Source organism: Citrus sinensis, chromosome 4, assembly GCF_022201045.2.
Source record: "Citrus sinensis cultivar Valencia sweet orange chromosome 4, DVS_A1.0, whole genome shotgun sequence".
Lineage (NCBI taxonomy): Eukaryota > Viridiplantae > Streptophyta > Magnoliopsida > Sapindales > Rutaceae > Citrus > Citrus sinensis.
In genome coordinates, this window is record NC_068559.1 from 16,533,080 (window position 1) to 16,605,168 (window position 72,089).

Sequence of the window (72,089 nt, forward strand, 5' to 3'; positions counted from 1 at the left end):
CATTATAGTAATTTGAAGATTGATGCCTGATGAGCTTATTGGATTAGATGGGCTGGACCCAACCATATCCAATTTTGAATTGGTTTAGGTCTTGAGTTAACAACACATTAAAACTACTATGAACCCTACTCTTTTTGTATTTATAGCTCTTTTTTTCACAAAATTACAAAAAGACAAAATTTCATAGTTAAAATTTTACTATCATCTAGAATAAATTAATTAAATTATAAGCATAGTTTTTCATAACAAAATTCTTATTATTAGGTAATTTATTTTTTATTGATTCAAAATTACTTTGATTTTATTAAGAAAATTAATTAAATCACATATTAGGATTTAAATATTGTTAGGTTTCATTATTTTGTGAAGATATAATGGTTTAGTTAAATTCATAATAGTCCTTTTATGTAAATTCCTATGGCAATAGTGTTAGAACAAGAAATTCTTTTGATGAAAATCATCACTTATAATTCAGAAACATTTATGTTGTATTACCATGATTTAATAACAGAATATACGAAAGGATATCTGAATCCATAATGCACAATTGCTCTCCAGACTCGTGTGGTTGGCCTCCTAAATTAATACGTTCTCTTAGAGAATCCTTTAAATTTCTCTGTACTCTCTCTTTGATGATAGGATGTCAGAAAGAATAGAAAAATACATGTGACATGGGGACGATAACCACTTATAAAAATAACTTTTCCTATTGTCTTTAGATATTCCTATTTCAGCCCATCTTTGAAATATAAATTAATTTTTAGTCTCTACACATTAAAAGCCCACACTTAGGGATGGCAATTTCTGGATCCGGGTTCGGCCTTTCCGGATCCAGACACGAATACAAAGTTTTTGTATCGGACCCGAATTTTAACCCGATTTTTTTCAATTTGAGTCTGAGCGGGGGTTCAACCCAAAAAAAGTCGGGTACCTGGATTTCGGGTTTTGAACCTGGATTGCTTAAACTATACAGAATCTGGAAAAAAAATTAACTTGTTTTGGAGAAAACAAATACAAATCACATGACATATCCAGGTTATAAAACAAATAGAATACAAGTATAGAATCTAGAATTCAAAGTTTCAAAACAATAAACATCCACAAATAAGATCCATAACATAAGTCTACAATTCAAAGTTCAAAGTTCAAACTACTAGTTGTTGAGAAAAAAAGTCTTTCTTCAAAAGAGCTTTTCTCTAGAAAAAAGCTCTTAGAATGGGAGTTGGATAAGAGTTGTCATAACTCTAGTTTGTACTCCGTGGTGGAGTGGGATTTGGTATTGAGAGTCTGGGTAGATGAATCTTTAAGAACGAGAGGTAAGAGTCTCGTGAAAAGCATTTAATAGGAGGGGCATTAAAAGCATTATGGAGACAGATGAGCTAATACAAAAGTGCAGAGAGATTACTCTGGAGGATGAAGAGGAGGATAAAGTCTCCTTTGCTGGCAAAATGAAAGCAAAGGGTGCTGAAACTGTAGAGAGATGTTTGTTAGGAAATGTACTAATTACGAGGGTGGTAAACAAGGAAGGTTTGCGGGTGACTATGCAACAAGTATGGAGGATAGTGAGAGAGGTGAAGATTGAGAATCTAGGAGACAACATTTTCATGTTCAAATTTGCTCTTGAAGTAGATAAAAGAAGGGTCCTAGTTGGGGGTCCTTGGCATTTCGATAGAGTGTTATTAGTCCCTATAGAACCAAAGGGTATCGAAAACATCACAACACATGCATTTACTCACACATCATTTTGGGTTCATCTTCGAAATTTTTCGATAATGTGCATGAATGCAGACGCAGTAAATGAGCTCGGAGCTGTCGTTGGGAAAGTTGAAGAAGTAGAATAAGATGACAATGGAGAGTGTATTGGAAAATATGCGAGTGCCAGAATTTTAGTTGATATAACTATTTTAGTTGATATAACTAAACTGTTGAAGAAGATTATATTTCTGGAACAAGATGAGGAGAATAAAATCCCAATTCCAGTATTATATGAAAGGTTATCGGATTTTTGTTACTGCTGTGGCAAGTTAGGACATCAATTATGAGAATGTGTGAAATACAAAGGTCAGCGCAAAGAGGATCTTGCATTTGGCTCTTGGCTGAAAGCGATTATATTGCCCGATCGCTTTAGGCAAAACATGAATCAGGAAAGAGGGAATGAATACAGAGGAAAGAAAGCAGGGGAATCTGTGAGCCAAGAACACCATGAACAACCAAGCAACACACAGGAAGAAATTGAGGCAGAGTTGACCCAAGAGAAAAATGATGGGTCCAATAAGCCAATCGAAATAGGACATGTATTTGAAGAGGGCATTGAACAAGAAAACTGGGTAGAGGGAATACTGAGACAACAACTTGATGGCAGGCGAAGTCAGAAGGTTGCAGTTTGGAGTACAAAGAGGTCAGAATCAAAAAGGAAAAAGGCGGGAGACAAAAAAAGGGAAATAAGGGGGGAAGCCCAAGTTAAAAATGTAGAGATTGTGACTTTGACAAGTGCACAAAAGGAAAATCTCTATAATACCCAAATGATTTCAGATGAGGAAGTGATGGAGGATGGGCCGAAAAAGACTTTGAAAAAGCCCAAGACTAGAAAATGGAAATCTCAAGCTAGGAATTACAGTGGAAAGGCTATGAATAAAGTGGGATCAGTAACTAAGAAAAGGCCAAGGAATGAAGTTGGAATGCCAAGCCCATGTATAAAAAAGCTGAAGACAGGAAGCCCACGGAAGGAAGCTCTTATAGTAAACTATTTTCACTCCCATGTAGCAAAGTTTAAGCTAAGTTTAGAGCCAAAAACTATGGAGGAAATGGAGATTGTTGAGCCAAGCACTAAAGATCTATCGGCGGAGGCTGGGTGCCAGCCCCGCCGATGGCCATGAAAATACTCAGTTGGAACGTTCGGGGTTTGGGGAATCCCTAAACGTTACTCGCTTTAGAAAAAATTCTCCAAGAGCACAGACTACAAATTGTTTTCTTGTGCGAAACAAAGTTGTTGGCTAAGCAAATGAATAAAGTTAGGGCAAAATTGAAGTTTGATTTTTGTTTTTCAGTTAACAAAAATGGATTGGGGGGAGGCTTGGCAATGCTTTGGAATTCAGATGTAGAAGTAAATATTGCTTCATTCAGCCGTCATCACATAGATGCTGAAGTATGCAATGAGAAGAGGAAGAATTGGAGATGCACGAGACTATATGGCAATCCAGAAGCAAGCCAAAAGAGACATATATGGACTTTATTGAGGCATTTAGCAAGTTTATCATCTTCACCTTGGCTTTGTTGTGGTTATTTCAATGAAATCTTGCATATGGAGGAAAAAAAGTGGTAATGACAGATATGTGAGAATGATAAATGATTTCAGGGAAGCTGTGCAAGAGAGTGGCTTAGTGGACATAGGATTTTCAGGGAGACCATATACTTGGTCAAATAAGAGATATGGCTAGCAATTTGTAGAAGAGCGGTTGGACAGATGCTTCTGCTGTACTAACTGGAAAAAACACTTTCATGACTTGCTGGCTGTTCATTTAGAGTCATGGACATTTGACCATAGCCCAATTTTGATGGAGGTTGTTGATAGAGGTAATGAGCTGAGATACACAAGGGGAAGCTTTAAAAGAAGCTATTGTGAAGACTTTTGGAGCCCTAACGAGGCTTGTCAAAAGATTATTGAATAGGAATGGTTGAGAAACGAGGATTGGGCAAATGAGCAACCTACACACTCTTTTCAAAGAGTAGCCAAATCATTTATGCTTCAATTAAAAATGTGGAGCAATGTTGAGTTTGGAGGGAAGAAGAAGAAGCTAAAAAACTTAGTATAAAAGCTTAAAGTGCTGAAACAAAACCCAAACCAGAGGGAGAACGGTATGGAGATAAAGTCAGTGGAAAAGCAAATTGATAACTTGCTGCTTGAGGAAGAAATTTACTGGAAACAGCGCTGACGTGCTGATTGGCTTAAAGAGGGAGATAAGAATACAAAATTCTTTCACTCTAAAGCTTTATCTAGAAAGAGGAAGAACAAAATTTAGGGAATTAATGATGAAAATGGAAAATGGATGGATGACGAAGGGGAGGTGGAGAGGGAGTTCCGTTCTTATTTTGTAAAAATGTTCACCACTACCCAGCCCACCCAAGAACATATGGAAGCTGCTCTTGCTGGAATACATCCTAAGATATCAAATGAGATGAATGAAGACTTGGAGCAACCCTTCACAGAGGAGGAAATTTCCACAACCCTTGCCCAAATGTGCCCTACAAAAGCCCTTAGTCCTGATGGTCTTCCTGCGGTATTTTTTCAAAAACACTGGAAGCTAGTCAACAAAGGTGTAATTTCCATGTGTCTCTATGTGCTTAATGGAAAAGGTACTCTTGCTCCTTTGAATCACACCTACATTACTTTAATTCCTAAAATAGAGAAACCTAAGAAAGTATCAGATTTTAGGCCTATAAGGTTGTGTAATGTTATATATCGAATCATAGCAAAAAATATAGCAAATAGGCTTAAAATCATACTACACCAGATTATATCCCTCACTCAAAGTACATTCATTCCCAATAGGTTGATGACTGACAACATCATCATTGGTTATGAATGTCTTCACAAAATTAGACATAGTAAGAGTAAGAAGCAAGGCTTGGTTGCTCTGAAATTAGATATAAGTAAAGCCTATGATAGGGTGGAGTGGAGTTTTGTTGAAGCATCAATGCTAAAATTAGGCTTTTCTCATAGTTGGGTAGATTTGATAATGAGGTGTATCACGTCAACATCCTTCTCAGTGCTTATTAATGGGGTGTCTAAGGGACTGATTACTCCTCAAAGAGGGCTAAGGCAGGGCTGCCCGCTGTCTCCTTATTTATTTATTATGTGTGCGGAGGTGTTTTCCAGCTTATTGTTACAGGCGGAAAAGCAAAATCTGATTCAGGGTTTAAGATTTGGGAGTTCTACCACTATATCACACTTGTTATTTGCAGATGATAGTTTAATTTTTATGAGGACAGCTGTGGCGGATTGTCAACACCTAAAAACAATTTTTGATTGTTACACTAGAGCATCAGGCCAACTTTTTAACCTAGACAAATCATCGATGTTTTTTAGTGGAAACACTAAAGTTGAAGAGGTGGAAGCAATTAAAGGAATTTTTAACCTCAATGTGGTTTCTAGGCATGAGAGATATTTGAGGTTACCATTTATGGTGGGTAGAAACAAAATGAACTTCTTTAATGATGTAAAGCTAAGGGTTCTCAGCAAAATATCAAATTGGCAGAATAAATTTTTCTCAAGTGGGGGGAAGGAAGTATTGATTAAGGCTGTAGCTCAAGCGGTACCGTGCTATGCTATAAGTGTGGTTAGAATCCCAATTAGCTTGTGTGATTATATAGAAAAGGCTATAGCGAAGTTTTGGTGGGGATTCAAAGATGACAAAAGGTGTATCCATTGGGCTAAATGGGAAAAAATGTGCAAAGCAAAAATAAGAAGAGGGATGGGGTTCCGAGATTTTGTATGTTTTAACCAGGCGCTGCTAGCAAAGCAAGCTTGTAGAATTTTGCAATTTCCCAACTCACTGGTGACCAAAGTTTTGCAGGCAAGATATTTCAAACAAACAAATTTCTTGCATGCAAAATTGGGGTCGAACCCGTCCTATATATGGAGAAGCATTTTATGGGGGAAACAAGTTATTCACAAGGGCTGCAGATGGAGGATTGGTAGGGGTAACAATGTTCAGATTTATAACAGCAACTGGATTCCAAGAGGGGAAACCTTTAGACCTATATCAATTCCATCTTTTCCTACTGACAGCTATGTAAATGAGCTAATTGGGTCTGATAACAAATGAGATGTGACAAAGATTTACCAGAATTTTGTTAAGGATGATGCTGAGTTGAATGTAAGCATTCCTCTTCCAAAAGAACCTGTAGATGATCAACTGTTTTGGCATTATGATAAGCAAGGAAATTATTATGTGAAAAGCGGATTTCAGATAGCCCAAAAAATCAAGTTTCCATCTCCTCCTAGTGGTTCAAAGACTAATTCAGAGATATGGAAAGTTCTATGGAATTTCACCTTACCAGCCAAAGTGAAGAATTTTATGTGGAGGGCCATCAAGAATCTGGTCCCTACATCAGAAAATTTATGGCATAAAAAGATTATTGCTGATCCCATTTGTCAAATGTGCAAAAGACAGGCTAACAGCATCTCTTATGCTCTTTTTACCTGCAAGATGGTAAGGAAAATTTGGAATTTGGTTCCATTTGCAGAAAAAATTCTGGAAGTGATAGAGCAACCAATGAGGTGTGCTTTGTAAGACATGGCAGTAAGTCTAAAAAGAACAGAGATGGAGTTGCTAATTGCAATTTGCTGGGCTGTTTGGCATGCCAGAAACTTATTTATTTTTAAAGGAAAGCAAATGGATCCACTGACTACTTTAGCTAAGGCAGAAGCCATCATAGACTCTTACCGAAGGTTCAATAATCCAAGCCCAAACCATTTAATGATTAGGAAGGAAACAAGTCAACCAATCTGGTGTCCCCTACCAGTGGGTTTGGTGAAGATAAATGTGGATGCAGTAACTAATCTAGAGAAGCAGGCTGCTGGGTTGGGAGTTGTGGTGAGAGATTGTAGATGAAGTTTTGTAGCTGCTGTAGTGAAGAAAGTCAATTTCTTTGAGGATGTACAGCAAGCTGAAGCAGAAGCTATTGATTGGGGATGCCATGTAGCAAAAGAGATTGGGCAATCATTAGTACTCTTAAATACTGATTCTCAAGGGATAGCTGATTTAGTAAACAAGAGGAAGAACAACAAAACTCCTATTTTCTGGATTATATCTGAGATTAAAAAACTTATCTCTGAGTTTAGTGAGTGCAAAGTTCAGTTTACTCCTAGAACTTGTAATGTGCAGGCTCATCAGCTAGCAAAGCTTGCCCTGGGGTATGAAGAAGCTGTAATCTGGGTGGATTCTCCCCCTGAATATGTAAGGAGTTTTCTCCAAGTTTCATTTTAATGAAGGTTATAATTCCATTTAAAAAAAAAAAAAACTACTAGTTGTTGAGTACTAGAAAATGCAAATTTATATTGGGTAAAATTGTCATTTTATACTCCAAGTTTTACTAACATTTCCACTTTCACGTTTTTAAATCTCTAAGCTTTTATTATGTGTGTTTTATTATAATTTAAATATTTTATGTGTTTTAACGATATTTTGGCCATTTCATGACTAACGAGCAGTTGAACAGTGAAACGGATGACATTTTTGAACTCAGAACGGTCGAAAATCTCATGAGGAACATAAAATGGTATTTGGTACTATTCACAACTACAACACTGTTCACATATACCGTATAATGACATGATATTAACCAATGATATGACATTAATTGATGATGTGGCATCATCCTATTGGACTAATCATATGACATTAACTGACTATGTGGCTTGACTAATAATGTGGCATTGATCGATGATGTGGCAGGATGCTATTGGATTAAAATACTGATGTGGCATTGACCGATGATGTGGCAGCATCTTATTGGACCGAAATGTTGATGTGGTGTTGACTGATGATGTATTTCAACCAATCACAGCTTGCCACGTGGCGTAATCCTTAGTATCCGAATTGTTTATATATGATGGCCATGATTTACCCATTGTATATATAAATAAAGGACTCTCTCCTAATTTGACGTCCTGAAATCATGTTTGAGATCCATTTTCTATAATTTTCTCTCCATCTTGTATTTTCTACGTATTTTAATAAAATTATCATTTTACCCTAGTTTAATTATGGGTGACTAGTTTAGTTTCAAGCTTGGGTTGAAAGTGAAGTCTCAACATGATCTATGAGCTTAATTAAGAAAGTTTATTTTCTTTTTCTCTTTGATTTATTTGGTTGTTTTGACTCATTGTTGACAGACAGTGTATCTTGTCTAGAATTTGCACAGTATACAGGCTCTCAAGTGAAAGATCGTTACTGTCTGACATAATGAGCACTTAGCACCATAGTAATTAGAGAGAAAATTCCCCTATAGTATCTTGTGGTTCGTCTTGACTCAATGTTGACAGAGAGTGTATCTAAACTATTTAGTGGATGGTCTTGCCACATTTTCGACAGAAAGATTATTATCATTTGGCACAACGTGTTCTTGACACCATACTTAGTGGAAGATCATTACCTTTAGCACACTGAGTGCTTGATACCTATTTATTAGAGTGAAGATTATGAGGAGTGAAAATACTCTCTCATGAATTAATTAGAACTAAAAAAGAAATATTAAGCCTATGGTGAATGTTGAGTGTGAATCCAGAGACTCAAGCATTTTATTTGCATTGTTTTCATCTTTAATTCATCTTTGAAATCTTCAGATAAAAAAATTCACTTCCAACCAACTCACATATACGCCTAAAAAATTAACCCCACATATAATTAAATCTACCTCCTTGTGGGATCGACACTTGTCACCAAAAAATTTATTCTGCAATAGATTCGTGTGCTTGCGAGTACAATAAAATTTGTACAAGACTAGTTTAAAGACTATACTCTAAATCATCTACTTCATTTGACTGTTGCTCACTCATCAAACTTTCATCAATCAAATGCTCTGCAGAAAGTATTGCTTCCTCTGAAATTCCATCTAAAAGAAATGGATAAATTATAAACATAATTAACAAGACAACTAGTTAGTGATAAATTGATAATAAAAATAATATAAGAAATTCATTTGATTATAAAGAATAAAATTTCCATACCTTTTAGATTTTGTTCAAGTAAAACTAATTTTGAGTGCACACCAACCCCTCCATTGTAGATGGATGAAGTCTACTGTGATGAGGGCTCAAATGTCTACCTCCAGTGATACCAAAGCTAGCTAATATATTTCAAAAAATTAATTCATTCGTCAACCAAAAATTCTTTTGTATATTTGAGGTACAATGTCATTTATAAAATTAATCACCGCATTCATTTATGTTTGTATTTAAGTATAGACTCAGAAGCAACTGTTGATATAGAAATAGGCAAAACGTCTCTTGCAATCTTTGCAAGTATAGGATTTTTGCCTTGATTATTTTTCCAGCATGACAAAATATGAAATTGATTAGTTGAAGGTAAAATACTTTCCCCAGTATAAAGCTCCAATTCTGCTTTGGAATGACTATTCTATGTGTTCTCATTTCTGAATAATGCCCACTCATTAGCCATTTCATCTAAGTCTAAGTCAACATAATAGAATCCCTTGATGTAGTAGCTTAAGAATTGGCAGAACCATTAACCCCCCAAACTTGAATTTGATGAATACTTTACTTTCTACTTGTGCACCAAATCAACAAATAACTTACACACCCTTTCAATTTCAGTTTAAGCTTTTTCCCTATATATTTTAGGAAATAAAAAGTTAATCAATAACATTTTACGTCTAGGTTCTAACATAGTCCCCACTGCAAGAACTCCATGAATAACATCCCAATACTTGGTATACTTTGCAATCATCCTAGTGGCCATATTTTTTTCCCCTCAATTAGTGATTGCAACCATGCATTCATTGACAATCTAATTTCACAAATTTTAGCAAAAAATAAATTAGATGTCGATATCGTGTCCCTAAAAACAGTTTTGTCAACTTATAAAAACTCTTTAGATACTCACATGTAAGCTTCGACAAATTTCACTCTGACTCATTAGGCAAAGATGTATAATTTCTCTCATGTTCCTTCAAACGATCAAATACATCTTTATACAATAACGTAGTACTAAGCATTAAATAAGTGGAGTTCTATCTAGTTTTATAATCAAGTACCAAGTTCTTGGATTCGTTAATACCTAATTATTTTTTTCTGCATTTTCAAAGTTTTCAACTCTAGTAGGTGTTGCTGTTCAGTAATGAACACTATCTTTAATTTTTTCAACTCCCTTTTGTATCACAAATAAATCATTTCTGACTATTAAGTTCAATATATGAGCACAACAACACATACGAAAGAATTAGCCACCCATAATCTTTGAACTAGTAGAAAATTTCTTCAACAACAAGTCAATCATGGAATCATTTACAGTACAATTATCAACAATTATAGTGGATAACTTTTTATCTATATTCCAATCCATCAAACAATCATACAACTCATTGCACATGACCTCACCACTATTTGGAGTTGGTACATATATAAACCTAACAATGTGAAAAAATAATTAAAATATTAAATAGTATATTAATTTATGCTTAAACAAAAAAAAGAAGATTTTCAAGAATATTATCTCATAATACAACTTCGCAACACCTATGAGCTATTAATGTAATGTGCTGTAATAACCATATACCATTTCTTTTGGTACTGGCAGTCCATGTATCCATAGTAGCTGCAATTCTACTCTCACAAGCTTCTAAAATACTCATTGTCTGATTCTTTTCAACATCATAAAGCTTCAAAATTTCAGCTTTGATGGTGTTTCTACTAATAGTCTCAATAGAAGGTTGGAGTATTTTCAACAGGTCATAAAACCCAACATATTCAACAAATACTAAGGGAAGCTCATGTGGTATAATCATTCTAGCCACAAAAAGTTTTATTTTTGTCATATCCCACTTTAATTCAGAACTGTAATTACTAAGTGCAGTGATCCTGTCAACTTTAAAAGAAAAAGATAGGTGCATTTGCTAGACATTCTTGAATGACATTCAAGGATAACGTTTTCCAGATCAAGTGATTAGTACACTTGGAATAATGTTCTTGCATAACCAACCCCCAATAGTTGCAAATTGCCTGAACTTCTTCACCGAACTTTAACTTTTTTTGAAATAATTCCAAGCATCAGAGTCTAATTTGCCACCACCACCTCATTTTTTTTGAAGTGACAGGAGTAGTGTTACCCCTATGGTTATAGCCACGAACTACTACTATTGAACTTGGTTCTAATTCAATAGTTATATCACTATTATTTTCTACTTCCCTCCTGACCCTTACACACACACACACACACACACACTTTCATTACTCTTTTCAGAGATATCCAGATTGATTCTTTGTTCATTTTCCATCATGAATTTGTCACCCTACAAAAATTTTGTCAAGAATAATTATTTTCATAATTAACAACCAATCTAGCAACTTCTTCCAATTTATATGCTATTTTTAACTGTACCATTTTTATTCTATTAACATCAACCATAAAAAATAATTAAAAAATAAATAAACTACAAATACTGAAAAAAGAAACAAAATAGAACATACATACTAAAATCATAGAGAATAAACATTAAAATCACAGTATAGATGTTAAAATTGCAAAGAGAGCATAACAACCAACAACTCATAAATTGTAAAGAGAGTATAAATGATAAAATCAAAGCATAACAGAGCATAAATTGCAAAGAGAAAAGCTGAGGCTCACAAGTATTCACAACAATAGCTTATGAATATAATGATGGACACAGAACATAGTCACGATCGAGGTGACTTTCAACTCATTTTGCTGGTCATGATAGAGAAGGCTGGTGATGCCGACGAGACAAACACAACTACTCTGCAAAGATTGTGGCTACCGAGGTGATGACAATATTGATTAGTGTGAGTTGAAGAAGAGAATTAGAGGAGAATCGAGAAAAGAGAGTGAGAGGTTAAAAGAGGGAATGGCAAATTGCAATTTAGGAAAATGAGTGTTTCACAAGCTAGGGCTTCTTTTTTTAATTTTTCTATTTATATTAAATAATTTCTAAAAACTTAATATTAAAATAAAAAAATTTGTATCAGGTTTCGGATTTGCAGGTTTACCTGAAATTGGATCCAGACCTGGAAGTATGCGGGATCTCAAAATTGCATTTGAATTCTGGATAAAAATTGATCTGGTACGGGTTGAACTTGTAACACCCTAGGCGAATCCCACATTGGCAAAGCACGGGAGAGATGCTGGGTTTATAAGGGGTGATTCACACCTTAATTGGCAAGACGTGTTTTGGGGTGTATGGGCGCCCCAAGAACAAATCCGTGCGGGCCTTGTTAAGGCCCAAAGCGGACAATATCTTGCCAGGTCTGGGTTGGGTCATGACATTATGGTATCAGAGCGGCTCCGCGTGTCCTCTTGAGCGATGGTGGGGCAAACCTCAACGAGGACGCTGAGTCCCCAAGGGGGGGTGTATGTAACACCCTAGGCGAATCCCACATCGGCAAAGCACGGGAGAGATGCTGGGTTTATAAGGGGTGATTCACACCTTAATTGGCAAGACGTGTTTTGGGGTGTATGGGCGCCCCAAGAACAAATCCGTGCGGGCCTTGTTAAGGCCCAAAGCGGACAATATCTTGCTAGGTCTGGGTTGGGTCATGACATTGTGGTATCAGAGCAGCTCCGCGTGTCCTCTTGAGCAATGGTGGGGCAAACCTCAGCGAGGACGCTGAGTCCCCAAGGGGGGGTGTATGTAACACCCTAGGCGAATCCCACATCGGCAAAGCACGGGAGAGATGTTGGGTTTATAAGGGGTGATCCACACCTTAATTGGCAAGACGCGTTTTGGGGTGTATTGGCACCCCAAGAACAAATCTGTGCGGGCCTTGTTAAGGCTCAAAGCGGACAATATCTTGTCAGGTCTGGGTTGGGTCATGACATTGTGTAACACCCTAGGCGAATCCCACATCGGCAAAGCACGGGAGAGATGCTGGGTTTATAAGGGGTGATTCACACCTTAATTGGCAAGACGTGTTTTCGGGTGTATGGGCGCCCCAAGAACAAATCCGTGCGGGCCTTGTTAAGGCCCAAAGCGGACAATATCTTGCCAGGTCTGGGTTGGGTCATGACATTGTGGTATCAGAGCGGCTCCGCGTGTCCTCTTGAGCGGTGGTGGGGCAAACCTCAGCGAGGACGCTGAGTCCCCAAGGGGGGGTGTATGTAACACCCTAGGCGAATCCCACATCGGTAAAGCACGGGAGAGATGTTGGGTTTATAAGGGGTGATCCACACCTTAATTGGCAAGACGCGTTTTGGGGTGTATTGGCGCCCCAAGAACAAATCCGTGCGGGCCTTGTTAAGGCTCAAAGCGGACAATATCTTGTCAGGTCTGGGTTGGGTCATGACATTGTGGTATCAGAGCGGCTCCGCGTGTCCTCTTGAGCGATGGTGGGGCAAACCTCAGCGAGGACGCTGAGTCCCCAAGGGGGGGTGTATGTAACACCCTAGGCGAATCCCACATCGGCAAAGCATGGGAGAGATGTTGGGTTTATAAGGGGTGATCCACACCTTAATTGGCAAGACGTGTTTTGGGGTGTATGGGCGCCCCAAGAACAAATCCGTGCGGGCCTTGTTAAGGCCCAAAGCGGACAATATCTTGCCAGGGTTGGTTGGGTCATGACATTGTGGTATCAGAGCGGCTCCGCGTGTCCTCTTGAGCGATGGTGGGGCAAACCTCAGCGAGGACGCTGAGTCCCCAAGGGGGGGTGTATGTAACACCCTAGGCGAATCCCACATCGGCAAAGCACGGGAGAGATGTTGGGTTTATAAGGGGTGATCCACACCTTAATGGGCAAGACGCGTTTTGGGGTGTATTGGCGCCCCAAGAACAAATCCGTGCGGGCCTTGTTAAGGCTCAAAGCGGACAATATCTTGTCAGGTCTGGGTTGGGTCATGACATTGTGGTATCAGAGAAAACGGACAATATCTTGTCAGGTCTAGGTTGGGTCATGACATTGTGGTATCAGAGCGGCTCCGCGTGTCCTCTTGAGCGATGGTGGGGCAAACCTCAGCGAGGACGCTGAGTCCCCAAGGGGGGGTGTATGTAACACCCTAGGCGAATCCCACATCGGCAAAGCATGGGAGAGATGTTGGGTTTATAAGGGGTGATCCACACTTTAATTGGCAAGACGCGTTTTGGGGTGTATTGGCGCCCCAAGAACAAATCCGTGCGGGCCTTGTTAAGGCCCAAAGCGGACAATAACTTGCCAGGTCTGGGTTGGGTCATGACATTGTGGTATCAGAGCGGCTCCGCGTGTCCTCTTGAGCGATGGTGGGGCAAACCTCAGCGAGGACGCTGAGTCCCCAAGGGGGGGTGTATGTAACACCCTAGGCGAATCCCACATCGGCAAAGCACGGGAGAGATGTTGGGTTTATAAGGGGTGATCCACACCTTAATTGGCAAGACGCGTTTTGGGGTGTATTGGCGCCGGAAGAACAAATCCGTGCGGGCCTTGTTAAGGCTCAAAGCGGACAATATCTTGTCAGGTCTGGGTTGGGTCATGACATTGTAGTATCAGAGCGGCTCTGCGTGTCCTCTTGAGCGATGGTGGGGCAAACCTCAGCGAGGACGCTGAGTCCCCAAGGGGGGGTGTATGTAACACCCTAGGCGAATCCCACATCGGCAAAGCGCGGGAGAGATTTTGGGTTTATAAGGGGTGATCCACACCTTAATTGGCAAGACGCGTTTTGGGGTGTATTGGCGCCCCAAGAACAAATCCGTGTGGGCCTTGTTAAGGCTCAAAGCGGACAATATCTTGCCAGGTCTGGGTTGGGTCATGACATTGTGGTATCAGAGCGGCTCCGCGTGTCCTCTTGAGCGATGGTGGGGCAAACCTCAGCGAGGACGCTGAGTCCCCAAGGGGGGGTGTATGTAACACCCTAGGCGAATCCCACATCGGCAAAGCACGAGAGAGATGTTGGGTTTATAAGGGGTGATCCACACCTTAATTGGCAAGACGCGTTTTGGGGTGTATTGGCGCCCCAAGATAAAATGTCATGACCCAACTCAGACCTGGCAAGATATTGTCCGCTTTGGGCCTTAACAAGGCCCGCACGGATTTGTTCTTGGGGCGCCCATACACCCCAAAACACGTCTTGCCAATTAAGGTGTGAATCACCCCTTATAAACCCAGCATCTCTCCCGTGCTTTGCCGATGTGGGATTCGCCTAGGGTGTTACATACACCCCCCCCCCTTGGGGGCTCAGCGTCCTCGCTGAGGTTTGCCCCACCATCGCTCAAGAGGACACGCGGAGCCTCTCTGATACCATAATGTCATGACCCAACCCAGACCTGGCAAGATATTGTCCGCTTTGGGCCTTAACAAGGCCCGCACGAATTTGTTCTTGGGGCGCCCATACACCCCAAAACATGTCTTGTCAATTAAGGTGTGAATCACCCCTTATAAACCCAGCATCTCTCCCGTGCTTTGCCGATGTGGGATTCGCCTAGGGTGTTACAGAACTGGCCCAGATTTTCCTGGTACAGTCTGGGTCTAGACTAACTCCAAGTTTATTTGCCATCCTTACCCACACCAAATGAGATTCATTGAAACCAATATTACTGAAAACCTTAATAGGTCACTTTTAATTAGCTTAAACTTATCTGATAGTTCGCAATACATAATTATTCACATATGAGCCAATGTTGGATTAAGAATTCAACAATGCTAGATCAAAGATCAAATAGTCTCCCACTTGGGCTATATGTATGACCTTCTAATTATGCTTTGTAAAGAATAACCGTTTGAGCTCAATCTTACTGTCGTTACTAAAATGTATCTATAACCAATCCAGTCTTTCAACCATACCAACATAGGATCAAAGCGGCCTTTGTTACAATTATCGTATCTTGACCCATCGATGGTCACTATGCTAATATAATTGAATGACATGGATCATGATATAGATGTGAAGAACGGAAATTTCATGTTGTGTGATCTTAATTTACGTATTTCTAGCTGGTCCATTTTAAACCTTAATAAGATCAAACCATACTAAAATTAGAGTATGAATAAACCAAAAGTTTATTTCTGCAGAAAATAACCTTAAATATTCATAAACTGAAATAATTGAAAAATGACTATATTATAAGAGAATCTAAAATAACAAACTATTACTAAAAACTGAATTCCCTTTAATGATACGACACCTATATAAGCAGTGTACTTGTGAAATATCTTAGGCGACAATCCCTTAGTAAGTGGATCTGTAATCATGGAGTTTGTGCTGATGTGCTCTATAGACAATTGTCTATTCTGAACTCATTCATTAACAGTTAGGAACTTGATGTCCATATACTTCAACTTCGTTGTTGCTCCTGTTGTTATTGGAATACAATACTTCTGACTTATCATTACAAATAACTTAAGTCGTCTATTATGTAACACCTTAGGCAAATCCCACATTAGCAAAACATGGGAGAGATGTTGGGTTTATAAAGGGTGATCCACACCTTAATTGGCAAGACTCGTTTTGGGGTGTATGGGTGCCCCAGAAACAAACCCGTGCGGGCCTTGTTAAGGCCCAAAGCGGACAATATCTGGTCAAGTCTGAGTTGGGTCATGCTATTATGGTATCAGAGCGACTCTGCGTGTTCTCTTGAGCGATGGTGAGGCAAACCTCAGCGAGGACGCTAAGTCCCCAATAGTGGGATGTATGCCACACCCTAGGCAAATCTCACATCGGCAAAGCATCTCCGCGTGTCCTCTTGAGCGATGGTGGAACAAACCTCAGTAAGGACGCTGAGTCCCTAAGGGTGGGTGTACTCTTGAGCGATGGTGGGGCAAACCTCAACGAGGATGCTGAGTTCCCAAGGGTGGGAGGTATGTAACACCCTAGACAAATCTCACATCGGCAAAGCATCTTTGCCTATCCTCTTGAGCGATGGTGGGGCAAACCTCAGCGAGGACGCTGAGTCCCCAAGGGTGGGAGGTATGTAACACTCTAGGCAAATCCCACATCGGCAAAGCATCTCTGCGTGGCCTCTTGAGCGATGGTGGGGCAAACCTCAGTAAAGACGCTGAGTCTTCAAGGGTGAGTGTATGTAACAACCTAGGCAAATCCCACATCGGTAAAGTACGAGAGAGACCATAATGTCATGACCCAACCCAGGCCTGGCAAGATATTTTCCGCTTTGGGCCTTAACAATGCCCGCATGGGTTTGTTTCTAGGGCGCCCATACACCTCAAAAAGCTTTTTGCCAATTAAGGTGTAGACCACCCCTTATAAACCCAGCATCTCTCATGTGTTTTGCCGATGTGTGATTCGCTTAAGGTATTACATATTAACACCATCTACTATACGCAGCCTTGTGACAAAATTCTTCAGTTATATTTTGTGATTGAATGCCTCATAATATGTTATGAACTCTACTGCCATCATTTAATAGGCTATAAGAAACTGTTGAGCACTCTTCTAGGAGGCAACACCTTATGCTAGTACATAAATATAGCCCGACGTGGACTTCATATTGTCTTAGGATCCAACAAAATTGGAGTCAGTATACTGAATGATCTTAAGCTGATTTGACCTCCGATACGTGGGCATGTAGTTGATGATATGTTTATACTTAAATCATGATTACTTAGAGTAAATAACATGTTTTTATTACATTTAAGTAATGTTTTGCATGAACATCCATTTTAGTTTACTTTTAATAGGTTTTGTTTGATTTAGAATAAATTGAGTGCTTAAATCATATGGATAAATATAGGTGACCGGAAGCTCAAATTTCAAGGAAGGAATGCGGCTACAATAGGCTTGTAAAGATAAAGAAAGAACTTGGTTAGAAAAAAATTGAAACAAGTCTAGAATGGTGCAGATGCTGAAGTTGTTGTTATAGCAATCATAGAGCATTGACAGAGAAAATTTCACATGAAATACTTTGAAGATTGGAAGATGCGCACCCTAGACTTCTGGTTGCACTAATTCTAAACTATAAAATAAACACAAACACAAAGAAAGGGAGGAGGCCATCATTAGAAAAAAAAAGAATAGAGAAACAAAACAAAAGAAAACAAAAATCAAGAGAAAGAATTGAAGACGGTAACAACAAATTCTATAAGAACATTAAGTGGACCTCACTCTTATTTCTTGTTTGATGGCTGAAACTATTTTGCTTCTTGTTTTATCATAAATTATGAACTAAATTTACTTATGGTTGAGTGATAAATAAACTTGATAGTTAATTGACTGATATTTTTGTGTTGCTGCATGTTTGCTATAACATGTTGTTTTGATAATACTTATTTTAATTCACTATTTCGGTTGACCACCTATTTAGTGGTACTAGCTAAGAAAGCTTGTCTTAGTAAAACATATCAAAGCAATACTTGGTTTTAGATAGGGTTTCCTAAGTTGGATTTAACTTGATTAAAAAAGGGCCATAATTAATCTAAAATTAGTGATGAACTAGATATAAGGATTCACCTTGTAGGGTAATTAAAATCTAAAATGTGTAATGCTATATCTTATGGTAGCATAACAATTGGTCACTGTTAAGTTGCATTTAGATATAAAATATCAAACAAGCGGCAACTGAGGATACATAAGGATTTTGCCCAGTGCTGTAGTAGATGCTATAACAACCGATCCTAAAATTAGAGAAATACTCAAAACCATTAAGTAAGTTTAATCACTCAACTACTCCATTTCCCTTGGTTACATCCTTGTATTTGCCATGATATTTTACTTTATTGCATTTTTCTTATTGCATTTTTATTTTAATTAGTTCATTAGTTTAATAATTTATTTTAATTCTAATTTAGAATAAAAATTGCACTAATAAAATTGTTGTAGCAATTCCTATAACAACAATCCATGTAGAGATGATCTTGAATACTTATCATTATATTACTTGTTGTATACACTTGCACATTGATACCAATAGCATTAGAAACTTTTATTCTTTGAGAAGTACCGCAAGACTTATTTTGTTGTTTTCTAATAGTCTACTCCTAGATTACTTAAATACCTGCTTAACATCCTAGTAAGGTATGCAATATTTGATTGTGTATAAATTTAAGCGTACATAAGACTTCTTATTGCTGACGCATAAAGAGTCTTCTCTATTTCCTTTTCCTTAAAATCATTCTTAGGGTATTGATTGTGACTAAACTTGTCTCCCTTACTAATAAGGGTATCACTTGGTTTATAATCTTGCATGTCATATCTCTTGATAACCTTTTTGATATATTCTTTTTTGATAATCTAAGAATACCCCAAGAGCGATATCGGTGTTTCTATATGCTTAATATATAAAAGGTGTCACCATGATTTTACATCTTAAAATTATTATGTAGAAATCTTTTGGTGACGTGCAATAAGCCTATATCATTGCTGGCAAGTAAAATGTCATTGACATATAAAACTAGAAAAATATACTTTCTCCCACAAAACTTATAGTATATGTAATCATCGACCAAATTCATCTCAAAATCGAATAAGATAATAATTTGATGAAACTTAAAATACCATTGTTGAGATGCTTACTTGAGCCCATAGATGATTTTCTTAAATTTGCAAACCATATTCTTTGGGTCTCTTAACACAAATTCTTCTGACTGCATTATATAGATCGTCTCATCAATGTGACCATTGAGAAACACTATCTTCTTATCCATAGGATACAACTCAAAATTGAAATGCACTACCAATGCCATTATGATCCTAAAGATTTTTTTGAAGAAATTGAAGAGAAAGTTTTTTTTATAATCGATGCATTCTTTTTACATAAATCCTTATATCTCTCCACATTACCTTTCGAATCTCTCTTGGTCTTAAATATCTATTTGCAACCAATAGATTTTGCACCGTCTTGTAATGAGATAAGATCTTATACATCATTGTTTTTCATGGACTTCAACTCTTCATTCATCAATTCACTTTTGAGAGTTAGAATTATCCATGGCTTATAACATATATTGATAAGATCATCATCCATCACTCTAATGTCTGCCTTATATTCTTAGAGAAATACAATATAGTCGTTTGGCACTGCACTTCTCTTTTTTTTCTAGTGGATCTCCTTATTGCCATAGGTTCTTGAGGTGGATGGGTTCATTTTGTTGGAACAACCTCTTATATAGGAGTTTTGTCAATATTGTCTTGATCTATTGTGTCTTAAACAAACTTAGGAATGAGACTTTGATCAATACCAATAACATCTATGGCAATATCAACATATTCCTCTTAAAAAACGGAGTCCCTAACTGTATCTCCCCTTACAAACTCAGCGTTCTCAAAGAATCGAGCATTTCCTGACTCGAAAATTAACTTAGCCGTGGGATTATAGAACTTGTACCCTCTGGATTGTTAAGAATATCTAATAAAATAGCAACTCACTATTCTTGATTCTAGTTTCTTCTCATTTGGCCTATAAAACCTTGCCTTAGTTGGACATCTCTAAACATGCAACTATTTTAGATTAAGCTTTTTGCCCGTCCAAAGCTCATAAGTGATTTTGGTAGTCGCTTTAGTTGGAACCCTGTTAAGGATATATGTTGAAATCTTATTTAAGCATTTTTCCTTAGAGTGATTTTAGTAAAGTAGAATGATAGATCATGCTCTTTACCATATTTTTAAGCATCTTTTTTCATCTTTCAGCAAGGCGAACTCGGCATAGTACTTTGGAACGATACCACATTCCTTTAGGAACTTAGCAAATGGTCTTGGATATTGTTCACCTGAACCATTATACCTACTCTAGTATTCACCATCACGGTCAGATTTGACGTGTTTAAGATGTTCACCCTTTCAATGCTTTTAAAATGACATTTTTCATGATCATGATACACATGCACTTTTATCTCTCCCACTTTTCTACTTTTTTTTTATCATCAGGGGTATTCTCATCCATAAGCGGTAGGGGAGGATCAACCCTTGACGCATGGTCGAGATCCATGACTGCGAGAACTATTAAGATGTTCTCTTGCTATAATTTGAAGTTAGAGCCATTTAGTATATGAATAGAATTGATGTTGACAGTAATATTAGCAGTAGATATAATTGAGCAGAGAACAAACAAACAAAAGAAAACAAGCTTATATAAGTCTTAAAACAAGAATAAATTCAAATAAAAGTAAATTAAATCTCAAGATATTGGACACACTATTAATATTTTATCTTTGGACAAAAATATTAATTTGTAAGTGATATCTTGGTATAATTAAACACCAATAATAAAAACATGTCTAATAATAAATCTTCCATTGGGTCGATTTATTATTCACATGCAAAACTGAATAATTATCACCCGTTTATCACCACAGGTGCACATGCAATTTTGTCAAATATGAACCTTCTTTTGGGCCGATCGATATTTATAGAAATTAGATACACATAACCATTTATATTTCAAAATAAATCAATTTTGACAAGAGAAGTCATTTTGGTGACATGTTGCTTCAATTAATTTAACTTAAAATAATAAAATTTAGGGATAAAGTTCAATCAACGGTCAATGGTCAACGGTCAATAGTTGACCAATTAACCATTGAATGGTCCAGCTAGATCCGAGTGGGTAGGATCGCGTAAAACCCACCCAGATCGTAAACTAGCTCATTTCCTCAATCATGTTAAGGTTGGATCGAGTCGTGTCAAACCGACCCGGATCCTCAACCAACCTTAATCCTATTTATTTTATTTTTTTAGCTTTCTTCTTTGTTATGGCCATCGCTTTAACTGAACATGTCGTGACTTAGTGGCCACAACTTCCTGGTTGGGCCATGCCTTGCTCGGCTAAAAGCCGTCCCTTTCTCTCTCTCTCTTTTTTTATTTTGGATATGGCAGCCATGGTTGCCGCTTCACTTGATGATGTTGAGGCTATTATGGTTCTTGAAAGTACGAGAATCGATTTTTTTATTATTATGCTTCAGCCAACTGCGGGCTGCTGGCCTTAACTTATTCCTTAATTTGTTTAATAAAGATAAATTTCCAAAATTAATTTTATTTAATCCTTAATTTGTTCTCAAACTTAATACTTTTAATAATTCCCATATTACTAAATTTGATAACACCAAAGATTTAATCATTAATTGAAAATAAATTTGAGTCTCAATGATTTAACATGAAGAGACTTTAATGCCATTTGTTAGAACAAGAAATTCTTTAGTGAAAACCATTTCTTATAATTCAAGAATATTCATGTTATATCACCAAGAATCAATAACAGTATATGCAAAAGCGTACATGAATTCATAATGCTTATTTGCTCTCTAGAATCTTGTGGTTGACTGTTTAGATCGACACGTTCTTCTAAAAATCCTTTAAGTTTCTCTGTGCTCTCTTTGATGATGGGAAGTAAGAAAATAGAAAGATACATGTGACTTGGAGACTATAACTACTTGTGTAGACAACTCTTTCCGTTGTCTTTGGGTATTCTTATTTCAACCTATCACGGAAATATAAATTACTTTTAAATCTCTACACATTAAAAACCCACACCTAATCAGATAAATTAAAGCCTATATTACCAAAAATCTTAATAGATTACTTTTAATTGGCTTTAATCTTATATGACAATCCGCAACACATAATTATTCACATATAAACCCAACATTGGATTAATGATCCAACAATACTGGATCAAAGATCCAACAAATAGAATTATGGTTAAAAAATAGGGGTTTTATGAGGTTATTAAAGGACTGTGCAAAGTACTACTCTTGGTTTAAATGTTATCCAAACGAATGAAACCCAAACCAAACACTCTTGCTCATTTCGGCTTTGCGATAGGTTATGGGTTGTGAGCTTTTGTTCTCCCCAAAGTATTGTACAACAATGCAAAATTTGTATGTACTTTAAGTCGCTTAAGAAATACTGTAATATATTCTTGTCAATTATCTTTTTCATGTAACAATTATCGATTGACATAATATTGTTATTGATCAAATAATGTCATAATTTGATACTATTTTTTATTATTTTGATTGTAATTAATATTCCTAATGTTTGATACATGAGTGTTTGGGATTTCAAAATTGAAATTGACTGTCAAAAAAATAACTTAATTATCTTTGATTTTAATGGTTAATTTTGATGCTCGGTTAATGTGCAGCGGTCAATAATGATCTCTTTCGCTATTTATAAGTGCATGCAATTAAAACATTCTCACATTTTTTTGTTTTACTTTACCGTCGACTAAGATTGAGTATACAATTATTTTTGGACATGATCAGCCATTAGGGTTCAGCTATATTTACCCATGGGGTAAACATACCCCATTTGTGATTGCATGTATTATAACAATTACACCGTGTCAATTATATACTAGAATTACAATATTATGTAAAATTACAATTGCAATTATAATTATAATGAAAGAGAAAATAAGAGTGTCTTTTCAATATATGCGTTGAAATCTCTAGCTTTGCTTAGAAATCCAAGAGCAACTATTTGCTATTGAGTAGATGAAGGAAGAAAGAGGACTCAGGCCCCTATTTGTGTTAGGCAGCTATAGTTTTTAATTTATAGTAGAAATGTGTTTGATAAATATTCGTTACTGTAATTTGAAAGATAAAATGATTGAACCCACATTTATATAACGAAAAATTTATAATATTTTTATTATTTTTTTCAAAATTATTATTTAAATTTTATATTTACTGTACATAATCAATTTTATTTTATAGTTGTAACTTTTTTTCCCACTGCAACTATAACTTAAAAGTTGCATTACTTTAAAACCGAACAAGCTTAAATGTGATTAAAAGGCAATACAAGAGGAATGAAAAAGAAAAATTCAAACCCGGAGAAGGACCAAAAAAGAGATCGAGGAAGAAGAAAGAGAAAAATAGCTATAAAATTTTTTGAATTTTGATTTTTGAATGATTTTGGTCAAAAGTATGATTCTGGTTCAATTTGCCTTGCAAATAGAAGTTCTAGAATTCAAAAAAAAAGAGAAAAAGTTCTATTGAATTTATAATTCATGAAGCCAATTCCACCCGACACATGCAAAAGAAGTAATTAACAAAAAAAAACCCACTTTCAAATGTTGCATGCTTTCTATACAAAACCTGAATATTTAACAAAAAATAAAAAAAGGAAAAACAAAGGTAAAACCGCACTATTAGGCATTCGTTAGTTAAATCTATGATGAAAAGAAAAGAGTTGCATGCTAGACCCATGCATGCACGCATGAGCGGACTTAATTAAGGTCCAGGAGGGGCTTTTGTCCCCTTGGACCATTAAATTTTCTTTTAAATGTACCCCAAAACCCTTCTGAAAAAATTAGATAAAATAATTTGAACACATTTTTCATATATTTTCATATATTAAAAGACTTGTGGTTCAATGGTAAGAGTGTTATTTAATGATTTTAAAACCTTAGTTCAAATTCCATTAGCCACATTATTTTATTTTTTTTAAATATTTTGTGGAAACTACTTCAAAAAATAATATTTTCACGCATTTAAAAATAATAATTTATTACTATTATTATTTAGAATTTAAAAAAAGTAATAAAATTTGAGTTTATAAGATTTAAAATGTATTCGAGTGAACATTAAAAAAATCTAAGTTAAATAAAAATTTTTGAGCTAAGCCCCCCCTCATTTTAGTTTATGGGTCCGCCACTGCATGCACGTATGACCTATGATATTCATTATGTTTAAATCATGTATTAGCATGTGATGATACTTTTGTTGCGGTCGTTTCAATTAAGCAATGATTAGCAAAAACCATGCACACAAATAAATGCTTTGATGGGGGAGGCTCTCACAATTCTCAATCAAACGTTACATTAAAATGTAAAGAGAAAGAGAAAAAAGCAACATCTTAGCAATGAAGGAAAGTACCAATCTCCAAGTTCAACTTAGGAAATGGCCTGGTTCATTGACTTTTTATGTTCTGTAGGTTTGTGCTTTTTTCGTAAAAGTAAGACTTTATTTATTTTTTCAAGTCCAACCCTTTAAAATCAACTCAACAAAAGCTTTCCCCACAATTATATATATATATACACACACACACACACAAAAAACTTTGCATGCCCTTTAAAACGGCCAAGGCATTTCTATGTCATTTCTTTATAAATCCAAATGTGGCCACCCTGGAAAGTTAACTAAAGGCTCATCCTTTAGCATTAAGGTCTTGTAGTCACTTAAAAAGAAGGCTTAAAGCTAGTGTTACTAAAGATTAAAAGACTATGAGAATAAGAAAGAGAAGAGATACAAGTTAATTTCAAAATTTATTCATAACTAGAACACACTGTTTAGAAACTTAACAACTAAGTCACTTTGAAAATTGTGCAGATGAGCTTACTTCTTTTGGTATTTGTGAATGCATGTACTGACACAAATGCGCAAACCTTTTGGTCTTCACAAAGGGAACAACTTTGAGAGAGGGCCAGTCCCAAAAAAGGAAAAACCTCACATTTATACAGGCTAAGGCCCTCTTTAATATTGAGGTGTTAAATTACAATTTTTTAAAAAAGGAAAAACCTCACATTTATACAGGCTAAGGCCCTCTTTAATATTGAGGTGTTAAATTACAATTTTTTTAAAAAATTGTATTTATATAATGAAAGTTAATATTGTGTAATAAATATAAATTTTAAATTATAATTTTAATAAAAATAACAAAAATATTATAAATTTTTTATCATATAAATATAGAATCAAGTTACCTTTCAAATCATAGTAATTAGTATTTATTTAATACTTTAGTGTTATATTTTTTAAGCTGCAAGTATTTAATCTCAATACCAAATAGATCCTGAGATCTAACAAATTGAAAAAACATTTCGCGTTCCCATCAAATCTTTGATTAAGATATAAGTCGATTTGATTCATTTTAATTTTGTTAAAATTTGTTAGACAACAATGTTCTTTATGGAAGTTGCTATAGGATGCCATCAGCCACTTGTTGTTTTAGTCCATACAGATTACACCCTCCTCAAATACGCACGTACTTCTATATATTTCCTTTTTTTTATTTTGACCATAAGGTATTCTGGGGAGGGCCCCAACTGTGGGAGACACCTATATTTCCTTTTTTTTTTTTTGGCTGTTACACCCGCATTTTTGTTTTGGCGTAGTATTCCAATAGCAACTCCTCAGACATTTTTGTACATAAGTTTGACACTTTTAGCCCTAACGGATTTGAACCGAATTTTATTTCTTTCAAGATTTCAAAATATTTTGGATGTTAGAAGAAATAAAATTCGAGTCGGATCGACTTAGACTCGTTCATAAGGTAAAAAATGTTAAACTATATCGAAAATTTGATAAACATTCATTTTTCACTTGAGAAGTAATATTCAATTATTTTTACGTGGGTTTATATGAACTTATCTATTTTCTCTCTACACTTTTTTTTTTAAATTAAAAATTTTATTATCTAAATAATCTTTGAAAAAATTACTTAGGAAACCCTTTTTTCTCTCTCTTTATCTTACGTGATAGCCTCCAAAAAATAGGGGTGCCCGAATTTTAGGCAAAAGAATGACTGTAAAAATCACCCTATACATGCATTCACGTTTGTTTAATTTCTTAGTGTTTTTGCATTAATTAGGCTGTGCTTAGTTTGTTTTATAGGTTTAAAATTCATTACATCCATCACTAATTAGGTGTAATCTTTTCTATTTTATTCAATAAAACTCTCCCTCGTGCCTTCAAAGTTTACCCAAGAAAAAAAAAATACAAATTCCGCTATACTTTATTGGTCTAGCCAATGTATCGACCACTCTAAAAGTTTGTTTTATTTGTATATCCTAGTCTCCAATATTTTCATCCTGAATTTGGATCTCATACATGTTGAAGAGATAAAATCTTTGGACTTGGTGAAAGAAGTTTGGGTTCAAAACACTCGTATAGATAGGGAGAAAAATAATTAATTTAATTAGTAATCATTTTTGTTTTAACATCTATTTTATAATATAATTGAGGACCATATGTAACCATTGTTCTTTAGTTTCATTTTTTAAGTATTGTGACTAACATTCTTGACAAACAATGATTTTTACTTACAACTAATATTCATCGACTGTTCTCTTGTTTTTGCTTTTTTCTTTTTATTTATTAAAGAAACGAGAGTGAATAAAGGTCAAATTAATTTTTTTATCTCATATCTCCACTAAATCTTAAACTCAAATGGCTAGTCAAATAGACCTATTTGAAAATTACTGGGTCAAACACCGTTGGGGCATTATTGAGTTTTTACCTGATAGCACAATTTCCATCCCCAAACCTATGCGTGCCCTTAACCTCATTGTGTCAAGTGCAGCCATTAACTCTCTTAAACAAAATGATACTGTCTATAATATCCCAACCCCAATGTGTCAACATTACCTTAAAGAACCGTCTCTTTTTTCTTCTTTAATTGATTTGCTTTCTTTATCTCTTTATTTGTACTTCCCATGCACTATAAATACTTAACATTAGTTACTTGTCTCTGCACTATAACTACTTAACATTAGTTTCTTGTCTTAGCAAACACAGAATAATTTTTGAAGAAACATTAGGGTTCAGAATCAGAGCATGGACAACTTCCACTTTGTTAGAGATGGAGTGACCAGATTGCCCCCTGGCTTCAGATTCCAGCCAACAGATGATGAACTTGTCTTCCAGTACCTCAAATGCAAGGTCTTCTCCTCCCCTTTGCCTGCTCCAATCATTCCCCACATTAACATTTACAAATATGATCCATGGGATTTGCCAGGTTAGCTGAAATCCAAAGAATTAATTTCATGTATATAATTATTCCAAATTGTGATCGTAAAGCTTTTAATTGCGTTCATTTGTTATTTATTTTGTTTAATCAGGTAACTATTGTGATTGTAAAACTTTTAATTTCGTTCATTTGTTTTATATTTGTCTTTAATCAGGTAATTTGGAGCAAGAAAGATACTTTTTCAGTAACAATGAAGCAAAGTATCCAAACGGGAACAGAATCAATCGAGCAACAGCTTCAGGATATTGGAAAGCAACCGGCTTAGACAAACAAATTCTCTCTTCAAGCAGGATTAATCAAATGCTAATGGGGATGAAAAAGACTCTCGTCTTTTACAGAGGAAAGGCCCCGCATGAGTCTAGAACTGATTGGATCATGCATGAATATCGCCTTGTTACTGCAGCAACTAACCAGCCCAGTTCACGGGTAATTTATTTAGCAACATATTTCGCACTGGGTTTGACTGATTAGTTTTCAAGCAGCTTTCTTTATCTAGCCCACTGACAAAGAAACTCATATTTTTTATATTTTGATTATTTGCAGAATTATTCAAAAGAAATGGAAAACTGGGTCATCTGTAAAATATTTATGAAGAAAAGAACCAGGAAAGATGATGCAAATGATGGTACTAATGGTGTGGCACTGCCTGATCAGCCTCAGCCTCGGTTTTATGATTTTATGATGAGAGATAGGATTGGTTCATGTGCTGCGACTTCTTCATGTTCATCCACTTCAAGTTACAGAGGTATCAGTGGGATTTCTTCCAATGGATCAGAATATGATGATGATGGAGAAAGCAGCAGCGGCAAAAATATTAACTTTTTGAACTAATAATAGTCATATATATATACACACACACAATCTTTTCTTTATTGATCAAAGGAAACGGATTGGTGACGCTTCAAGAAACTTAAAATGTTAATCTAATTTGATCAATGAGCTTTCGTTTTCTTATAAGAATTTACTGCTTCCAACTTCAAAGAATCTTTATCTTTACGAACGAAAAGGTAATGGAATTTTGAAAGAAGATGCTGAAGTGATGGTATCATATACAGAGAATAAAAGGATCAGCCATGCAAGCATATGTCAAATTTGCAAAAGAAAGCAATTCCTTCATCCCTAATTATACTAGCTGTCCATCAGATCCCATTTATATAATAAGAGAAAGAATATCCCCACATGGGATTCACTTTACTTTGTTTCTGTTTTTATAGTTTCTACCTAAATGAATTGTGAAAAGTAAATTTCATAAACGGGTAGCTTGCATAGAAGAACTTATTTTTATGAATATGTATAGCTTCTTTTAAAATATAGATAATGCCTGAAATAATTAAAACAGTCCTTAGTTATCATTTTTAATATTTCAAGAACTAAAAATTTGCCTAACTTCGATGATGATGAATTCGTGTTAAATTTTGACAAAACCAGTCTAATTAATTTCCTACAAAATAACCATAATAATCTCACTTTCAAAACAAGAAATAATATTAATCAAAATTCGTCGAGGGGTCAGAAACTTCTTATTAACTCCATTATATTCTCTAACTATCTATCACTAATAACAGGAATTAAGCGATGGAAGTTAACTACATCACTTCCTGCAAAATAATTAGGTGGAATGATCCACATTTTATTGAACTCGCATATTTTATGCATTGCTTTATCGAGTTGGAATTTTTTTTTTGTCAAAATCTTTTATCCATTAAGCCTGGCAAAAATTCCTTTTAAGGTATCATTTGAACTAAATTTGACCCATTCGCGCAAGTTCAGGTGGTTGTTACAAGTCAAAAATTTTATTCAATAAGAACATTCTTATTATTTTTGCTATAAATGACCATGAACAACTGTAACATACAGACTGTACACCCATATCCAAATTCATGACATATATACTTCGTTTTGCTATTACTTGGCAAAATAACGTAATTGGCGTCAAGCCTCTCTTTCGAATTCTCCAAATCCCAATATCAACTACTCCTCTTTCACCATCCATTTTGGCATTCTCTTTCTTTGCCCTTCATCTCCTTCTCTCCATCTCTCATTAATTTATTTTCATTATTACCAGTCAAATGGGGTGTGGTCAATCAAAGGGTGACCCTGAAAGAGAGGTTGCGGTGCTGACAACTTCCAAGTTTACCCCACTTCTACGGTGGAGATTTGAGGAGATTAGAGGACGCACTAAAAAGAATATTAATAATGCAGATTCGGATGGTGCCTTATCAAAAAAAGGGTTGCTCAAACACAGCAATAATCATGAAGATGATGCCTCCTTATCTTTATCTAACTCTCAATATGTTGATGAGAATGACAACAAGAGCGATTCTTCTTCGCAAGAAGAAAGTGCAAGGCCGTCGTCAGCTGCAGGCTATAAAGATGAAGATTATATTTCATGGGAACAGAAGAAAGAGAACAAATCAGCAGATAATAATAACTATGGCTTGGAACAAGAAAGATTATTATCAGAGGATAAAGATGCAGAAGAGAATGAAAATGAAGAAGAAACTGAAGCAGAGGGAAGGCTAAGCAATGTTAATTTTAGTCCTTTATTATGTCCTGGCTCGCCAAGCTTTAGGGTTTATTGTGTTAATATACCCGTGGACAATGCCGGTGATGACGCTGACTGTGAGTTCATTTTGTTTTTCAGATTTATTATGTATCTTCTGTCTTAATTTGTTTATAAACATTTATCATTATTTTTAAAATTTTATTGATCAGATAAGGACGACGAATATGATCAAAGGTCTCAGGGTACCGTTGAAAATAGTGAGGCAACCCCATCGGCAAATTCCAATGAGGTAAAATAATATCATTGTGTGTTCAGGATTTATATTTTTTATATGCCCACCAAGTGAATGATTTTAATTTAAATCTGAATTTAATAAAATCCGGACATTTGTACCTGAGCATTGACTATGTGTTCCAAAAATCTGGGAATTAAATTTTAAGTTTATCTCTTAACATTTTTACTTCTTATTTAGTTACCACAGGAATTGATGGCTCCGAGAAAGGTGAAAGCAAAGAAAGGAGGAAGATTTAGGAGAGTAATGATGGGTAAGGGAAGACCGGCAGCTGTTAAGAATCTACTGAACGTTACATCATGCTATCACCCGTCAAGATCAAGCCGTCACAATAACCCCCGGCTTCTTCCTCAACAAGCCGCTTGATTGACTAAGCTTAGGAAAAGAATGAACAGAACCTTTTTCATTTTCATTTTGGTCAATGATCAAGTTATTTTTTTTCTTTTATTTATTTGTTTATTTTTTTTTTTTGGGGACGAAGATAGGAAGAGGCAAATGTGACCAAACAACCTGAGCTGCACTTTCACATTCCATTGAATTGTAATTTCTCACAATGTAAAGGCCAGCAATATAGTTCATTGTATTTGTTTTTTTTTTTTTTTTGAGAAAATTCTTTTAGTTTAATTTTTGCTGAATTTAAATCATTGTGTTGATTCCGCTCACTGGCACTTTGCATTGCAACTCCAAAAGGCAAACTTGACATATAAGAAGACATGCCATATACCCTGGAGAACAAATTGGAACCAGCAGTGAAACAACGTCCAGTCTTACAAATTCAGAAAATAGCACAAACCATATATATTATCTTATGTTGAAAATAAAATCAAACACTCACGAATGTAAACGAAACAAAAAGGAGTGAAATTCTTAGATCAATCCAGAGGGGAAAGCAGCGGACAGGAACTCCTCATCCTCCATGAAAATCTGCATATTCTTGGACTTCATAAGAAACTCAACTGCTTCTTCATTGAATTCCACTAAGAAAGCTAACTGAATCAGCTCAGAGAGTGAATTTATGTAACGCCCAAATTTCCATGATTGTAAATTATGGAAATTTTGTTTTATTAGAATTATAAATGGCATTATTGACTTTATTAATAAGTATTAATAAATCTATAAATAGGATTCATGGGATAATTTTGGAAAATACTTACTTTTTCCAGAGTTAATAGAGTTTCTTAAGATTTTCTATGAATTTATACTTTCCTCTCTTTCCTAACCCTAAATCCTGAGTGTTTTTTTTAATGTTCTCTGCTGCTCATTACTCTTTTACTCATACCCTAGAATTCAAACTTTTGCTTAGCGGAGAGAGGGAGAGTCTTAACAGTTGGCGAACTTTACTCTCTCTATCTCTATTTGATTTCCCTATCGTTGTGCTCTATATAGGGTTTTATTAGCATTGTTTTTAGATTTTTACAAAACATTATGCATGATTTAGGATGTGTTTAGTGCGCTAATTATTGTTGAATCATGTTAGTTTATCCCTGATGCAATAACCACACTGAACAATTCTGAACAACATGAATATCCCGAAATAAAGCATATATTTTATGAATGATTTTTAAGAAAAACCTTATCTTTCTGAAAACTACATAAGCAAGGATTATTGAATATTTTTTTTTTCATAAGATTTGATTTTGTTTTCAATTTTATATGGATTTTCAAAACTGGCACTATTGCACTGGAAAATTGTGATTCCAGCAGAACGACCAGATTCACAAAATTCTTTGTAGTGCCAAATGAACTCAAACAATTCTGAAAATTTAAACAAAGGTTATTATATGTGTCTAGTACTTCCAATTTTAAATTCAGAAATTTTTTTATTAATGTATAATTTTATAAAGATCTCGGAATCCATATTGTCCAGTTAAAGCACTGTGAGGCAATTTTGAATTTATCAAGAAACAAGTAGTTTTGAAAATGTTTTGGCGTTAGATCCTTTTGAAAAATTTATGGGTGATACTGATCATGGATGTCCATAATAGTTCTGCAAAATATTGTGTTATTCTGATTTCTAGATTAAAGAGTTAATTCTAAGAATTAGTTTTGTACGAGTATGAATTAGAAAATTAAGTTCTTAGAATAAATTGTTAATAGTTATATCTTGTATTTGTTCAAGGTGTTTGAGGTGTTCGAAGCTATTAGAGACTTACAGATGCATTTAGATCATTACTTTTACCGAGGTAAGTAACTTCATTCCTAATGTACTAGATATGTATGATTATTTTGATACTATTATAAGTACATGTATTTTTATATTTCTTTGAAAATTAATTGTTTTTCATAGCAAAATTAGTTTACGTAAATGTTATCAAATCTAAAAATTATGTTATTTTTTTATGGTTTTAACAAAATATTATAAATATGTTTAAGTGTATGATTTGTTTTACCAAATGATTATCTTTTATGAAATTATCCATAAAATGTGTGCAAGGCTAAATCATTGTTATGTTTTTTTGTGAATCTGCTATGAATGCTTTGTTCACCTATTTGATTAGGATTATTTATGAAAATTTGTTCGGGGGCAACCTCTTGGACTATATAGGGGTCATGCCATGAAATGCCACAAACAGTACAACCTCTCGAACTATATAGGGGCCATGCCATGAAATGCCACACACAGTACCAAGTGCCAGGTGCAAATTGTTACATATGAAAAATGAATTTAAATATTTTGTCTCATTGTCCGTAATTATTTTAATTCTGATTCTTTTTCTAACCGGGTCACTGGGAGTATAGGTGATACTATGTGACATGAGCTAACATTTTATTTTCTGCATGTATATGCTATTTGTTTCCATTATTAATTATATTTTTGATATTCTGAATTACTGTGAATTTATGTCATACTGTTGTAATATGTCATTTATGAAACTTATGACTTATAATATATGTTTTAATAAAAAGAAGGTTTGCAACATTTTTGGTACTCGATACGCCTATTGTGTTGGGAATGATTTTTACTTACCGAGTTGATGCCTTACCTCTTATCATTACTTTTTGCAGATTAAGTACCTTATTGAGAGGTGTGCTTATCTATGGAGCTAAAGATCTATTTAACTTTGCTAGTTGAAGAAGAGAAGGATAAACTCATGTTTCCTTTATGTTTATTTAATTTATGAACTTGTAATTGGAGAGAGTTGCGACTTTTGTTAGATTTATGCCTTTGGGAGTAAATATTTAGTATTAGCCATATGAATTTGTAGATTTATTTGAATAAAATTTGAGGTATTTTAGTTTGAGATTTTTGTGTAAGAATTTTGATTTGTAAGTAACCCTTCATCACATGCTCTGCTTGTGATAGATTTAGGGTGTTATAATTTATATGATCTTCTCTGTCCCTTAACAGTTAACACTCCCTCAGATATGAGTTATGCGAACTGAGTTGCATATTCAATGAGGTTTTTGTGTCCACTAGACCTATCGACCTTCTACGCAAAAAGCTTTTAGATTCCCCTGATGACAATAATAAATTGTACCTTAAAGTTATTCACTTTGCAGTCTCTAGAATGGTGACATTTAGGAGATACTTGACAGCATCATGCCTCTTTGATGGTTCCATTTGAATTGAAGGATCAACTAAGAACCTTAGAATGAGTTTCACCAGTCCTTTGGCAGTATAGTGGTTCTTATTATTCACCTTTTTATGTCCTATGCCTTCTCCTAAAGACAATTCTTTATTCTGTATAGAATATGAGATTGTGTGAACCCTGTTGTGCAAATTTTAATGTACTCGCAAGCGCACGAATCTATTGTAGTATAGATCTATGGTGACGAGTGTCGATCCCACGAGGAGGTGGATTTTAATTGTGTTTAGAATTAATTTTGTAAATGGGTTGTTGGATTTATGGTGGAAATGATTTGGTATATGCTAAAACTTAAATTAAAATGGCGAGGATAAATTCTGAAATTGGTATTGAAATGGCGAGAATAAATTCTGAAATTGGTATTGAAATGGCGAGAATAAATTGATGAGAATTATATTGAAATGACGTACTTGGGTATCTGGATCCGTATCAACATGCATCATGGGCTAAATAATCCGTATTAATGCCAATTAAATCATGAGGGGGGAATCCACACCTCATGAACCACGCTCTAATCAATATGGTGCTAAGGGCTTATCGTGCCAAATAATAATAACCTTATACTAGAGAGCCGGTGTAACCAAGGCGGTACTAGACAAGATTAGTATTATTTGTCGACGAGAAGTCAAAACATCCACAAAAACTAGAGGGGAAGAGAAAGTAAATTTACCAAATTAAGCCCATGACACATGTTGAGACTTCACCTTCAACCCAAGCTTGAAATAAAATTAGCCACTCATAGTTGAACTAGGGGCAAAATGGAAATTTATTAAAATACGAAGAAAATACAAGATGGAGAGGGAATTACAGAAAATGGATCCCAAAAATGGATTCAGAGATATCAAATTAGGGGGGGATGCCCCCTTTTTATAGATACATGGAGTAAATCATGGCCATCGGATTAAAAACAGTTTGGACGCTCAGGATTGCGCCACGTCATCAGTCAACAGTCCACGGTTTGACCACGCGGATGAACAGTAACACGGTTTGACCCGACTTTGAACAGTAACGCGGTTTGACCCGGATGAACAGTAACGCGGTTTGGTTGAAAATAATCCTGTGTGATGCATGCACCGTACGCGAGATTTTTCGTCCACTGATATGCTGCCACGTCACCATCAACAGTACATAAGAATTTTAGTCCAACAGGATCGTGACACCTCATCAGTCAATGCCACATCATTGGTCAATGCCACGTCATCATCCGTCTATGTGAACAGTGTCGTGAACAGTAACGTATACAGTACCGTACACGTGAATAGTACCGTACATGTGAATAGTGCCATTTTTCCTTTTATGCTCCTCCTAAGGTTTTCGACCGTCCTGAGTTCAAAAGTGATGTCCGTTTTGCTGTCTGATCTCTCCTTTATTGTGAAATGACTATAATGCCCCTAAAATACATAAAATACTTAATTAAAATAAAACACATGTAATTAAATTACAAGAAGGTTAAATATATAAAAGTAAGGGTTGTTAGTAAGACTTAAAATGTAAAATGACGGTTTTCTCCTTTATAAATATGCATTTTCTAACACTCAACACACCCCCCAACCAGCTTATTGCTAGTCCCTAGCAAATAAAGCGAAAATAAAATTCAAATTCAAAATATATATATTTTTTTTAATAGAAACACTCGTATTTATTCCATCAGATTAATGATAGCAATCAAATAAAAGTATAAGCATTATCTCCAGTCTAAAGCAACATCACACCCACATCAACCATCCACATGAATTAGCCCAGTAGACTTTGTTTTAGCTACTCTCAAGAATGACATGTCAAACCCCACAATCTCACTGGAAGTAGTGACACTCTCACAAATAAATTAATCCCAATAAAAATAGTCACTCCAATGAATGGTAATTGAGAGAGAAAATAATAAAGAAGTGATATCACATGCTCTCACCAAGATGAAATAAATATGCCCTCAGCTTAGAAATAATACGATCTCAAGTCAAATAAAATGTTAGTCAACCCACTTTATTTATCTTTTTTTTTTTTAATTATGCATCACTACATCTTTTTAGCCCATATAACTAGCTTCTACTTCGGACTATAGTTCCCTAAAATCAAGAAGGACTTTTATTAGGACGTAACGTAGGCTAGGGACATGGTTAACAAAGAAGGGAAATAAGGAAAACAAAGTGTATGTTTGAGAAAAATGCAGAGAATTTTTTTTTTTTTTTTTGGAAGTTGCAAGGTGGATTTCACCTATTTTTATTCTTTTGAAACAACAACTTTTGTTTTTATTTTTGTTTTTGTTTTTTTTTGTTTTTTTTTTTTGGCATAACTTCACTGAACAACATAATTATTTACATTTTCTCAAACATAAATAGGTGATGGAACTTATAAGACATCGGGTAATACTCCAAATCGGAGTGGGTCAAGATGATAAGTTGACAAAGAAAATGTTTTTTATTTTTTTTAAAGGCTCAAAAGGGTTAACTATGGATATTTAATAAAAGGGATGGCTAGAAAGGCTCAAACGGATCAAAGATGGCCTTTCCATCGTCTTTTAGGGCTCTGAATAACCTTCCATATCTACTAGTTAGATGGGCCTCCAAATGTAGCAACACACTTTTTTTTTTTTTTTTATTAAGGGTTAACTCAAAAGAAATCTAGAGATCGTGTATACAATAATAAACTGTTAAGCTGTATAAAGAATGGGCAAAAGGGTTACTCTCCAAGAAAAATGATAGGCTCAAAAACTCACTTGGTACTTATTATGACATGTTCATTCCTTCAAGCAACTCATATATGTCTCCAACATCAACATGTAGAGTAGCAAACATAATGTAACATCACTTAAGACCAAAGATAATACAAATACTAAAATTTAAATTAATCATGTCACCCAATGTTAAAATAAATCAAAATTTTTTTTATTTTAAAAAAAAAAAAACATTCTACCCCCCAACCTATTCTAAACATAAAAAAAAAAAAAAATATGCATGCAGAAATGTGAAAATGATGTAGAAAAATTAATTTAGAAAAGTTACATTTAAAATGATAGAAAAGAAAATGATTTTTTTATTATTTTTTTTAAAGAAGATGCGTTTCTAGAGGAACTACACTCCATATTCAGCCATCTTCGACTCAAAAGTTGGAAAATGCATTTTTATAGAGGATAAATTAAAAAGAAGAAAAATAAACATAAACACATAATAAAGAAAAAAAAAATGTCTTAATTTTTTTTTTAAGTTTTTTTTTTTTAAACGATGAAGATGCGTTTCTAGAGTCACTACACTCCATATTCAGCCATCTTCAACACAAAAAGTTAGCAACAGTTAGTTTCTACAACAAAAAATTAGTAAAAACTTAACCAAAATTTCATAATTGTCGACTATTCCCTCCCCCCAACCAGAACGAAACATTGTCCTCAATGTTTGAAATGAAAGAAGTAGAGTTTAGAAGACATCACCTGGGTGGTGCAACACAGAAGAAAATATTTACAGGCGGAGAGTTAAATCTAATTTGTACTTCTTACTGCTGCTACTGTTACCATCATTATTTGGACGCTCCAACACAAAGGTCCAGGGGTCTGGCTCCGGTCTATAAGCTTGTAATAGATCCAGTAGCTCATTAGCAGTGTGAGCACAAATAAAGAGTTTTTTCACATTAGCGGGAATGAAATAGTTTTTTATTGCATGGTTAAGAAATGCGATAAAGCCATCATAAAAGTTATTGACATTTAACAAACCGATGGGTTTTTGGTGGATGTGCAGATGGGCCCAAGATGCTAGCGTGATAAGTGCCTCTAGTGTTGCAAGATCTCCTGGAAGGAAAATAAAAGCATCAGCATGATTAAGCATTTCAGTTATTCTTTCTTGCATACCTGAGACGACTAACTCTTCTCCAGTTGATGAGTCAGACGAACTGCCCAATGGTTTTAAGACTCTTGGGATGATGCCTAACACTTGACTTCCTCTGATAAAAGCTGCTTCGGAGACCATTTTTGATAACCCTCGGTTACCTCCTCCATACACCAAATGTAAATTTCTCGCTGCTATGCTTCGACCAAGATCTATGGCTGCCTCAACGAACTCTTTATGTTTGCCATATGTAAATCCAGAAAGCACACAAATGTTCTTGAATTGTCTATTGGGAGTAGCTGACATTGTGATACTTCTCAAAAACAATTTGTGAGTGCTTGACAAAAAAGAAATCACATTTAAGAGTCTTGGTGATAGTGGGTCATGGTTGTGTATGAGGTAATATGTCAGTGTCAAATAACGCGTAAAGCACGTGGCTCGCAAGTCAAAAAGAAAACAGTAAAAAGGAAAAAGCAAACAGTAATAAAATTATTAAAGACAATAATGCAAACAATAAGACAATAGTGAAATAAAATAACAATAAAGTAAAAGGATATTTACAGGTAGTTGCGACTGTGGCTCACATCTTCCTCTGGTTTTACGTCCAGAAACGGCTTGAACGCCCTCTATGGGTCGAGGATAGGCTTCCTATCCAGTTTTCTTATAAACTGGCAAACAGGGTCGTTTATAGTCAGATTCCCGAGACTATATCGTGCATGCTCTTTCTGGAATAATGGCCATAACTGGAGAATCGCTCCTTGCACATATCCACTGGGATGCGTTTCAAGAGACAAAAGGATATCATCCAATGACTCCTTATTCAAGCCATCCCTAATGAATTGAATCTTATCCTCCCTGTTATCAGACACCATTCCTAAAGAACATGGGTTTTTATTACAACTCATTCTGGCACACTTATGACAAGCAACAGAAATTCTTCGAGCTCGTCGTTTTCTTGCATAATTTCCTTTACCACAACCAGGCATGTATGCAATAAATTTTGGAGGTAACTCACCTGCCGATCGTACTTTAGCCTCGATTAACCAACGGATGTCAGCAGGTATGTTATTCCTCATGAGTAATCGCATGCGTTCGGACCGAGCTTTATAGATCGTAAGGAGGGCATTCTGAGGAAGTGAAGGGAATCGCTTGTGAAGCTTCGCTAGAATCTTGTTTCTGTCCATACCTTCGCCTCAGAATATCAGTTATTATGGGAAACTGAAGTAACCGACTTGATTGTCACGGAGTACCGTTATCCGCCACTTCACCGGGGTAACAAACTAAAGCACACAAATAGAAAAACAAATTAAAACACACAAAGAAAATTAAAATCGTCCTCTTATTGAATTTACCTCAAGCTCCAACTGGATGTCGTAAACACTTCTCTCAATGTCTCTGAGTTGGTGTTCTAAACCCTCAACATAGGCTACTAACTCTGGTGGTTGTAGAGCCCAAATGCGATGTGTTTTACAAAATTGAATCTGTCTTTTGAGATGAGTTTTGACACGTTGAAGTGGTTTAAGAATGTTCAGGAGGAACGGTCTAAGTATGAGACTCATGATTAAAAATGATAAGAGAAAACTTAATGGTAAAATAAACACACTTATGCAAAAACAATTTCAATTAGCAAAAGAATAATAATAAAAAGAAAGAAAGAAAAATCAAATCAACGAGAAGAAAAAAAAATCAATTCAAATTTGGTGGGTCACTCAAATTTATTTCGGTGTCTTCTTCATGTGGTTGGTACTCTAGATATGGCTTTAATATTTGACCATTAACTTTAAACGTGACACCATTCTTTGGGTCTTTAATTTCAATTGCCCCATGTGGAAAAACAGTATGAACAATAAATGGGCCAGACCATCGAGAGCGTAACTTACCTGGGAATAGGTGCAAGCGAGAATTGAATAAAAGCACTTTCTGACCTGGGGTGAAAGATTTTCTCATAATTTGCTTGTCATGGAAGACTTTCATTCGTTGCTTGTAAATCTTGGCATTTTCGTATGCATCATTGCGAATTTCTTCAAGTTCTGCCAGTTGTAATCTTCTTTCTGAGTTGGCTTGCTGCATGTCAAAATTGAATTTCTTGATGGCCCAATACGCACGATGCTCGAGTTCCACAGGTAGGTGGCAAGCTTTTCCATACACTAGCCTGTAGGGTGACATCCCAATCGGGGTCTTGAAAGCCGTTCTATATGCCCATAAGGCATCATCAAGTCTTAATGACCAATCTTTTCTGTCCGGCCTCACCGTTTTTTCTAATATGTGCTTTATTTCTCGATTGGAGATCTCAACTTGGCCACTGGTTTGCGGATGATACGGGGTCGCCACTTTGTGTGTGATTGAATACTTTGTCAAAAGAGCTTTGAATGCTTTGTTACAAAAGTGGGCACCACCATCACTGATTATTGCTCGAGGGAATCCAAAGCGCGAGACAATGTTGCTTTTCAAAAATCCTATCACCACCTTGTGATCATTGGTCCTACATGGAATTGCTTCTACCCATTTTGAGACGTAGTCAACACCAACCAATATGTATTGATGGCCAAAAGAAGGGGGAAAGGGTCCCATGAAGTCGATACCCCATACGTCAAAAATCTCAACCACTAAAATTGGATTTAGTGGCATCATGTTCCTTCGTGTAATGCTCCCCATTCGTTGACACCTATCACATGAAGAACAAAAAGTGTAAGCGTCTCGAAATAGTGTTGGCCAATAGAAACCACATTGTAAAACTTTAGTCGCTGTTTTCTTAGCACTGAAATGGCCTCCACAAGCTTGTTCATGGCAGAATGAAAGGATATTCTGAATTTCATTTTCTGGGACACATCGTCTAACAATTTGGTCTGCACAATACTTGAACAAATACGGGTCATCCCAAAAGAAATTCTTTATTTCCGCAAAGAATTTGATCTTGTCTTGCTTGGTCCAATGCTCTGGAAGTTTACCTGTAACAAGATAATTAACTATATCAGCATACCAAGGTAATACTTCCACACTCATTAATTGTTCATCTGGAAATGACTCATTTAATATTAATGGCTCTGTAATTGTGTCAAAGTGAAGACGAGAGAGATGGTCCGCCACAACATTTTCTGACCCTTTCTTATCTTTGAATTCCAAGTCAAATTCCTGTAAAAGTAACACCCAACGAATTAGTCTAGCTTTTGCATCTTTCTTTGTGAGAAGATATTTAAGAGCAGCATGATCTGTGAATATAATTATTTTACAACCAATGAGATATGATCGAAATTTTTCCAATGCAAACACTACTGCTAGCATTTCTTTTTCAGTAGTTGAATAGTTCAACTGTGCATCATTCAATGTCATACTAGCATAATAAATAACATGGGGAATTCGATCAACTCTTTGTCCTAATACTGCTCCTACTGCATAATCAGATGCATCACACATGAGTTCAAATGGTAAGCTCCAGTTCGGGGCCTGAATGATGGGTGATGATGTCAACAACTGTTTTAATTTTTCAAACGCCATGAGACATGAATCATTAAAGATAAAAGGTACATCCTTAGCAAGTAGATTGCATAAGGGTCTAGAAACTTTGCTAAAATCTTTAATGAAACGTCTATAGAAACCAGCATGCCCAAGGAAAGATCTTACTTCTCTGATTGTTTTAGGTGGAGGAAGATTAGAAATGAGATCCACCTTGGCTTTGTCAACCTCAATACCTTTGCTCGAAATGATGTGACCGAGAACAATACCTTGTTTTACCATAAAATGGCATTTCTCCCAATTTAAGATCAAGTTCTTCTCGATACATCTCTGCAGAACTAGTGTTAGATGATGTAAACATTGATCAAACGAGTTGCCAAAGACAGAAAAGTCATCCATAAAGACTTCAAGGAATCGTTCAACCATATCAGAAAAAATGCTCAACATGCATCGTTGAAATGTAGCAGGTGCATTGCATAATCCAAATGGCATTCTCCTATATGCAAATGTGCCAAAAGGGCAAGTGAAAGTAGTTTTCTCTTGATCGTTTGGTGCTATGGGAATCTGATTATATCCTGAGTAGCCATCTAGAAAGCAATAAAATTCATGACCTGCTAATCTATCAAGCATTTGATCAATAAATGGTAAAGGGAAATGGTCTTTACGTGTGACAGAATTCAACTTTCTATAATCAATGCATACACGCCATCCTGTAGTCACTCTAGTGGGTATCAATTCATTATCAGCATTCGTAACTACTGTAACTCCTGACTTTTTGGGGACAACTTGTACAGGACTGACCCATGAACTATCAGAAATTGGGTAAATGATACCTGCGTCTAATAGCTTAAGGACTTCAGTTCTAACAACTTCTTTCATATTAGGATTTAACCGACGTTGCATTTCCCTAGTAGATTTAGCATTTTCATCAAGGTGAATGTAATGCATGCAGTCTACTGGGTTTATACCTTTTATGTCTGCTATGGTCCATCCTAATGCCCCTTTGTGCTCTTTCAAAACATCTAACAACTTACCTTTTTGTTCGTCATTGAGGGATGATGAGATGATTACCGGCAGAGTGCTTTCTTCTCCCAAAAACACATATTCCAAAGTGTTGGGCAATGGTTTGAGCTCGAGTTTCGGTGGTGATTCTGATGATGGAATGAGTTGCTTCTCTGATGGTGCTAGTTGCTCAACTCTTGACTTCCATTTATTAGTGTCCATAGATGGTGCTGAGTCAAGCAGGGCGTTGACCTCATCAACCGATCTGTCAATATCAAAATCCAAACCAAAGTGAGTTAAGCATGTCTGTAAAGGATCATCACTAAGGTTTGAAAGAAAAGTATTATCAACTATTGTTTCTATTAAATCCACATCAACAATTCCATCATCTGCACTGTGAGGTTGTTTGGCAATGTTGAAGATGTTCAGTTCCATAGTCATGTTGCCGAAGGACAACTGCATATTTCCAGTCCTGCATTGAATGTGAGCATCCGTAGTTGCCAAGAAAGGTCGGCCTAGAATAATGGGGATGTGCTTCCTTGAATCCTGTATTGGTTGAGTGTCAATTACAATGAAATCAACAGGAAAATAAAACTTGTCTACCTGGATAAGCACGTCCTCCACAATACCACGAGGTATTTTCGTGGACCGATCTGCAAGCTGTAACACCACTGGAGTTGGGTGTAATTCTCCAAGTCCAAGTTTCACAAACACTGAATAAGGTAACAGATTTACACTAGCTCCTAAATCCAACAAAGCATTCTCAATTGTGTGGTTCCCTATGCTACATGAGATAGTGGGGGAGCCTGGGTCTTTGCATTTTAGAGGAATTTTATGTTGGAGGATAGAACTAACGTTTTCTGTTAAAAATGCTTTCTTTTGAACATGCATGTTTCTCTTTTTAGTACAAAGGTCTTTAAGAAACTTAGCATAAGATGGAACTTGCTTAATAGCATCAAGTAAAGGGATGTTAACACTTACCTGTTTGAAGATTTCAAGAATCTCACCTGTGGATTTTCCCTTTTTTCCTTTAGCTAACCTCTGAGGAAATGGAGCCTTGGGAACATATTCTTGTGGGTTGGTTTCTTCTTTCTCCTCCGGTGATGAGTCATCAACATTCACAGGTACAATTTGATTTTCTTTTGTCACCGGCATCTCCACTTTGTTGTCGACTTCTTTTCCTTTTCGCAAGGTCATGACGGCTTTGACTTCTCCATGTTGCTGTGGTGAACTGGTACTTGCTTCATGCACTCCTTTAGGGTTAGGCACTGGTTGACTTGGAAACTTACCTTTCTCAACGGTCATTGCCAAGGTCTGAACTGAAGAAGCAAGTTGTCCCACCATCTTCTCGAGGCTTGAAACTGATTGGGCTTGTGAGTTGAAGCCCGCTCTCAACTCATTTCGTAGTCCATCAATGGTGCGGTTCTGTTGCTCAATCGTGGAGTGAGTAACATTCCTAAAATTCTGGAATGCATCCTCCCATGGTCTAGGTTGAGAGTGGTTCTGGTTCTGATTGAATGGTCTAAATGGGGGCTGAGAGGCTTGAGGATTTTGAGGAATTTGTTGCATTGGTGGAGCTGGAGCTGCTGGTCCATTCTGTTGGAATCCTTGAGACCATGAAAAATTGGGGTGGTCTCTCCATCCAGGATTATATGTGTTGGAGTATGGGTTGTAATTCGATGGTTTTCTCATTACACCTATGGCATTGGCTTGATCTGAGTATGAGTCATGGTCATGTGGTTCTGTTGATTTAGCAGTCGATAATGATGCTATTTGTCGAGCAAGACCTTCAACCATCTCCTTGACTTCTTTGATTCCCGAAGTTGACTCGCCAATGTGAACCTCATTCACTCCTTTAATCCTTCTAGTATTCCTGAGTGATCGACTCCGTTGTTGGGAATTGTCCGCTTGTCGCTGGAAAAACTCCCAAATTTCTGATGCACTTTTTGACATTAGCTCTCCTCCACTTGTTGCCATTAGCCATTCTTGCACATTCGGCAATAATCCCTCCAAAAAGTATTGACATTGGTGCCATTTTTCGTACCCATGATGTGGACACTTCAAGAGTAGCCCATTGAATCGCTCCCAAGTTTCGAAAAACTGCTCGTCCTCTCTTTGTGTGAACTCTGAAATTTCCCTGCGAATAGCATTGGTTTTATGCACTGGGAAATATTTATTCAAAAATTTAGTTACCATTTGTTCCCATGATGAAATGCTATTAGCAGGTAAAGTATTTAACCATGAACGAGCTCTATCTTTTAAAGAAAATGGGAATAATCTGAGTTTAACATCATCGTCTGAAAAATTCTCATATTTAAATGTTTGACAAATGGCATGAAAATCATTCAGATGATTATATGGGTCCTCATTTTCTAAGCCATAGAATGTGGGGAGACAATTTAGCACACTAGGTTTTAGTTCAAAGCTCCTAGCAGCTACATTTGGGTATCTTATGCATGACGTGCTCAAATTAGCTAAGGGACTAAAATAGTCCTTAAATGGCCTCTCCTGTGGTGCTTGTAAATCCATTTTATTTTTAACGTGTTTGTGTGTGCGAAGTGTTTTTTCTAATTCAAGGTCTATAGGTTCAAGATTAGGTAATAATGACCTACGACCATGCATGCAAATAAATAAAATAAAAATAAAGATGCAAACAAAACAAAAAATAAAGATGGGAACAAAACAAATAAAAATAAAGAAGAGGGAGAAATTACGATACTAACCTTATTGCGCTATTACAACCTTTCTATAAAAATACACAAAAATAAATACGTGAAAGAAATTAACTAAAAATTAAATTAATAAGATAAACAAAAAAAAAAATTACAAAGAAAAATAAATGGAAAATTAAATTACAGAATTTTAAAGAAGAGAAAAAGAAAAGAAATACTAACCTTTAAATGTAGATTCACTTTTTTTTTCTTTTTTTTTAATTTAATAAAAAAAATACAAGAAAACAAATAAAAGAAATTATTCACAAAAATTAATTCTATGAATTAAAATTACTTACCTCCCCGGCAACGGCGCCAAAAACTTGTTGTGCAAATTTTAATGTACTCGCAAGCGCACGAATCTATTGTAGTATAGATCTATGGTGACGAGTGTCGATCCCACGAGGAGGTGGATTTTAATTGTGTTTAGAATTAATTTTGTAAATGGGTTGTTGGATTTATGGTGGAAATGATTTGGTATATGCTAAAACTTAAATTAAAATGGCGAGGATAAATTCTGAAATTGGTATTGAAATGGCGAGAATAAATTCTGAAATTGGTATTGAAATGGCGAGAATAAATTGATGAGAATTATATTGAAATGACGTACTTGGGTATCTGGATCCGTATCAACATGCATCATGGGCTAAATAATCCGTATTAATGCCAATTAAATCATGAGGGGGGAATCCACACCTCATGAACCACGCTCTAATCAATATGGTGCTAAGGGCTTATCGTGCCAAATAATAATAACCTTATACTAGAGAGCCGGTGTAACCAAGGCGGTACTAGACAAGATTAGTATTATTTGTCGACGAGAAGTCAAATCATCCACAAAAACTAGAGGGGAAGAGAAAGTAAATTTACCAAATTAAGCCCATGACACATGTTGAGACTTCACCTTCAACCCAAGCTTGAAATAAAATTAGCCACTCATAGTTGAACTAGGGGCAAAATGGAAATTTATTAAAATACGAAGAAAATACAAGATGGAGAGGGAATTACAGAAAATGGATCCCAAAAATGGATTCAGAGATATCAAATTAGGGGGGGATGCCCCCTTTTTATAGATACATGGAGTAAATCATGGCCATCGGATTAAAAACAGTTTGGACGCTCAGGATTGCGCCACGTCATCAGTCAACAGTCCACGGTTTGACCACGCGGATGAACAGTAACACGGTTTGACCCGACTTTGAACAGTAACGCGGTTTGACCCGGATGAACAGTAACGCGGTTTGGTTGAAAATAATCCTGTGTGATGCATGCACCGTACGCGAGATTTTTCGTCCACTGATATGCTGCCACGTCACCATCAACAGTACATAAGAATTTTAGTCCAACAGGATCGTGACACCTCATCAGTCAATGCCACATCATTGGTCAATGCCACGTCATCATCCGTCTATGTGAACAGTGTCGTGAACAGTAACGTATACAGTACCGTACACGTGAATAGTACCGTACATGTGAATAGTGCCATTTTTCCTTTTATGCTCCTCCTAAGGTTTTCGACCGTCCTGAGTTCAAAAGTGATGTCCGTTTTGCTGTCTGATCTCTCCTTTATTGTGAAATGACTATAATGCCCCTAAAATACATAAAATACTTAATTAAAATAAAACACATGTAATTAAATTACAAGAAGGTTAAATATATAAAAGTAAGGGTTGTTAGTAAGACTTAAAATGTAAAATGACGGTTTTCTCCTTTATAAATATGCATTTTCTAACACTCAACACACCCCCCAACCAGCTTATTGCTAGTCCCTAGCAAATAAAGCGAAAATAAAATTCAAATTCAAAATATATATATTTTTTTTAATAGAAACACTCGTATTTATTCCATCAGATTAATGATAGCAATCAAATAAAAGTATAAGCATTATCTCCAGTCTAAAGCAACATCACACCCACATCAACCATCCACATGAATTAGCCCAGTAGACTTTGTTTTAGCTACTCTCAAGAATGACATGTCAAACCCCACAATCTCACTGGAAGTAGTGACACTCTCACAAATAAATTAATCCCAATAAAAATAGTCACTCCAATGAATGGTAATTGAGAGAGAAAATAATAAAGAAGTGATATCACATGCTCTCACCAAGATGAAATAAATATGCCCTCAGCTTAGAAATAATACGATCTCAAGTCAAATAAAATGTTAGTCAACCCACTTTATTTATCTTTTTTTTTTTTAATTATGCATCACTACATCTTTTTAGCCCATATAACTAGCTTCTACTTCGGACTATAGTTCCCTAAAATCAAGAAGGACTTTTATTAGGACGTAACGTAGGCTAGGGACATGGTTAACAAAGAAGGGAAATAAGGAAAACAAAGTGTATGTTTGAGAAAAATGCAGAGAATTTTTTTTTTTTTTTTTTGGAAGTTGCAAGGTGGATTTCACCTATTTTTATTCTTTTGAAACAACAACTTTTGTTTTTATTTTTGTTTTTGTTTTTTTTTGTTTTTTTTTTTTGGCATAACTTCACTGAACAACATAATTATTTACATTTTCTCAAACATAAATAGGTGATGGAACTTATAAGACATCGGGTAATACTCCAAATCGGAGTGGGTCAAGATGATAAGTTGACAAAGAAAATGTTTTTTATTTTTTTTAAAGGCTCAAAAGGGTTAACTATGGATATTTAATAAAAGGGATGGCTAGAAAGGCTCAAACGGATCAAAGATGGCCTTTCCATCGTCTTTTAGGGCTCTGAATAACCTTCCATATGGATCTACTCTTAACAATAATTTTAACAATAAAAAAAATTAAAGAGATAAGGGAGGAGAGAACAAACACAATACTTTTACGTGGTTCGGCAAACTCTGTCGACGTCTATGCTTCTAAGCACACTAGGCTTAAGGATTCCACTAATTGAGCCCTACACTTTAAAGCTGTACAATTTACTTTCAATATGTCAATCAACCTTTACAACAAAAGGTTATGCCAGATCTGTTAACCCAAGTGTTTCCCATTCTCTCAAACACTTACTATTTAAGAATGAAAATTTCACAAATTTCTTTCACACATTATATGTGTTTACAAATGAGAGCTCAAATTGTGATTTGATGATGAAAAATCAAGTTTTAAGCACAAGAGAGATTTAATACATAATAAAAAGCTCAATGATAATTGTTGAAAATAACTTTAATTTGAATTTGATTAAGTCTTTTATAGTTAGGGAAGAAAACTAGCCGTTCTAGACTTTTTGGGAATAATTAGATCGCTGTTACCTGTTATTGAATCACTGTTTTGACTTTGTACAAGTTATTGTTATGCTGAATTTTGAATAGTCAGTTCGCCGTTTAGAGTTGTCGGTTTGCCGTTAAATTCTAGAGACCTGCAAGATATTTATCGGCTAGCCATTTGTGCTAAACAGTACACTGATTGCAAACTAATTCCTCTATGAAATTTGCCAGTTAACCGTTATCAGTAAAAGGTTTATCGATTCCAAAGAATTTGTTCTTTAGAATTTTTCGGTTAACTGTGTTCCAATAAATGGTTCGCTGTTATATTCCATAGTAAAAAACTATAAAATTTCCTTAAGAAAACGGTTTGCCGACTTAATATTAACGATTATCCATTTTTGTCTAGATTGTTAAACTTGCTTATAAACAACATACGACTTTAAGAACTTGACTAATTTTAGTATCTCCAACATATTTACCTAGTTTGTTATCATCAAAATCAATGTTATGAAAATGTGTATGTTAACATTCTTGCCTTTTTGATGATGACAAACTGTTGTACACTTTCTAATGCTATGGGTGTAAATGTGCAAGTATATACAACAAGTAATATAATGATAAGTATTCAAGATCGTCTCCACGGGGATTGATGTTATCGGATTTGCTACAACAATTCTGACAGTGCAGTTTAGATTAAATTTAAATAAAATAATTAAAGAAACTAATAAACTAACTAAATTAAAAATGCAATAAAGGAAATCCTAAATCAAACACGAAAATGCAATCAATAAGAAATGAGTAGTTCAGTGATTAAACTCACTTAATAGTTTTGACTATTTTTCTAATTAAGAACTTGTTGCTGCAACATTTACTACAGCACTGGGCAGAATCCCTCATGCATCATCAGCTGTCGCCTGTTGGATATCTTATATCTATATGCAACCTAATAGTGATAAGGTGTTATGCTAACATTAGATATAACATTATGCGTTCTACGTTCCAATTACCCTACAAGGTGAATCCTAATGTCTAGTTCTTCACTAATCTTAGATCAAGCATGACCCTTTTTCGAATCAAGTTAAACTTAACTCAGGAAACCCAATCTAAAACTAAATATTGTCTTAATTAGATCCACTAAGTCAGACTTTTTTTATGCTCTTTCTTAGCTAGTATCCCTAAATGAGTGATCAGTCGAAACAGAGAATAAAAATAAATACAATTAAGACAAAATGTTGTAGCAAACACAGAGCAACACACACATGTCAGTTAAACATCCATTAAGATCATTTATCCCTCAACCATCAAATTCAGTTCATGATTTGCAAAAGAAAAATAAAGAAAAGAGTTTTAGCCATCAAACACATCCACATGAATAAATAGAAAACAAGAAAAGAACAAAAAAGACTGATTTTCAATGGATCTCTGCGTTTTCTCCTCTGGTGCAGCCCTCAATCTCTCTCTTGAATTATGTTTTTCTTTTGTTTCTTTACAGTTTTTGCATGTGTGCTTCTTTTATAGCTGAGAATTAGGGTAAAGGGAAGTCTAGGGCGTGTATCTTCCAAATTAGGAAACTTCAGATCACGATCTTCTAAGTATCTCGCGTGAAATCTTCTCTCTCGATGCTCTAGAATTGCTACAACAACGATGCTATAGCAATAGTGCTACAACAATAGCTTTAACACCTGCACTGTTCTAGACTTGTTTCAATTCTTCTATAACCATGCTCTTTCCTTATCTTTGCATGACTATTGCAGTAACATTCCTCCCTTGAAATTTGAGCTTCCGGTCATCTATAATTATTCATACGATCTAAGCACACAAATTATTTTAAAACAACACAATTTATTAAAAATAAACTAAAATAGATATTAATGCAAAATATAATTAAAATGCAATAAAAACATATCATTTACTCTCTAAGTATGGTTAATTCAAGTCTAAAAGTGTCATGATAACTCTCATTTTATAGAGTTATCACAAACCCCACAAGTGTATACAGAAACAATTACAAAATTTGCTCCTTCTACATGTAAGCTCCCCCTATCAAGTTTTGAGATTAAAAATTTCCAAATTAAAAAATACCAATTTTTAACAAACTTAACGTGCTTCTTTTACTAAACCATTTCCCCTTTCGTCATAAAAAAGACAACATAGAAATAAAAAAGGGATAGAGAAACCAAATTCTTACCTTTGTCATCCAAATAGAAATTTCAGCAGAACCTCCCCTTATGAACAAGCATCTCCTCAACAAATGTTAGCGAGGTTTACACCCAAATGAAGCAAATAAAACCACTCAAAGCAATCATGGAAACTAACATGCAAAAACTAAACCAATGTCTAAAATCGCTATAATCATCCATAAAACATCATACAAAAACATAACATAAACTATCATCTAAAATGTAAGCATGTTTGTGCGAAATCGAAATACATAAACTGATAATAAACTACTAGATGAGAGGAGGAAGATGGAGGTGGAATGCCAAGAGCAGTAAAGATACGCTGCTGGCCATCTAAAAGCAATTACTACTGATTAAGAATCTGCTACTGCTGAAGCTAAAACGCAATAAACTAAGTCTTAAGCTACTGCTATTGTTGCTCTGAAAGTGATCGAACCTCACCTGACAACTGTCTCATAAAGCTATTAGGGATTGGAGGCTCGTTAGAAAATATAGGCTCGTTGGTATCCATGTCATGTTCATCATGTTCCTCTAGCTCCAAACCCTGTGCAGCTGCAGTGCGTTGTGGCACTTGAGGTCTAGCCCTTAGTAAAAAATTGAGAAGCTGATCAACATTATAGATATTGTTAACCACACGATCATCCTCTGCAGCCACAAGAGTGTCCTAATTCTTAGATGAAGTCATCTTCACCCGCTTCCCGTTCTTCCCGTTATGGCTTCTCCTGTTGTTTTCTTGGTTTCCTCATAGATCAGATCACTAAAGGGCACTCTAAAATGTTGCAAATTCTTAGTGATGACATCGCTATATGGGAGCAACCAGTTATTAACCTCAAGAGTACTCAATATATGCCTCATAATGACATAGCCTAGGTTAATGGGCCGTCCCTCAAGAATGCAAACTAATAACCCAACATCCAGCCTAATTACTTCATCTGAATGCCCTATCCTCGGAGTGATGACATGCTATAATACGGTGTAGAGGATCCTAATATATAAAGGTAGTAATGGGAACGGAAAATGAGAGAGCAGATATCATCAGAAAAGTCTCTATGTCTACATATGTTTCAATAGCGTGTGAATAAATAAAGTCAGCAAACGAGATAGCCTTCTTAGATGAATAATGTAACACTCCAATTCCACTGACAAGGTACTGTGATGAAATTAAAGTGAAACTGTATTTTATCATTCTCATCTCTAAAACTTTCAAAGTAATAACCAACAATAATGTTCTAAGCCTCCAAAAGCATATAAATAAATTCTAAAATAACATATCCTCTAATAAATATCATCCCAAAGCAAGCTAAATTGTTCTTAAATTATCAACGTAACATTAATCCCCAAAAGAAATAGAGTTCTTATTCTTCTTCTTAAGACCATGAGCTCACATCATCTCTCTGCAAAAATTGTGGTAACGAGGGGTGAGCCGTCAACTCGGTAAGTAAATTCATGCACAATACTAAAAATCATTAAAATATAATTTAATAAAACTTCTTAGATATACATAATAATAAGAGAAATACCTTTATAAATCATCATTTAGCAAAAATAAATCACATCATCATAAAGCCATTTAAATCCTTTTAACAAAACAATAGCATTTGAAACACATAAAACATATTTAGCTCATGCCACATAGTATCACCTATAGACCCGATGATCCAACCATATAACATCATTCAGGGTACTGTTTTTTGCAGGAATCATTAACATTAACATCATATGTACAAAAAATCCGGCTAGCCTTCCATAATATAACATAAAATAATATCACTACGGATAATGAGCCAAAACATATAAAATCATCCTTGAACTTTTAATCATTTGTAAACTTTCATGAATTACATTTAAATAATTCATTATTATTTCAAAGTATTTGACTTAAAACCATTTAATAAAATTTTAAAGAATGATTTTACTTAAATAAAGTTATGCTATAAATAATTTTTAAGAATGCTTTTATTTAATAAAATATTGTAAAAGACTATACAAATCAGTTTCATATACTTTTTCTTTCAACATAATACAAGGTATTATGTCAGAAACATATTACAAAAGGAATTTTATATGTAAATCTCCACACTGTCCAACAGTGATAAAAACATAGATAGTTGAATTAGAAAATTTGAATATTTAATAAAACTCATAAAAATTAGACCACTTGATTTTACAATAATAGAAACATCAAGAATATTTGAAGATGTAAAATATTTTAAACGAATTTATATCAAGAGACCAGCAACCCTGTCTAGAAACTTTCAGGTTTGTATTTTTCAATTCTAAAATTTGTAATTTAATGTTAACTCAATTAAAATTAGTCAAATGAACTTTAAATCATAGTGGATTCATAATTTTATACGAATATAATTTTATAGGCCATTCTAAAGCCTTTTAATAGCGTAAACTTATTTCACCATCAGTAATCGTAATTTTGGAAAGCAGTTTCTAAAACTGCAGCGGCCCAACATAATGATTTTTAATAATTTTTATACTTAACCAAAAATTATGAAGTTAATCATGCAATAAGTAGACATAATGACGATTAAACAGGAAAATCAACATAATTTTCAGAGATCATTTGATAGACAGAAAAATCGTGAAATCAGACATGTTGCTGAAAATCAGAATTTTCCAGCACCACTGTTCCAAATTCGAAAATTCACAACAAATTGATTAATTGGAATCTCTTTGCACCAAATATATCATTGAAAATCTTAGGATGTCTATTTTAATACTGTGAAAACACTCTTGCAGAAATTGAATAAAAAATAAAGGGAAAACAGTAATAAATCACAGCACTCATACCTCATAATGCCTAGCTAGTTATTCATGGTGAAGAGAACAATACATGCATTCATTATCAAACACATAGGATTAGAGAACATATATTAGAGAAGATAATTACCTCAGAATTTATTTCAAATGTGCATAAAAGAAAACCCTAGAATTCTTTGCTTTTATATGGTTATTAAGTTAAAGAGTTTTAATTGTAGGGAGATAGGAAGAGTTTTAATTTTATAAAAATACTTGCTTTTATAAAAATATATTATTCGATTATTTGATTAAGATGATACTCTATGATAATATATTTTTAAATAAATAAATAAATGAAAGAATTATATTTTATGTCAAATAGTGCTAATTAAAATCGATTAACACAAACAATGACACACAATTAAATAGGTAAGGATAAACAAACAAGGAACGAGTAAAATGAATCTATGGGAACCCATATACTCAGTCCCTATAATTTGGTTTAGGTCCTCAACTTCAAATTCTATGTGAACCCCTCTTACATTTGTAATTATCCTATCTAGCCTATCTGCGAAAATTTCCATATTCAAGTAAAATGATCGAACTAGATTAAGATAATTTCGCTCGTTAATACTCAAAGCCACGTTCCAAGGTTTTAACATTAACACTTCTATTACACACAACCAACTCATCAAAAACATCCAATTCCACATAGTAAGAATCAATTACCTTACGACCTATAAATCAGGTTTGGAAGTGTATGGCCAAAGAAGCAATAGGGAAATGGATTCTCTTGAACTCAAGAGCCTCCCTAGGAAGTATTGGGTTCCTCCTTGGGGCAGATTTCCTTTTACTTCCAACTGTTAGTATAGATGCTATAATGGGAATTTTTTAATAAGGAAGAAATCGAAGGATTTGAATCGATTAAAATGAAGATGAAGGGTATAAAAAGTGATTTGGATGGTCAAATTGGCCAAAATTGATGAAAAACCAACCAAAATTGAAGAAAACGGTTCAGTTCACCATTAGGGTTTCAAATTGAAATTTTGAGATTTTGGGCTTGAAATGATGTTTTCATTTGTTAGAATTGTTTTAGGTGATTAGAAATTATTCTATAACTTCAATTTGGCAAGAAGACGTAAGAATAGTGAGAATTTTAGATAAAAGGTTTGAGTGCGGTCAATTGAGAGAAAACGGTGAGAGGGCACTCTGGAAAATGAACAGGAAAACTTAGGAACAATGTCTTATGACACGAAAATGGTGAGACATTTTATGAAATTGGCTAACTTTTATTTTTAGAAACCACTCAACACAAAAATAGTTACCCGTTTATCTAAAAAAATTATCTGTTAACACAAACAACCTCTTTGTTTTTAATCGATAATTCGTTGTTCTCAATCGGTTAATTGAGAACTTATAATTTTATTTCTTGAGTTTCTATTTTTAAATGGTAATCTATTAATTTACAAACGGTCATCTATTTATTTTAACCTATGATTTCGCACATTTGTTTTAAGTTTTCACTAAAAACTAGTCTATTCCAATATCATTTAATTGATCCAGAATGTCTTAAAGGCCATTTTAATGCATAATTCATGAATGCACACAATTCAAACATAGCCAATAATCTAAATCATACTTAAGCCAATAATCTCAACATGAAGAGCAAGATAGTTGTTGTGCAAATTTTATTGAACTTGCAAGTGCACAAATCTATTGTAGAATAGATTAATGGTGACGAGTGTTGATCCCACGAGGAGGTGGATTTTAATTATATGTAAAATTAATTTTGTATGAGGGTGGTTGGATTTGTGGTGAAAGTGACTTAGATTATCCTAAAATTGGAATTGAAATGGCGAGAATAAATTGAAGAGAAATCTATTGAAATGACGTTCTTGGGTATCTGGATCCGTATCAACATGCACCGTGAGCTAAATATTCCTTATTAATGCCAATTAAATCATGAGGGGGGAATCCACACCTCATGAACCACACTCTAATCAATATGGTGCTAAGGGCTTATCGTGCCAAATAATAATAACCTTGTACTAGGGAGCCGGTGAAACCAGGGCGGTATCTAGCCAAGATTATTATTATTTATCGACGAAAAGTCAAAACATCCACAAAAATTAGAGGGGAAGGGAAAATAAATTTACCAAATAAAGCCCATGGCACATGTTGAGACTTCACCTTCAACCCAAGCTTGAAAGAAAATTAGCTACTCATAATTGAACTAGGGGCAAAATAGAAATTTATTAAAATATGTAGAAAATACAAGATAGAGAAGGAATTACGGAAAATAGAGTCCAAAAGTGGATTCAAAGATGCCAAATTAGGGGGGGAAGGCCCCCTTTTTATAGATACATTGAGTAAATCATGGCCATCGGATTAAAAACAGTTTGGACGCTCAGGATTGCGCCACGTCATCAGTCAATAGTACGCGGTTTGAACAGTGACACGATTTGACCAAGTGGTTTGAATAGTTAACCGGCTTGAACAGTGACGATGTTTGGTTAAAAATAATCCTGTGTATATACATGTACCGTACGCGCGATTTTTGGTCCACTAATATGCTGCTACGTCACCGATCAACAATGCATAAGAATTTTCTCCAATAGAACCGTGACACGTCACAGTCAATGCCACATCATCGGTCAATGTCACGTCATCGTTCCGTCTGTGTGAACAGTAACATGGACAATACCGTACATGTGAACAGTACCATTTTTTCTTTTATACTCCTTCTAAGGTTTTCGACTGTCCTGAGTTCAAAAGTGATGTCCGTTTTGCCGTCTGATCTCCCGTTCATTTTGAAATGACCATGACACCCCTAAAATACATAAAATACTTAATTAAAATAGAATACACATAATTAAATTATAAGAGACTAAAATACATAAAATTATAAGTGTTAGTAAAATTTGAAGTGTAAAATGATGATTTTCTCCTTTATAAATATACATTTTCTAACACTCAACAATAATCTAGATATCATATATAGTTGTGCAAAATGTGGAACTTTCGTTATTCCAAGCTTATGTCTAATTTTAATAAATGTTTCTTCGCCAAGGGGTATTGTGAACATAATCTCTCAAGAAATGATATCTTATCTCAATGTGCTTGGTTTTAGAGTGTTGAATAGGGTTCTTTGACAGGTTTATGGCATTAGTATTGTCACACATTATAGGTATATGATAAAGGTTAATACCATAAGTCTTTAAGAGTTTGTTTCATTCAAAAGACTTGTGTACAACAGTTATCTGTGACCATATATTCAGGCTTGGTGGCTGACAGTGCAACTAAATTTTAATTCTTACTAAACCAAGAGACAAGTGAGTCACCTAAAAAGTGACATATTCCATTACTACTTTTCCTATCAACCTTATAACCAGCAAAGTCAGCATCCAAATATCAGGTTAAATCTATGTGAGTTCCTCTAGGATACCAAAGGCTGAGATCTATGGTTTCACTCAAATAACAAAAAATTCTTTTAACAGCAAGCAAATGAGATTTCTTAGGACATAATTGAAATCTTGCATACAAGTGCACACTAAACATGATATCAAGCCTACTAGTAGTCAAATAAAGTAAAGATTCGATCACACTTCAATATGTCTTGAGATCACATCTTTACCCTTTTCATCTTTGTCAACCTTGATTGTTAAACTCATTGCAGTACTTTTTATCTTTCCATCTTTAAATCTGAATCTTTTAAGTAGACCTCTCAAATATTTGGCTTGATTGATGAAAATTCTTTCCTCGTTTTGTTTAATTTGTAATCCAAAGAAGTACTTCAATTCTTTTATCATGCTCATCTCAAATTCTTTACTCATACAAGATGAAAATTCCTTGCACATAGACTCATTATCATAATCAAAGATAATATCATCAATATAAATTTTGATAATGAGTATGTCTTTAATCTTATGCTTAATAAAAAATTTAGTATCCGTTTTTCCCATTGAAAAACCATTTTCCAAAATAAATTTACTAAATCTTTCATATAATCCATTGGGTGCTTGTTTTAATCCATATAACGCTTTAGATAACTTATAGACATAATTTGGATATTTTTCACTTTCAAAACCAGGGGTTTATTTCATATAAGCTTCCTCCATAATATAACCATTTAGAAATGCTTTAGTTTCATTTAGAAATGCTTTAGATAACTTATACACATACCATGCCCTAAGTGCTTGTTTTAATCCATATAATAGTTTAGATAACTTATATATATACCATGCCCTAAGTGCTTGTTTTAATCCATATAATGTTTTAGATAACGTATAGACATAATTTGGATATTTTTCATTTTCAAAAGCAGGGGTTGTTCTGCATAAACTTTCTCCATATTGCAACCATATAGAAATGGTTTAGATAACTTACAGACATGCCATGCCCTAGGTGCTTGTTTTAATCCATATAATGTTTTAGATAATGTATAGACATAATTAGGATATTTTTCATTTTCAAAATCAGGGATTTTTCCACATAAACTTTCTCCATATTGTAACCATATAGAAATGCTTTAGATAACTTATAGACATGTTATGCCCTAGGTGCTTGTTTTAATCCACATAATACTTTAGATAACTTATTGACATAATTTGGATATTTTTCATTTTCAAAACCAAGGGGATGTTTCACATAAACTTCCTTCATAATGTAACGATTTAGAAATGCTTTAGATAACTTATAGACATGTTATGCCCTAGGTGCTTGTTTTAATCCACATAATACTTTAGATAACTTATTGACATAATTTGGATATTTTTCATTTTCAAAACCAGGGGGATGTTTCACATAAACTTCCTTCATAATGTAACGATTTAGAAATGTACTTTTGACATTCATTTGATATAAAATGAAATCCTTATAACATGTTAAGAGCATCCTAATGGATTCTAATCTAGCTACAGGTGCAAAAGTTTCATTAAAATTAATTCCTTCTTCTTGGCTGTAACCTTGAGTTACTAATCTAGTTTTATTCCTTACAATTACACTGGATTCATCCATTTTATTTTTTAATACCGATTTGGTGTCTATTATAGATTGATGTTCTAGTTCAAGAACTAATTTCCACAATTGTTTCTTTCAAATTGATTTAAGTTCTTTTGCATTGCCATAATCCAAGATTCGTTGTTTTCTACATCTGAAAATGATTCTGGTTTAATTTGAGATATGAATGCAACATGCTGACAAGTATTTCTAAATGATGATCTAGTGGTCACACATCATGAAGGATTACCTAAAATTAATTCTTTAGGGTGAGAAAAAAATCCTCCACTCCTTAGGGAATGTTTGAGGATTACTTTCATTTATCTGTATTTGCTTGTTCTCCTCGTCGCTCCTCTTGATTCTCACATGGTGCTTTTTCTTGTTTGTCATGTGAAAGCTCTTCTTTTTGTAACTCTTCATCTATATCATCATTAACAATAACTTTCTTCATAGAGGAAGGTTAGGCTCATCAATTATAACATGTATAGATTCTTCAACAACCAAGATTCTTTTATTATATACTCTACAAGCTTTGCTTGTATTTGCATATCCAAGAAAGATAGGAATATCCAATTTTGAATCAAATTGACCAAGATTATCTTTTGTATTCAATATAAAATCTTTGCATCCAAATACTTTGAAATAACCAATATTGAGTTTTTTATCTTTCTAAAGCTCATAGGGAGTTTTATTGAGATAAGGTCTAATCAAAACACGATTCAAAACATGGCATGCAATATTAATGGGTCGACTAAAAAATATTTTGGTAATGCATTTTCATTCAACATGGTCCTATCAATTTCTTGAATAGGCCTATTCTTTCTCTCAACAACTCAATTTTGTTGTGGAGTCTTAAGTGATGAAAATTGATATTCAATTAAAAAATTATTGCAAAAATTTTCAAAATTGTGATTTTCAAATTCTCTACTATGCTCACTTATAATGCAAGAAATAACATAGCTTTCTTCATTTTGAACCTTTTTAAAAAAGATTTTAAAAGTATCAAAGGCATCATCTTTGTTAGCTAAGATATATATATGTATCTAGAATAATCATCAACAATTACAAATGCATAATACTTACCACTTAGACTTGCATATCTAGAAGGTCTAAATAAATTCATGTGAAAAAGTTAAAGTGGTTTTTAAAGTGGAACCATGATTTTTCTTTTTGAAAGAAGTTTTGATTTGTTTTCCAAATTGACAAGCTTCATGAATTCTATCTTTTTCAAAACCAATTTTCAGAAAACCTTTAACTAAATCATTCTTTAAAATTTTTAAAATTAATCCATGCTTGCATGTCCTGGTCTTCTATGTCATAACTAGCCATGATTATGCAATGCAAAAAAATAAACACTTATTATGAGTAGATGCACAATCGATATTAACGGCATATATATTAATACATCTTTCTCCAACAAACAAAACTTTGTCATCATATGCATTCTCTATAACACATTTTGTTTTGTAAAAAAATAACTCTATACTCATGAAAAAAAAATCTATAACGATTATCGCATAATTGACTTATACTAAGAAAGTTGTGTTCAAACTCTCAACTAAATATATATTTTTAAAAAAGGTAGAAGAATTTTTACTGACATTACCGATACCAATAATTTTTCCTTTTGAATTATCTCCAAAGGATACTTCTCCACCATTTCAATTTTGGTAAAATTCAAAAACCAAAAATAATTTCTTGTCATATGTCTCAAGCATTCGCTGCCTAAGTACCATTTATTTTTCTTCTTCTTTAATCCATGATTCGGTACCTAAAGCTTTTTGGGTCCTTGAGTATTAATAATGGTTTTTTTTGGAACCTAAACACATATAATTCTAAAATATGCATTTTTTTCAATTGAACATGTATAACTTAAGTGACCATTTCTATTACAATAACGACAAACAACTATTTGATCACTAACGGAGGTAGCCTCAGCAAAGTAATTTTTGTAATATTTTTATTTTAAGTTAGACTTATACTCAAGTTCTCTTTTATCAAAGACACATTTTTTAGAGCTGAGCAATTTTTCCAAATTCTTTTGATCATTTGGGAACTTTAACACAATATCATTGAGTTCATTGTTCTTCTTCTTTAAATCTTCATTTTCCTTAATCCAAACATTAACAAGTAACTTATTCATGTTCATATGCAGTACTATGTTTTTCTTTTAATGATGCAATCTTGTAATGCAATGTTTTATTCTCTAATTTATGTCTTTTAATCTTTTCATTTAAAGAATCATTTTGTTTTTTTGCAAAACATCATTTTCATTTAAAATTTCTAGTATTTTCTTTTTAAGAGAAATATTTTTCATACCAATTTTCTTTAAATCATTATGCTATTTAGTGAATGCTTCAAACAACTCATCGTAAGAAGGGACATCATTTACCTCATCAATTTTTTCTCCTATTGCCATAAGTGTCAGGTTTGACACTTCTTGTGATTCTTCCTCATTTGAAGTCTCTTCATCACTATCATCCCATGTTGCTACCATAGGTTTTGTTTTCACTTTGTTGAGGAGAGGGCACTCTAATCAGATATGGTCATGCTTCTTGCATTCATAGCAAGTAATTTCTTCTTTCTTCTCCTTTTGGTTCTTGAAAGTTTCTGAACTTTTTTTTGCTCATTTGATTTCTTGAAAAATTTTATGAATTTTCTTGCAATTGTGGCCATACCTAGGACAATTAACTCTTCTACAGTTAGTGTGACGAGTAGGCATCCTAGAGGTCTTAAGGCTTTTAGGATGATGTTCAACACTTGGTTTCCTCCAATAAAAGCAACTTTTGAGATAAACTTTGATAACCTTAGTCACCTCTTCCATTTACCAAGTGTAGTTTTCTCTCTGCTATGACACGACCAAGATTTATAGTTATCTGAATGAAATATTTGTTTTTCCCATAGTGAAACCTAGAAAGTACACAAATGTTTTTGATATCCACTTAAAATTACTGCCATCGGGACAATCTTCAAAAACAATTTGTGAGTATTTAACAAAGAAGCTCATTTTTAAAGACCATGGTGGCGATACAATCATACACATATGTATGTTGGTGAAATACTAAATAGACAACCCAAGAGGGGGGTGAATTGAGTTTCTAAAATTTAAGCAAATCAAACCACACAACACTTTTAATCTAATGCCTTAATGACATAGAAAATAATAAATTTAACAATACTTAAAAATAAATGAGTAAGGGAAAAGAGAAAGCAAACATGCGATTTTTATGTGATTGGGCCAACCGTGCCTACGTCCATATCTCCAAGCTCACCGGGCTTAAGGATTTCACTAAGTGAGCCTCCAAGACTTCAACAACTCTTACAATTGACTTCTAAGGTGTCAATAAACCTTTACAATAAGAGATTATCCCCAATCTCTTAACCCAAGTGTATCCGAACACTTCTCTCAACTTGATTTTACAAAAATGATTGCAAATGAATTTCTTTCATACAATGTGTTTGATTACAAATGAAAGCCCACTGTGTGTGAATGAATGAAATAAATACACAAACTTTTTGCTTAGATTGTAGAGAAAATGCTCAATAATAACAATGGTTGCATCACCTTAATTGAAATTGATTTGAGCCAATTTATAGTCGAAGAAGAAAACTAACCGCTATTACTTTTTAGTGATATCCAGTTTGCCGATTTCTGTTACCGTTATATTCAAAGATTTGAATTTTTGAATATCTGATTTGCTGCTTTTCATTTCCGGTTAGCCGCTTTTATTCCAGAGAGCTTCTGCTTGATAACTAATTTGTCGCTTTTGGGAATCTGGTTAGCCGCTTTTGTTCTAGAGAGCTCCTACCCATAATTGGTTTGCCAATTTGATAAATCCGGCTAGTCGCTTGCTACAGTGAAACATCTACTTTCCAAAATTACATTTTCACCCTAATACTTTATAAAATTATACTATGGCCTAAATATTTATAAATATTTACAAATAAGTCCATTTCTAGAATTTAAAAAAAAAATACTAGTTGATTTCAAAGTTCTCAAAACTTTTCATTTTAAACTATAAACTTGAAAACAACTAATTTCATAAAATCATTTTCTTGTTATAAAAATAGAATGTGTAATTCTTTGTTTATCCAAAACATTTGGTTTGTTATCATCAAAATCAACATTTACTAGCCAATGTGTTTGAAGATTCAAAAGCAAAAAAAAAAAAAAAAAGGAAAAGGAAAAGGAAAAGAAATAATGATTGGATATAAAATCACAACATTAAAAACAATAATGCAAATGGTAAAATAATAGTAAAATAAAAGGATATTTATTGGTAGTTATAATTGTGGCTCACATTTTCCTCTGGCTTACGTCTAGTAAAAGCTTGAACGCCTTCTACGTGTCGAGGATACGCTTTCAATCCAGTTTTCTTCAAATTGGCAAACAAAGTTGTTTATAGTCAGATTTTCGAGACTTTATCGTGCATGTTTTTTTTTCTAGAATAATGCCTATAACTGGGAAATTGCATGCTATAGGTATCTACTGGGACATATTTTAAGAGACAAAAGCATGTCATCTAATGATTCTTTCTTCAAGCCATCCCTAATAAATTGAATCTTGTCTTCTCTGTTGTTGAAAACCATTCTCAAACACATACAAGGATTTCTATTACAATTTGTTCGGGCACATTTATGACTAGAAACTTGAATTCATTTAGCTCTTAGTTTTTTTGAATAGTTTCCTTTCCTACAATCAGGCATGTAGGTAGAATATTTGGGAGGTAACTCACCTGTCAACCATACTTTTGCTTTGATTAGCCAATGGATGTCAATAAGGATTTGATTTATCATTGTAAGTGTTTAGACCGAGCTTTATGGATTGTGAGGAGAGAATTCCTAAAGTGTAAGGGAAATCACTTGTAAACCTTTGCAAAAGTTATGTTCTTATTTATACCTTGCTTAAGAATGTCAATTATTGTGGACAACTAAAAGGACCGAATTTAATAGTCAGGAATTACCGTTATTCGCCACTTAACTAGGTAACAAATTACATTACACTAAAAAATTAACTTCTAAAATCGAATCAAACATGAAAGCACAAAATGTGAAAAAATTGGTATAGTCAAATACTTAACTCCCCGTCATCCTTTTATTGTATTAAACTCAAGTTTCAATTGGATGCTACATTTACCACTCTCGATTTCCTTAACTTGTCTTTTTAGATCCTCAACATGGAATAGTAGGATTGGTACCGAACATAATTTGATTTACGAAATTCTATTAGGCATTTTAGGTGAAATTTCACACGTAGACGTTCTCCAAGATGATTGAAGAGGATTTGTCTCTTTAAGGTACTCTTGACACATATAAAAAATGGTTAAATAAAATATAATTGTCAAAAAATTCCACTTAAATGAGAAATAGCATAATGCACATCATTCAAGACATAAAAAGAAACAACTAAACAATTTGAATAGGAAAGATTTTGTGGGTTGCTAAAACTTGTTTTGGTGTCTTCTTCATGTGATTAGTATTTAAAATATGATTTTAATATTTGACCATCAACTTTAAACTTGATAGCATTCTTTAGATCCTCAATTTTAATAGCCTTATGTGGAAAAATAATGTGAGCAATAAATGGACTTGACCATCGAGAGTGTAATTTACCTGGGCATAGATACAAGTGAGACTTGAATAAAAGTACTTTTTATCTAGTTGTAAAAGATTTTCTCATGATATATTTGTCGTGAAAGACTGTCATTCTCTGCATTTTTTTGGCATTTTCTTATGCATCGTCATGAATATTCTCAAGTTCATTCAACTGTAATTTACACACATTACTAGCATCATCAAGATTTGATTAAAAGTACTTTCTATAGACTAGTAAGTGACAAGGTTTATGGTAAACCAGCCGATAAGGTGACACTCCTAAAGATGTCTTAAATATAGTGCGGTAAGCTAAAATTACATTAGTAAGTGACAGAGACAAATCTTTGATGTTTGAGTTAATCGTCTTTTCTAAAATTTATTTTATCTTCCTATTTTCTAACTTAACTTAGCAACTTGTTTGAGGATGATAAGGGGTTGCAACTTCATGTATAATTCCATATTGCTTTATTAAAGACTTCAACAACTTATTACAAAAATGCTTACCTCCATCACTGAGAATGGCTCGAGGGATTTTAAATTTGCTCAAAATGTTTTCTTTTAAAAAATGGATTATAGTTTTATGATCATTGTGTCAATAAGGAATCGCTTCAATCCATTTTAAAACATAATCAACCACAACCAAAATATATACAAATACAAATGATGATAGAAAGGGGCCTATAAAATCAATTCTCAAACAATCAAATATTTCAATTACAAGATAAAGTTTAAAGGCATCATGTTTTGTTTTGAGGTGGACCCTAACAATTGATAATTCTTACGCATTTTATAAAATACTTGTGAATCTTTAAATAATATAGTCCAATAAAATACACACTATAATATTTTTGCAGCTGTCTTCTTTAAAAAAAAAGTAGCCACCACACAATTCAAAATGACATTACTTACCTCATCATTTTCGTATACATCTTCGAAATATTTAATTAGAACAATACTTGACAGGTAAGGATCAATCCCAGTAGAAGTTTTTCATCTATGTTAAAAATTTCTTCTTATCCTGAGAGTTCCAATAAGATGGTATTTCATTTGTTGCAAGATAATTAACAATATTAACATACCAAGGCATATTGTGTACAGAAAAAAATTCATTATGGCGAAATATCATTGATGGGTGTTGTATCAATTGAAGACTCATTTGTAAGTCTTGAAAATTTTTGGCATCCTTTTTATCTCTGATTGTAAAGTTGAATTCTTGGAGTAGTAAAATTTATTGTATTAATCTTGACTTGACACCCTGTGTAGACATTAAATATCTAACAGCAACATGATCATAATAAACAATAGTAGATGAACTAATTAAATACGAACAAAATTTGCCAATGTAAATACTACAATAAAATAGTTCTTTTTTAATAGTGGTATATTTCTTTTCTTTGCCCCAAAACAGCTCCAGCAACATAATCACTAGCATTACATATTAGCTCAAATAAGGAGTTATATTACAGAGGCTGCTATTAAAAGATCTTTTTGACAATCTTCAGTCCATTTGAATGGTGTATTTTTTATCAAGAAGTTACAAAGTGGTCTAAATATGACACTAAAGTCTTTTATAAACCTCATAAACAGACTTCTCTAACTATCTTTAGTGAAGATAAATGTGAGATTACTTCAATTTGGGATTTGTTAACTTTAATTCCATTAGAAGACACTACATGGCTAAAGGCAATTCCAGAAATAGTCATAAAATGAAAATTTCCAAATTTAAAATAAGTCATTTTTCTTTGCCCTTTCCAAAACTCTTTCTAGATTATCAGGACATGTATCAAAAGACTTTCCAAATATAGTTAAATCATCCATATAAACCTCTAAACAATTTTCAACCATATCCCCTAAAAATGCTTAACATGCATATTTGAAATGTTGTAGGAGCCTTACAAAGTCAAAAAGACATTTTTCTAAATGCAAATTTTCTAAATGAGTATGTGAATGTGGTTTTTTCTTGGTCTTCTAATTCTATAAGAATTTGATAATAGGCCGAGTAGCCATCAAGAAAGCAGTAGTAAGGGTGTCATGTTACTCTCTCGAGGATTTGGTTTAAAAATGGAAGAGAAAAATTATTTTTTCTAGTGGTGTTATTTAATTTTTTATAGTCAATGCACATGGACCAACTACAAGAGACTCGTGCTGGGGCTGGTTCATCTTTTTCATTTTATACAACAATTAATCCATATTTATGTGGTGTTATTTATGTTGAACTTACTCATTTACTATCAAAGTTAGGATAGATAATTCTTACATCTAATAATTTAAGGACCTCATTTTTTACCACTTCTTTCATATAAGGGCTTAGTCTTCTTTGTAGTTGATGGATTGTTTTGATATTTTCTATAAATGTATTCTATGTGTCCAAATTGAAGGAATAATGACCTTAATATCATTTAAGGTCCAACCAGTTCCATTCTTATGCTTTGTTAGAATAGTCATTAGCTTAACTTCTTGGTCACTTGTAAGTTGAGATATGCATACTTTACATCTTTTAATAAAGGCTTCAATCCAAGCTTTGGGACTTCCTCTTCCTTTCTCTCTTTGAGTTGTATCATGTCTTACTTGGCCACTATCATCTTGAGATATCTGAGTAGAATCAAGTATAAAGCATATATTAGCAGTATCACGTTCTAATTCTTTACTTGAATAAAAAAAATCAGCAAAGCAAATTTTCTTAGAACTTATAAAATTCTCATCTTGAATGTGTTCCTCATTGATTGGATCAATGAGCCCAATATCCTCATTCTCACTATCATTATTTTTTTTATTACGAGGTAGCTTACACATGTTGAACATGTTAAGTTTCGATGACATGTTGCCGAAAGATAACTTCGGCACTCTATTCCTGCAATTAATAAAAACCTTATTAGTGGCTAGAAATGGTCGGCCTAATATGACAAAAATTTGTCTGCGTTCATGAACAATTGGTTCAGTTTCCAAAATAATGAAATCTATAGGATATATGAATTTATCGACTGAGACTAATATATCTTTAATTATCCCTTTTGGTACTTTAATCAACCTATTGACAAGTAAAAAATGGTAGAGGTTGTCTTTAATCAATTAAGATTAAGTTGTTGATACATTGAATATATAAGCAATTAACACTAGCAATAAAATCAAGTAAAGAATGTTGTTGTATGTTAATTCAAATGCTATTGGTGTCAATGTGCAAGTGTACACAACAAGTAATATAATGATAAGTATTCGTGATCGACTCCACAGGGATTTGATGTTATTAGATTTGCTACAACAATCTCAACAATTCAGTTTTGCTTTAATTGAAACTAAAACAAACAATAAAATTGATAACTTAATTAATTAAAATAAAATGCAATAAAGTAAATTCTAACGTTACACACAAGGATAAAGCCAATAGAATTGAGTAGTTGAGTGATTAAACTCTTTTAATGTTTTTAACTATTTCTTTCAATTTTAGGTTTAGTTGTTACAACATTTGCTACAACACTATGTATAATCCTTATGTATCCTCAGTTGTCGCATGTTGGATGTCTTATATCTATATGTAACCTAACTTTGATCAATTGTTATGCCAACACAAGACATTACACACTTAGGTTCTAATTACCTTACAAGGTGGATCCCTATGTTTAGTTCATCACTAATTTTAGATTAAGTATGACCCTTTTGAAATCAAGTAAAACTCAACTCAGGAAACCCAATCTAAAACCAAGTATTGCTCTTATATGTTCCACTAAGATATGACCTTTTGTGGTTTTTTCTTAGCTAGTATCACTAAATGGGTGGTCAGCCGAAATAATGAATATAAATAAATATTATCAAAACAAAATACTATAGCAAACATGCAGTAACACATATAATTAGTCAAAGAACCGTTAAAATTGTTTAACACTCAACCACAAATAAATTTAGTTCATGGTTTGTAAAAGAAAAATAAATAACAAAGGTTCAACCATCAAATACATTCCCATGATTAAAGAGTAAACGAAAAAACAAGAAAAGAATAAAAAGGACTGGTTTCCCAGTTGATCTTGCAATTTCTCCTCAAGTTCAGCCCTAGATCTTGCTCTTGGATTATGTTTTTCTCTTGTTTCTTTTCAGTTTTTGTTCTTGGTTTGACGACTCTTTTCTTCCTTTGTGTGTGTGCTCCTTTTATAGATGAAAATTAGGGCAACTGGGAGTTTAGGGCTCATATCTTCTAGATTTGGAAACTCTAGATCGAAATCTGTTAAGTGTCTCGTGCAAAATCTTCTATGTCAATGCTCCAGCATTGCTAGAGCAATGCCTACAATATCTGCACTGTTCCAGACTTATTTCATTTTTCAGTAGCCAAGTTCATTCCTTATTTTTGCAAACCCATTGCAATAACATCATTTTCTTGAAATTTGAGCTTCCAATTACCTATAATTATGCATATAATTTAAGCACACAATTATTCGAAATCAAATAAAACTTATTAAAATTAAACTAAAATGGATGTTAATGCAAACTATAATTAAAATGCAATAAAAACACATCATTTACTTTTTAAGTAATCTTAATTTAAATCCAAAAGTGACATGATAACTCTCATTTCATAGAGTTATCAGATGTTTAATTTTATTGTCCTTAATAATGCAAGAAATAGTTTGATAACTGAGATCTTTGTATTTCAAGGCATTATCAGTTGAAGGAATAGAACTTACTTGTCCTACTGGAAAAAACTTTCTTTTGCACCTGACGTTTTTATTTTATAATGAACAGGACTTTCAGAATTTAGCATAAAATGGTACCTGTTTAATGACAGCTAGTAAATGAATGTCGACATTCACCTATTTAAGGACATAATAAATGTCTGAACCGTGGTTTGATTTCTTTGGCTTGATTAGTGCTTGAGAAAATGGGGGCACCGGAGGAGAGTTGGATATTTCTTCATAAATTAAAGGTTCATCATGCTCTTTCTTAGTCATTGAAATTGACTCATTATTAATTTCTCGGGGATGAAGAATGTATTTTTCAACAACTTTACCACCATAAGGGTTATAACAGATTCAATTTGGCTTATATTTTGGTTTTCTGTACTACTTGTTTGAGGATGTTATTGATTCCTAGGATTTGGTTCTAATTGGGAAAGAAACTTACCATTTTTATGCATGGCAAGGGTGGATTAAGTTTGGAAATAGTGTCTGTCAAAATGGTCAAGGTCTACATAGTTTTGTTATTGATTGATTCTTGTTTCTCTGTGAATGAATACAATTCATTTTCAAGAGTTTTTCTTGGTAATGGGACATAAGGTGGGTAACTTTAGGAATTCTGAAAATTCCAACGTGGAAGAGGTCAGGAAGTTTGTGCATGATTGTCATTATTCTAACTAAAATTTGGATTATATTTTGGATTATATTTCAACTCTAGTTGAATTATAATTTTCAGAATTATAATTATAGTATGGATTATAATTCAACCTTTTGAAATTTTCTATGATATTCGCTTGTTCATGAAAACTTCCTTTTAAAGCTAGCAAGGTAAGATAATCTTACATAAGATGGTTAGTGAAACTGCAACCATGGCATGAAATATTTTGACCACATTTAAGATGATCACTCCTTTTCAACTTTAATGCTTTAACTTTTCTAGCTAAGGATGCAAATTTAACATAAAGGTCATGATCTTTCCTAAGGTTATATATGCTTTCACGAGATGGAAATGATTGGGGTTCACCGGATGACTCATAAGAACCAACAATGTCCTAATATTGTGCATTTTCTACAATATAGTCAAGATAATAGAATGCATATTCAGGAGTTTTGTATCTAAACTCACTGTCACACATCATTTTAATAACATGTCTATCTCAGAATGTTAGTCCCTTGTAGAAATATGACACTAACCTCCATACTTCAAAGTTATGGTGCGGGGAAATATTAAACAATTCCTTGTACCTATCTCAACACTGGTAAAGAGTCTGTCCTGCCTTTTGAGTGAAAATGGTGTTTTGTCTTTTAAAAGAATTTGTTCTATAAGGTGGAAAACAATTACTTTAAAAATTGTTCTTGCATGTTATTCTAAGGTTTTATTGATCCAGATCTAAGGTTTTGCAGCCAATTTTTAGCTTTATCTTTCAATAAAAAGGGAAAATTCTTTAATCGACTTATGCGAATGCTACAATTTTCGAGACTAATGTATCATACAATGTTGATAATGTGTGTGTGGAATTATATAATACACAAACAAATGAATGACGTATGAAAACTAAATGAAAATTACACAAATTAAAAATTAAAAATACTAAAAATTAAATATGCAAAAAAAATAAATGTACAAGAATAAAAAAATGTGAAATGAAAATTAATAAACTGAAATTAAAAGAACTAAATAGGCGGTTAAACCAACATACAAAGAAATTAATTTAACTAACAGAATATATTAAGAAAATTAAAATAACAATTTAGGCAGTTAAACCAGTCATATAAATTAACAAAATAAAATAAGTGTAGAAAAAGAAAAATGTCGAAGGAAAAAAATGTAAAAATTAAATTGCAGAAATTAAAAAAAGAATGAAAGAAAAGAAGTACTTACCTCAAGATATAGACTTTTTTTTTAATTTAAAAAATTTCTAGGCAATTAAGTGATTAGTTCAAATTACTGGACCTTTGTTATAATTTTTAAGGCCAACATTTGAATTCAAATAAGTTCTAATTCTTATTGTTATGAGAAATTTTGGTTGGGGATCGTTCAAAAGTTTCTAAACTTTTATGGTCAAATTTTAATTTTTAGAAGTACAGAAAACAAAAATGTGGGATGAAAGTAAAATTTTTTGACACTTTATGGGTAAAGCAGAATTTAAGAAAAGAAGAAAGGGGCAAATATGATTTATAAAAAATAAAGAAATGAAACAAAAAATGAAAATAAATAAAACCAACACCTTTCCCTAGGCAACGACATTAAAAACTTGACAAACTTAAAAGTGATTCATAACTCTTAAATGTAACAATATCTTATTATAATATTGTTTGATGAGTCCGATATCAATGCATAGAGAAAAAATTTAATTTGTTAATATCCTTTAATTATCTAAAAACTAAAAATATAATTTAAATATACAATATTTAATTTAAGTGAAATTATGAAAATAAATTAGTTAAGGTTATGAATCCACTCTTAATAATAAGTATAATTTAATAAATTCTTTTGATAAATTCTTTTTATTTGACAAAAAAACTAATTACATAAATTATCACTATTTTCTAATTAAATTTATTATGAGCTAAATACTTAGTCTCCCAAAATTCTACAATAAGTCAAAATACTATTTTATCATATCTTATATTAAGATATTAAGAATTTATTGTGCCAAACTTCCTTATTTATCTACAACAAATCAAAATTTCAAATACAAAAAATGGATAAAATTAAATAGAAAATAATTTAATTTAGAAAATTAAAAATAGACTTTTGCTCAAATCATATTTTTCTACTAAGAGTTTCACCTGACCCTAACTATTATTATTTAGTTAAACGTAATTGAAATTAATTGTTAAAACTAAACTACTCATAATTAAAAACAAAATAACTAAAATTGAAAATAAAAATAAGTTTATTATGAAAATTATTTTAAAAAATATTAAAAAGGGTATTGAAAAGAGACGAGGGGAAGAATTTAGAGTGAGATGTAGAGAAAGAAGTAGAGAAAAGGGTAAAATCATAATTTTATACTAAAAATAATTAAAAGTACAAGATAAAGTACAAATTACACAAAATGAAGGTGAAAATCATATTCAACACCCAAATCAAGGGGGAGCTCCGATTTATAAATGCAATGGGTATACTATGGCCATCAGATGAAACCAATTCCGACGAACAGGATTGTGCCAAGTGGCATTCTCAGATTGGATGAAACACGTCATTAGGGCTATCATTCCATGCATGCGTGTGTATAGTACGTGTGTTTTTCGGTCTACTGATATGCTAACACGTCACTAGTCAAATGCAGGGTCAACAAGTATTGTTTCGATGTGTGTAAGTCTACTATAAATACATTAAAGGGCTGAATAGAATGTGACCACATCATTGGTCAATGCTACATCAACTAAGCTCAACCAACATTAACATACATCCTACCACACTATATTCAAACCTGTATAAATCTAGTTTTATTTAATGAGAGTATGTTTTAATGCTGATTTCTGTCATTGTTCTGGTTTTCAGGGCTTCTGAATCTGTTTCTAACATCAATGCTGCTAGGACTGGGAAAACAACTCGACTCTATCCAATACGAAAAATTTGGATAAGGGTTGGATTGGATTGTTTGCCAAACCCGATCGGATGTATATAACTAATCTGATCGGATTAAAATTGATCTGATCTAAAAGTCGACGGTGTTGGACACAAATGAACACCACAGCTCATAACTCACGCTCTTGGTTCCAAGCAAACATCACAACTCCATTTAAAGAAAAAAGCCAAAAAAAAAGTTACAAAAATAAATTTTAGGAGTCACACTTCACTGTTCACTCTCTTATTTATCTTCTTTCTCACTCTCTTCTTTTTTCCACAAACAACTAATAAGCAACAAAAGTAGGTTAGAATAACTATGGGCCAATGGTAGCCCTCCACTTCAATCGAATCAGCTGCACTGACAACGGATTTATTGGCTGATGCATTGACAGTGCCTCC

General features: G+C 34.0%; 2 protein-coding genes across 2 annotated transcripts; both read left to right on the top strand.

Moving 5' to 3' along the window:
- Window positions 1-27,103: 27,103 nt before the first annotated feature.
- On the top strand, window positions 27,104-28,298 carry LOC102613877 (NAC domain-containing protein 83-like). The gene is made up of 3 exons (XM_006485071.4): window positions 27,104-27,350; window positions 27,517-27,788; window positions 27,906-28,298. The coding sequence occupies exons 1-3, from the start codon at window positions 27,170-27,172 to the stop codon at window positions 28,191-28,193; spliced, it is 741 nt and encodes a 246-aa protein (XP_006485134.1). The 5' UTR covers window positions 27,104-27,169; the 3' UTR covers window positions 28,194-28,298.
- Window positions 28,299-29,431: 1,133 nt separating this feature from the next.
- On the top strand, window positions 29,432-30,526 carry LOC102607082 (uncharacterized). The gene is made up of 3 exons (XM_006485116.1): window positions 29,432-29,984; window positions 30,078-30,157; window positions 30,341-30,526. Exons 1-3 carry the CDS (start codon window positions 29,432-29,434, stop codon window positions 30,524-30,526), a joined length of 819 nt encoding a protein of 272 aa, XP_006485179.1.
- The last annotated feature ends 41,563 nt before the right edge of the window (window positions 30,527-72,089 follow it).

Coding starts and splice junctions, on each gene's coding strand:
- LOC102613877 (XM_006485071.4), top strand. CDS start 27,170: ATGGACAACTTCCACTTTGTTAGAGATGGAGTGACCAGATTGCCCCCT. Junction 27,351..27,516: donor TGATCCATGGGATTTGCCAG/GTTAGCTGAAAT, acceptor GTCTTTAATCAG/GTAATTTGGAGCAAGAAAGA. Junction 27,789..27,905: donor CTAACCAGCCCAGTTCACGG/GTAATTTATTTA, acceptor GATTATTTGCAG/AATTATTCAAAAGAAATGGA.
- LOC102607082 (XM_006485116.1), top strand. CDS start 29,432: ATGGGGTGTGGTCAATCAAAGGGTGACCCTGAAAGAGAGGTTGCGGTG. Junction 29,985..30,077: donor TGCCGGTGATGACGCTGACT/GTGAGTTCATTT, acceptor TTTATTGATCAG/ATAAGGACGACGAATATGAT. Junction 30,158..30,340: donor CATCGGCAAATTCCAATGAG/GTAAAATAATAT, acceptor CTTCTTATTTAG/TTACCACAGGAATTGATGGC.